The sequence below is a fragment of the Trichosurus vulpecula genome, chromosome 2, assembly GCF_011100635.1.
Source record: "Trichosurus vulpecula isolate mTriVul1 chromosome 2, mTriVul1.pri, whole genome shotgun sequence".
Classification (NCBI taxonomy): Eukaryota; Metazoa; Chordata; class Mammalia; order Diprotodontia; family Phalangeridae; genus Trichosurus; species Trichosurus vulpecula.
The window spans coordinates 265,131,011-265,203,099 of record NC_050574.1 but is presented as its reverse complement, the minus strand read 5'-3'; the positions used below and the strand labels follow the sequence as shown (position 1 = coordinate 265,203,099).

Here is a 72,089-nt window from a genome sequence, read left to right as displayed (position 1 = left end):
TTGGACTTTCAGGATCTCAGTTTTGGTCTGCTGCATTATTTGCCTTACAAATTTGCCATGGGGCCTGAATGACATGACATATTTAAAGAGCTTTGTAAATCTTGAATTTCTATGTCAATCTCAGATATTACTTTACTCTTTCTCTTGGTTAAATAACAATTTCTATGATTATTTATTATAAGTTATATAATTGTTTATTGTAAGTTATATAATAACTTATTGTAATTATTTATTATAAGTATTTAGACCTAGGAGACCCTCCTGCTGACTGAGTATATATAGTGATCAGCCTTAAGTCAAAGGATCAAAGATAAGAGAAGAATGACTATACAATGCCACTTGTGCCTTAACTGGGTGTGTGTCTGTGTGTGCATGTATATGTGTATGTTTGCATATTATATATATGTTTGCTTATATTATGGTACATATATATACACACGTATATGTATATGTTTATATATAATCAAGATAAGAGCAGAGAACACAGAGAGCACCTCTTAGAAACAAAGTCAATAAAAAAACTGGGAATATCTAGAAGTACTTTTTAGATATTTGGAAGAAGTTATTTGTACCAGCACTGAACTATGACTGTTGATTGTCATCCACAGTGGCTTTGTTATGCTAAAGAAACTATCTGCATTGTGGCTCACATATGAATGTTTAATTTATTTCCTAGAAATATAGACTGATAATATCTAGATCATTTAGAACCTTGTCCACATGGCCTCATGAGAAGGAAGGAGTAGATTCTTGTTTTAATTGTTTAGATTTATTTAAGTCTTTCTGTCTCCTCTGTAATGGTGCCTCTTATGATGCTATTACTTTGCTTCTTGCTCTTCTTAGTGCGACCCATTGACAATTGGTATGATTTGGAAGATGATGATGATGATGATAAGATAATGATGTAGTATGTCCTATCTGACTGAAATTCAGGTCTGGAAGCCTAATGTTGATGTAAAGATTAGGAGAGCTAAAAAACCACATAATGTATGTAGATAATCTCACATATTCTTCAATTACATAAACAGTGAATATTACAGGTTAGGGTAGAACCCATTGAAGCTATACAACTTGATTATGATCTGATTTTGAATATGGGATTACATGTGAAATAAACACTTGATAAGTAGATTCATTGAAATACAGGACCAAATTGGTGACATAAAATATAATTGATGGGGTGGATCTTGGCGAAATAGCAACTCACCCATAAGGGAAGAGTACCAGCAGGCTGCTCACTGGAACACTCATGAAATAAAGACTGAAGTCATAATGATTCTAAATGGCAATTTTACTATTGAATTAGTCACAGCTTGAGGAAAGTGGTGATAGAATGAGTGTGTGTGTGTGTGTGTGTGTGTGTGTGAGAGAGAGAGAGAGAGAGAGAGAGAGAGAGAGAGAGAGAGACAGATAGACAGAGAGAGAGAGAGAGAGAGAGAGAGATAAAATATATAAATTGTAAATGTTTAAATGGCTGAGGGAATTTAGATCTAATAATATACTATTTATTCATGAATATGTGTAACCATTCTGAAGGCAATTTGAAATTCTACTTTCTACTTTTTTAAATGTTTAAAATGTCCACACCCATTGATCCAGAGAGCTTACTGCTAGGCGGCATATATCTCCCCCAAGGGTGTGTGTGTGTGTGTGTGTGTACATGGATATGTATGTATATATGTACTATATATGTTCGTATGTATATACACATGCACACATGATGTCCTGAAAGTCTTGGTACAGTTGTAAGCTTTGATAGCTTACAACTGTATTGAGACTTTTGGAACACCTGTATTATGTATGTTATGGTACATGTATGTTTATATACACACACATCTATACACACGTACATAAATGTATGTTTGTGTATGTGTGTACATATGGAAGTGTATGCATATTTTAGCTATTTTATTTAATTCCAATTTGCTTTCCAAAATGGTAGTATTCACTCACAACTCCATCAGCAAAGAATTATGTATGTGTCTTTTCACAGCCCCTCCAACAGTTATTGTTCCCACCTTTTATCAACTTTGACAATTTGCTGAGTATGAGGTAAAATATCAAAGTTGTTTTGATTTAAATTTCTCTTTATTATTTGTGATTTGGGGCATTCATTCATATGATTGTTAATAGTTTGACATTCTCCTTTGGAGAACTATTTGTTCATATCCTTTGACCACTTACCTATTATAGAATGGTTTTTGATTATAGAATGGTCATATATATGTTTCTGTCAGTTGTATAAATATTGGATACCAAACACTTATCAGTGATAGTAGATCTAAAATTTTTCTCAGTTGACTGCTCTTCTCATCAACAATCCATTAATTTTGGTTGTGCAAAAAACTTTTCGATATAATACAATCCAAATTATCTGTTTTATTCCTTGTGATTGCCTCTCTTCCTTGTTTCGTTAAGAATTAATCTCCCACTCATAGTTGTGGAAGATATATAATCTACTTCTCTTTTAAATTTTTTACAGTATGATCTTTAATATTCAGATTGTACATCCACTGTGAATTTATTGTGGGATATAGGATAAGATGTTTTAAGCCTAGTTGCTTCCAGACAGCCTTTGAGTTTTTCCAGTAGAGAATTTATTCCTAAGTAATTTATGTTTTCTGATTTATATGACATTGGGATTTTAATAGGTGGAACTCTAACATCATTTCTAGTTCTAGATTATGAATTTTGACCTCTCAAATCTCTCCATAATCATTACCATTCTTTACTGCTCAGTTTCCACCTTTCCTTTGATTTTAGTCCTGTAACTTTTTGCTGTCCATGAATAACCTTCTCTTCATCTTGGACTTCTCAGATTCCCTCTCTGCCTTCTTTTGTCTTACATTATTCTGGATTGGCTTGGTGCCGAGTCTTATAGTGCCCTGGAGGTAATCTCTGAATCACTTTGAAGGCAGAGAAAGGTCCTGTGGGGAAGGATGAAGAGAGAAAAGCCTAGTACATCACTTTGAAAAGAACACAGGTCAGGGACACATTTTCCAATCTACGCATAACAATCTCAATTATTTGCTCTAATGGAGGAAGGAAATGACATAGATAATTCAAAACCATTTCTATTTGACTTAGAATTCATTATATGATTCATCTCTCCATTAGATTTACCTTCCTAATTATGTTTTGTTGAGGCAAATATTAATGTGAGTATATTCTCTGAGCCCACAGCATACTGATTGTCAGTATATATATATAGACAGAGGGCACAGGGTGAGTTGAATATGAAGGGATGATATCTAAAAAAATAAAATGAAATTAAGGCATGAGAGAGGAATATACTGAGAGAAGGAGAAATGGAGAGATAGAATGGGGTAAATTATCTCACATAAAAGTGGCAAGAAAAAGCAGTTCTGTAGGAAGGGAAGAGGGGGCAGGTGAGGGGGAATGAGTAAATCTTGCTCTCATCGGATTTGACCTGAGGAGGGAATACCATACACACTCAATTGGGTATCTTACCCCACAGGAAAGAAGGAGGAAGAAGATAAAAAAGGAGGGACAATAGAAGGGAGGGAAGATAGAGGGAGGAGGTAATCAAAAACAAACCCTTTCAAAAAGGGACAGGGTCAAGGGAGAAAATTCAATAAAGGGGGATAGGTTAGTCTTTCACAACATGAGTATTGTGGAAGGGTTTTACATAATGATACACATGTGGCCTATGCTGAGTTGCTTGCCTTCTTAGGGAGGGTGGATGGGGAGGGAAGAAGGGAGAGAATTTGGAACTCAAAGTTTTAAAAACAGTGTTCAAAAACAAACAAACAAAAAGTTATTGCATGCAACTAGGAAATAAGATACACAGGCAATGGGGTGTAGAAATTTATCTTGCCCTACAAGAAGGGAAGGGAAAGGGGGATGGGAGGGGAGTGGGGTGACAGAAGGGAGGGCTGACTGGGGAACAGGGCAACCAGAATATACGCCATCTTTGAGTGGGTGGGAGGGTAGAAATGGGAAGAAAATTTGTAATTCAAACTCTTGTGAAAATCAATGCTGAAAACTAAATATATTAAATAAATTAAAAAAAAGAAAAAAAACAAAGCAGTAATCATCAAAACAATCTGGTACTGGCTGAAAATTAAAGTGGTGGTTTGGTGGAATAGATAAGGCACATAATACCCAGTAGTAAATAATAGTAATCTAGTGTTTGATAACTGCAAAGACCCATGTTTTCAGGGAAAAAACATCACTATTTGGCAAAGAAATGCTTTAAATCAATATTGATTAGGAAAAATACAAATAACAACTCTGAGGTACCACCTCATACATATCAGATTGGCTAATATAACAGAAAAACAACATGACAAATGTTGGAGGGGATGTGGAAAAATTAGGACACTAATGCATTTTTAAAGTTGTGAACTGATCCAGCAATTCTGGAGAGCAAATTTTATAGCAAGTTTCTCTGATAAAGGCCTCATTTCTCAAATAGGTAGAGAGTGGAGTCAAATTTATAAGAATTGGAGTTATTCCCCAACTGATAAATGGTCAAAGGATATGAACAGGCAGTTTTAAGAAGAAATCAAAGCTATGTATAGTTAACTAAGTAGAAGAGTAGCATTCTTGAAATGATGTTCTGACCTAGGTAATTTCCTTGTTCGTTGTGCCAGGTTCCATCAGTCAGTCAAACGACATTGTGGTCTTTTTTGAGAACAAAGGACAATAACTACTGTTTTAAGTTCTGGACACCATATTGATGAGGCAGCAAGCATACAGAAAATGGTGACCAATATGCTAAGAGTAGGAAACATGCCATTATGCTATATGAGGTTAATCAGCAGAGGGCACTGCTTCCCAGTGATCTGATCCTTTTCAATGAGAGCTTGTAGTCCCATGCTGTCTCACTCCTCCCAACTTGAGAGGGCAGACTGGGAAAGGCCCAGACCCTTGGTTCTCAGAGAGCTACTGACTTGTGTTTTCAGATTTATCCACCCCTTTGTGTGCACCTGGGGGTGGTGGTATGTTAGAGCCATATTGTAGGACAGAGATATCAAACACAAGGCCTGTTAGCAGAACTAGATTGAAATATAATTGGGAAATATTTAACAAAATGAATAAAAATGCAATATAATATAGATAACATTAATATGTGGTTTTCTAAGTCAATATGTGGTCCATAGGGTCTAATTACATAAGCACAGAGTAAACCAAGTCAATCAGACAAGTATGTTTTGACTGAGTGCAGCATCTTTAATTGTGTATCTAGAAACCAATAGAATAAAAACAAATAGATGAAAACAACTACTATAGGTTGTGTGCCCATATCTTCTTCCAAATGCAGTTAGTTTTTACCATAAGGTCATAGCCTTAGAACTGAAAGGCACCTTAGAAATCTTTTAGTCCAGTCTATTCATTTTGCAAGTATCAGACCTAGAAAGGTCAAGCAACTTGCCTAATGCCACACAGATAGTAAGCAGCTAATTTTGGGTCCAAACTCAAGTTCTCTGATTCTAAATCTTTCACTCTTTCCACTGCAGTCCAAACCAAGGAGTTTACAGACACAATTCAGGTGCTAGAACTCAAACATTCATTCTTTTAGAAGGAATGAATGAATGATTCAATAAATTAGTGAAAAAGCATTTTTTAAACACAATCCCAGCTAAATGCTGGGAATTAGAGACACCACCTCTCCTCAAGAAATTTATATTCTAATGGGGCAGACAAGTGATACAGGGGAATGGATAAATGAATGAATGAATGATTCAATTGATGAAAAAGCATTTATGAAACACTTAAAATGCCAGCTAAATGCTGGGAATTAGAGACACCACTTCTCCTGAAGGAACTTATATTCTAATGGGGCAGACAAGTGATATGAGGGAGTGGCCAGAGTACAGTGTTTTGGTAGAGGAAATCATAGGAATGGCAAGGGGAGTCAAAGGATGTTGATTCACCTGCCATTTCTAAAAGCAGTAACATTGTTGATTTGATTATGGTTCCAAAGCTGGAAAAGGGTAGGATGGAGTAGAATCAGGGGCAAGGGGATAGCAAGAAGAGGGCTGGAGTAGAATGTGAAGCATGATTGGGACTGGATAGATATGTGGGAGGATCTCCTAGGGTTGGTGTTCCAGACTTAAGAGTGTTATGTGCTCTAGCATTAAGCTGCAGCAGGGTGAATGGCAAGGTCCAGTGATCTGTGGCAGGTAGAGTGGATGGCTAGATGACTGGAATGAAATATGAAGCACAGGTAGGTATAGATTTTGTATTCACTTCCAATTATCCACCATTTGCTTTTCTACTCATGACCTTTTGCTGGCCAGTGTCCCCAGGAACCAGGGCTCTGGGGAACAGATTCCTCTTCTGGTTGCCTTTTCTTGGCCACTGCTCTGTTGATATATAAAAGAATCCTGATTCCCTTCACTACTGCTTCTCCAGATGGGCTGTGTAGAATGCCAATAAATTCTCACTTCCTGTTCATCCATGGAATAGACAAGGACAGGCTCATGCATGTAAAGGGAAACAAGCTGTCATTCCTTCCTCTTTTTTGAACCATTACTCCTCATCCATCTTTGTCTATCCAGCTGCATGCTATTCTATTTCTCCCTTATTTAGTATATACTTTTTCAAAAGATGAGACTTGGTTATCATCCCCACCTTAGAAAACTTTTTCATTGTAGCTGACCAATGGCTCATGAGCTAGGACTGATGTTGAATCAGTATTCATTAAAGGAACCGGGCCTATCTAGTCTGAAGAAGAGAAAACTCAGGAGTACATGATCACTGTCTTCAAGTCGGAACAATATTTTATTTTATTTTTTTAATTGATGAATATATTTTTAGTTTACAACATTCAATTCCACAGGCTTTTGAGTTCCAAATTTTCTCTCTCTCCCTCTCCCTCTCCCTCCCCCTCTTCTCCCTCTTTCCCTCCCTCCCCAAGACAGGATGCAATCTGATATAGGCTCTACATATACGTTTACATTAAACATACTTTATCATTAGTCATGTTGCAAAGAAGAATTATAACCAATGGAATGAACCAAGAGAAAGAAAAAAAAACAAAACAAAAAAGAGACAGCAAATAGTTTGCTTCCATCTGCTTTTCCATCATGAGTCTTTTGGAGTTGTATTAGAACCTTGCATTGCTGGGGGCAGAGCCAAGATGGCCAAACAAAAACAGTGTCTTACCGGAGCTCTCTCACAAGTTCTGTCAGATTCCCCTAAAAAAGTGAATCTGAGCAGATTCCAGAGAGTTAGAAGCTGCTAGCCATCTAAGTGGGGCAAATATCCAAGCCAGGAGGGTCCAAAAGGTCGATGGGATGGATCTGTAGGCTGGGAGAACGCTTGGCGTGCAGAGCTGCGCCAGACAGCACCAAAGCAGAGGCAGCTGCGGAAACCAACCAGCAAGACAGGCTGGGAGAAAGCTGGGCACCCGAAACCAGCAGAGATCCCCAGCCTCCCGACGGGAGTCTGTGGAAGCGATGAGAGGCAGCAGTGCAGTGCCACCGGCTGTGAGACATCAACTCCTGAGGCTTGCAGCCCAAGGGTATGAAATGTGTCTTCTTGGACTTTCGTGAGACATGATGGCCAGGTGAACGGCTCTAATCCCTCCCCCCCGACCCAGAGAATTCCTCAGGAAAAAAACACTGGAATAGAGGAGACAGAAGTGGGGCTTCGTTGGCTGAGCAGTGGGAGTTCCTGAGTCCCAGAGGGGCAGAGCCAGCAGGGGTCAACACCAGGAGCCCAGATGTACCTTTGCACACCCAAGGGAAGTAGCAGACCCCAGCACAGACAACAAACAGCTGAGACCATTGCTGAAGAGCAACAGTGCTGGAAAGCAGCCTCAGGGGAAAAGGAGAATACAGGCAGCCAGACCCTTCCCCCATACTTCAGGAAACTGAAGGCTATAATACACAAAGTCAGTAAATAGATTCACAGTCCCCAGAACAAGATACCTGGGACAGAGATCCCTGAGCCCTCAAAGCAGGAATCCATTGTAAAGCCAGGAAAAAGCTAACCAACATGAAGAGGAACACAAAAAATCTGAGGACCATTGATTCATTTTATGGAGACAGGGATGACCAAAATACCAATTTGGAAGAGGATAACATTGACACTATACCCACATCTGATACCTCGAAAGGAAATGTGAACTGGTCTCAAGCCCAAAAAGCATTACTGGAAGAGCTAAAGGAGGATTTTAAAAACGAAATTAGGGAGGTAAAAGAAAAAATGGAAAAAATGAAAAAAAAAACACTGATGAAATCAAGTCTTTAAGAAATAAGATTGGTGAAATAGCTATGGAGATTCAGAATCTAAACAGAGAAAATGACACCCTGAAAGGTAAAATCAACCAATTGGAAAAGGAGACTCAAAAGCAAAATGAAGACAGCAACTCATTAAAAATTAGAATTGAGCAAGTGGAAACTAATGACTCTATGAGGCATTAAGAAGTAGTAAAACAAAATGAAAGGAAAGAAAAAAATAGAAGAAAGTGTGAAATATCTGATTGGAAAAACAACTGACCTGGAAAATAGATCCAGGAGAGACAATTTAAGAATTATTGGTCTACCGGAAATCCATGATGAAAAAAAGAACCTTGACAGTTTCTTCGAGGAAATTATCAAAGATAAGTGCCCAGAGGTCCTAGAACCAGATGGTAAAATAGTCATTGAAAGAATCCACCGATCACCCCCTGAAGGGACCCCAAATTGAAAACTCCAAGAAATATTGTTGCCAAATTTCAGAATTACAAAGTCAAGGAGAAAATACTGCAAGCAGCCAAAAAGAAACAATTCAAATATCGTGGAACTATACTCAGGATCACACAGGATCTCTCAGCTTCTACATTAAAAGACAGGAGAAATTGGAATATGGTATTCTGAAGGGCAAAGGAGCTGGGACTACAACCAAGGATCAACTGCCCAGCAAGACTGAATATAATTTTTCAGGCAAGGAGATGGACATTCAACAAAATAAGGGAATTCCAGACCTTCCTGATGAAAAGGTGAGAACACAATGGAAAATTAGATCTTCAAACACAAAACTCAAGAGAGATATAAAAAGGGAAATGGGGAAAAAAACCACACAGGCCTTATGAATCAATAAAGGCAAATTATTTACATCTTTATATAGGATTACATCATCTTATGTACATTATATATATATGTGTACATATATATGTCAATCTTGAGAACAGTACAGTTATTATGATAATTGAAAGTGATACACATAGATGGTGCATGTCTGTATAAAATAACTGATATGAGGATAAAAACCATAATTAAGAGATGTAAAGGGAAGGTTCTGGGAGAAGAGGTAAGGAGGTAGTAGAAAAGGGTAAATTACATCAAATGAAGAGGCACAAAAACACATTATAGTAGCGGGAAAGAAGGCAGGGAGAAGAGCAGTATTTGAGCTTTACTGTCATCTGATTTGGTTCAAGAAGGGAATAACATAGCCTGATAAGTATAGAAATCTAACTTGTCCTACAGGCAGTAGGAGGGGAAAGGGGGAAAAAAGGGAGGGGAGTGGTCAGAAGGGAGGGAAGAAATAGGAAGTGGAAAACGGTAAGATAAGGGAGGGGAAGCAAGAAGGAGGGTAAACTGAGGAATGTGGTGATCAAAAGCAAAATTTTGTTGAGGAGTGGAAGGGGAAAGGGAGAAATAAAAGCATAAATGGGGGAAATAGGATGGAGAAAAGGACACAGATAGTAATCATAACTGTGAATATGAATGGGATGAACTCTCCCATAAAATGGAAGCGGATAGCAGAATGGATTAAAAACCATAATCCTACAATATGCTGTTTACAAGAAACAGATCTGAAAGGGGGATACAACAGGGTAAAGGTAAAAGACTGGAGTAAAATATATTGTGCTTCAGCTGAAATACAAAAAGCAGGGGTAGCAATCCTAATCTCAGACAAAGCAAAAGTAAAGATAGATTTAATTAAAAGAGCTAAGGAAAGACACTACATCCTGCTAAAAGGCACCATAAACAATGAAACAATCATTGTTTAACATATACACACCAAGTGGTATGACATGCAGATTCTTAGAGGAGAGGTTAAGGGAGTTATAGGAAGAAATAGACAGCAAAACTATAATAATGCGAGACCTCAACCTCCCCCTCTCTGAACTAGATAAATATAACCTCAAAATAAACAAGAAAGAAGTTAAAGAGGTGAACAGAATTTTAGAAAAGGCAGATATGATAGACCTCTGGAGAAAACTGAGTGGGGATAAAAAAGAATATACTTTTTTATCAGCGGTACATGGCACATACTCAAAAATTGACCATGTACTAGGGCGTAAAAACCTCACAATCCAGTGCAGAAAGGCAGAAGTAGTCAAAGCATCCTTTTCAGATCACAGTGCAATAAAAATTATTTGTCATAAAGAACCATGGAAAAATAAGCTAAAAATTAATTGGAAACTAAATAATCTAATTCTAAAGAATGAGTGGGCCAAAGAGCAAATCATAGAAACAATTAATACCTTCATTCAAGAAAATGACAATAATGAGACAACATACCAAAACTTATGGGATCCTAGAGAATCAAGTAAAAAACTTCTTGAAATAATAAACAACTTTAGCAAAGTTGCAGGATATAAAATAAACCCACATAAATCCTTGGCATTCCTATATATTACTAACAAAGCCCAATAGCAAGATATAGAAAGAGAAATTCCATTCAAAGTTACTGTAGACACTATAAAATATTTGGGAGTCTATCTGCAAGACAAACCCAGGACCAATATGAACATAATTATGAAAAAATTTTCATGCGAATAATGTCCAATCTAAATAAATGGAAAAACATCAGTTGCTCATGGTAAAGCTGAGGTAATATAATGAAAATGACAATTTTACCTAAATTAATTTAACTATTCAGTGCCATACCAATTGAACTACCAAAAATTATTTTACAGAGCTGGATAAAATAATAACAAAATTCATCTGGAAGAACAAGAGGTCTAGAATAACAAGGGAATTAATGAAAAGAAATGCTAGGGAAGGTGACCTAGCCATACCAGATATTAAACTGTACTATGAAGCAGCAGTCATCAAAACTACCTGGTACTGGCTAAGAAACAGAGTGGTGGATCAGCGGAATAGGACAGGTACACAAGACGCAGTGGTCAATGACTATAGCAATCTACTCTTTGACAAACCCAAAGAATCCAGCTTCTGGGCTAAGAATTCACCATTTCACAAAAACTGCTGGGAAACTGGAAAATGGTAGGACAGAAACTGGGCATAGACCAATATACAAATACCACATACCAAAAAAAAAGTCAAAATGAGTTCATGGTTTAGGAATAAAGGCTGATACTATAAGCAATTTGGGAAAGCAAGGAATACTTTACCTCTCAGATTTATGGAAAAGCTTAAGAATTCATGACACAACAAGAGACAGCATTACAAAATTCAAAATAGATAATTTTGATTATGTTAAATTGAAAAGATTTTGTATAACAAAGCCAATGCAACAAAGATTAGGAGGGAAGCAGAAAATTGGGAGAAAATCTTTACAACTAGTGTCTCTGATAAAGGCTTCATCTCTAAAATATACAGGGAACTGAGCCAAATTTATAGGAAGACAAGTCATTCCCCAACTGAGAAATGGTCAAAGGATATGAACAGGCAGTTTTCAGAGGAAGAAATTAAAGATATCTATAGGCATATGAAAAAATGCTCTAAGTGCTCTAAATCACTACTGATTAGAGAAATGCAAATGTAAAACAACTCTTAGGTACCACAACTCTCCTGTCAGATTGGCTAAAATGACAAAACAGGAAAATCATAAATGCTGGAGAGGTTGTGGGAAAATTGGAACATTGTTATATTGCTGGTGGAGTTGTGAACTGATCCATCTATTCTGGTGAGCAATTTGGAACTGTGTCCAAAAGGCTATAAAAACGTTCATACCTTTGACCCAGCAATACAACTTCTAGGGTTGTATCCTAAGGAGATCACACAAGTGGGAAAAGGACCCACATGTATGAAAATATTTATAGCAGTTCTTTTTGTAGTAGCAAAGAATTGGAAATCAAGGGAATGCCCATTAATTGGGGAATGGCTGAAAAAGTTGTAGTATATGAAGGTAATGGAATACTACTGTGCTGTAAGAAATGGGGATGATACGGACTTCATAATAACCTGGAAAAACCTACATGAAATAATGCTGAATGAGCGGAGCAGAACCAGGAGAACATTATACACAACCACAGATATACGGATTCTGTGACGACTAACACTGATAGACTTTGCCCTTCTCAGCAATACAAGGTTCAAAACTCCAAAGGACTCATGATGGAGAGGGCTATCTACATCCAGAGAAAGAATTATGGAGTCTGAATGCAGATTGAGGCACACTTTTCCTCACCTTACTCCCCCCACCCCTTTATTTTTCTCTTTTGTTTTTGTCTTTTTTTTTGGTTTTGTTTTTTCTTTCTCATGATTCATTCCATTGGTCATAATTCTTCTTTACAACTTGGCTATTGTGTAAATGAGTTCAATGTGAAGTTATATGTAGAAGATATATCAGATTCCATGCTGCCTTGGGGAGGGAGGGAGGTGAGGTGAGGAAAGAAAATCTGGAACTCAAAGTTATGTGGAACTGAGTGTTATAAACTAAAAATAAAAAAAATCTTAATTTTAAAAAAAATTTGAAAAAGATGTAAAAAAAAAGAACCTTGCATTGCTGAGAAGAGCCAATTTTATCAAAGTTAGTCATCGCACAGTACGTCTGTAATTGTGCACTCTTGGTTCTGCTCCCCTCACTCAGCATCAGTTTATACAAGTCTTTCCAGGTTTCTTTTGAAGACCATCTGCTCATCATTTCTTATAGCACAATAATATTCCATTACATTCATATACCACAACTTGTTTACCCAACCCACAGTTGATGGGCATCTCCTCAATTTCCAATTCTTTGCCATCACAAAAAGAGCGTCTATAAATATTTCTGTACATGTGGGTCCTTTTCCCATTTTTATGATTTCTTTGGGATATAGCCCTAGAAGTGATGTTGCTGGGTCAAAGGGTATACAAATTTTTATAGGCCCTTGGACATACTTCCAAATTGCTCCCCAGAATAGCTGGATCAGCTCACAACTCCACCAATAACGCATTAGTGTTCCAATTTTGCCACATCTCCAGAATTTATAATTTTCCTGTTTTTTCATATTAGCCAATCTGACAGGTGTGATGTGGCACTTAAAAGTTGTTTTGATTTGCATTTCTCTAATCAATAGTGATTTAGAGCATTTTTCATAAGAGTAAAGATATCTTTAATTTCTTCCTCTGAAAACTGCCTGTTCGTATCCTTTGATCATTTATCAATTGGGGAATGACTTGTATTTCTATAAATTTGACTCAGTTGCTTTTGTTTTAGAAATGAGACCTTTATCAGAAACACTGGTTGTAAAAATTCTTTCCCAGTTTTCTGCTTCCCTCCTGATTTTGGTTGCATTCTGCTTTGTTCATACAAAAAAATTTTCAATTTAATGTAATCAACATTATCCATTTTGCATTTCATAATGTTCTCTATCTCTTGTTTGGTCATAAATTCTTCTGTTCTCCATAAACCCAACAGGTAAACTATTCCTTGCTCTCCCAGATAAATCATGAACCTATTTTGACATTACATTGGTATATACAGTGTTAGATTGTTCTATGCCCATATGATTTTCCAGGTTTCCCACCAGTTTAGTCTTTGGGTTTGTCAAACAGTAGATTACTGTAGTCATTGACTACAGTATCTTGTATACCTAACCTATTCCATTGAGTCACCACTCTATTTCTTAGCTAGTGCCAAGTAGTTTTGATAATTCTTGCTTTATAGCACAGTTTAAGATCTGGTATGGCTAGGTGTGTTGGTAAGCAAAATGGCCTTTGTTTTCTTTGAGTAATTCAGTGAGCCTTACTAGGTGCTAAGCCCCAGGCCTAAACCCCTAATAGGTGTGAAACCTATGTGGGTGTGGATTGGCAACTAAGGTGGGGCCCAAGGTGGGGCTTACTTCAGGGAGGGCCTAGTTTACATGTCTGGGACAGCAGAGGCTTTTAGAGCACGTGGGTTTAAGTCTGCCTCTTTGTGACGATTCTAGGTCATGTGGGTGAGTCGCATGTGTGACTCACCCCTGACGCTGAAAAAGATATAAAACCAGTGGTTGACTGTCTTTTCTTTGGAGCTCATTCCCGCAGCAGTGGTGGTGCGTGTGTGACTCTGGGCCAGCCCTTGTTCTGAGCTCCCAGGCTGAACCTAGATGTTGGTAACTATGAATCTGTATTGGGTCTGTCTGTTGATGTTTGTACTTTGTTTGTAATTTGCTCTGAAGTTCAGGGTGCTGGCTTTTTTCCCTGAACTAAGAATGATATTTGTGTGCTGAATTAAAGTAAGCTTGTCAACCCCTTCACCTTGCTTTCCTTAGTTAAACAGATCAAAAGAACATGTGCTATTGGCAGCTTTCTGGGTGCTGGGTGTGGGTGGATCTTGCACCCCCATAGAAGCTGCTAGCTGGATTGTTGAAACACTAGGCCACCTTCCCTCACATTTCTTTTCATTAATTCCCTTGATATTCTGTACCTTTTGTTCTTCCAGATGAATTTTGTTGTTTTTCAAGCCCTATAAAATAATTTTTTGGTAGTTTGATTGGTATGGCACCAAATAAGTAAATTAATTTAGGTAAAATTGTCATTTTTATTATAACTTATATTATATAATTGTCATCTTATTATATTAGCTCAGCCTACCCATGAGCAACAGATATTTTTCCAATTATTTAGATCTGACTTTATTTGCATGAAAAGTGTTTTGTAATTGTGTTCAAATGGTTCCTGGGTTTGTTTTGGCAGGTAGACTCCCAAATATTTTATAATGTCTACAGTAACTTTAAGTGGAATTTCTCTTTCTGTCTCTTGCTGTTGGGCTTTATTAACAATATATAGGAATGGCAAAGATTTATGTGGGTTTCTTTCATGTCCTGCAACTTTGCTAAAGTTATTCATTATTTCAAGTAGTTTTTTACTTGATTGTCTAGGGTTCTCTAAGTATATCATCATATCATCTGCAAAGAGTGATAACTTGGTTTCTTCTTTGCCTATTCTAATTTCTTCAATTTCTTTTTCTTATTGCTAATGCTAACATTTCTAGTACCAGATTGAATAATAGGGGTGATAATGGACATCCTTGTTTCATCCCCGATCTTCTTGGAAATGCTTCTAGCTCATCCCCATTACATATAATACTGGCTAATGGTTTTAGGTAGATGCTACTTCTCATTTTAAGGAAGACTCCATTTATTTTAATGCTCTCTAGTGTTTTTAATAGGAATGGATATTATATTTTGTCAAAAGATTTTTCTGCATCTATTGAGATGATCATATGGTTTCTTCTAGTTTTGTTGTTGATATGATCAAAGATGTTGATAAGTTCCTAATAATGAACCAGCCTTATATTCCTGGAATAAATCCTACCTGGTCATAGTGTATTTTTCTTGAGATGAGTTGCTGTTATCTTTTTGCTAATATTTTATTTAAAAATTTTTCATGTATATTCATAAGGGAAATTGGTCTATAATTTTCTTTCTCTGTTTTGAGTCTTCCTGGTTTGAGTATTAGTACCATATTTAGGTTATAAAAAGAATTTGGTAGGACTACTTCTTTGCCTATTTTCCCAAATAGTCTATAATATTGGAATTAATTGTTCTTTAAATGTTTGATAGAATTCACTTATAAATCTATCTGGCCCTGCAGATCTTTTCCTAGGGAGTTCATTGACAGCTTTCTCAATTTCTTTTTCTGAGATGGGGTTATTTAAGTATTTTACTCCTTCTTCTGTTAATCTGGACAATTTATATTTTTGTAAATATTCATCCATTTCACTAAGATTGTCAAATTTATGGACATACAATTGGGCAAAATAGTTCCTAATTATTGTTTTAATTTCCTCTTCATTAGTTGCAAATTTACCCTTTTCATTTTTGATGCTGATAATTTGCTTTACTTCTTTCTTTTTTTTTTAAATCAAATTAACCAAAGGTTTATCTATTTTATTGTTTTTTTTTCCATAAAACCAGCTCTTAGTTTTATTGATTAGTTCAACAGTTTTCTTAATTTCAATTTTATTAATCTTCCCTTTGGTTTTTGGAATTTCTAATTTGATAATCAATTGGGGATTTTAAATTTGTTCTTTTTCTAGCACTTTTAGTTGTGTGCCCAATTCATTGACTTCCACTTTCTCTATTTTTTTCTTCATGTAAAGATTTGGAAAGGGCCCGGGTATTGTAATGCATCCTTGACCATCTTGAGTCATCCTTGTGGATATCAGGTCACTGGACCCAGATAGCTCTGGAGGAGAAAGTGAGGCTGGTGACCTTGCACAGCCCTCCCTTACTCAAATCAAAGTCAACTGCTAGTCATGTCATCATTTCCCTGATGTCAAGGTCCTCTTCAAGAATAAAGGACAAACATAACCTGTCAGCAACCTCTGCCTCTCCCCCTGCCTCCTTTCCATGCCCCATTTCTATGGCTGAAGGCTGCCTCCTTAACTTTGGGTTTGCTGGCTAGATTTCTCTCTCAAAAACCAAGTCTTAAACCCAATTAATTCTGGAGCTCATAGATTGGACAATAGGTCCCTGTCCTCTTAGCACAGAGTGAATTTAAATGCCAGATAGTAACAGTTTCTCTTCTGGGCAGGAATCCTGAGGGTCTTCCCCTCCCTGTTTGATTTTTTTGGGGGGAAGTTTGATTAAAGGGGCCATTCTTTGATTAACTTCTTTTTTTTAAGTGAATAATTTTTTTAAATTTAATTTATTTAATATATTTAATTTTCAGCATCGATTTTCACAAGAGTTTGAATTACGAATTTTCTCCCCATTTCTACCATCCCACCCACTCCAAGATGGTGTATATTGTGGTTGCCCCGTTCCCCAATCAGCCCTCCCATCTGTCACCTCACTCCCCTCCCATCCCCCTTTCCCTTCTTCTCTTGTAGGGCAAGATAAATTTCTACACCCCGTTGCCTGTGTATCTTATTTCCTAGTTGCATGCAAAAACTTTTTTTTGGTTTGTTTTTGAATACTGTTTTTAAAACTTTGAGTTTCAAATTCTCTCCCCTCTTCCCTCTCCTCCCACCCTCCCTAAGAAGGCAAGAAATTCAACATAGGCCACATGCGTATCATTATGTAAAACCCTTCCACAATACTCATGTTGTGAAAGATTAACTATGTTTTGCTCCTTCCTAACCTATCCCCCTTTATTGAATTTTCTCCCTTGACCCTGTCCCTTTTCAAAAGTGTTTGTTTTTGGTTATCTCCTCCCCCTGTCTGCCCTCCCTTCTATCATCCCCCCTTTTTTTATCTTCTTCCTCCTTTTTTCCTGTGGGGTAAGATACCCAATTGAGTGTGTATGGTATTCCCTCCTCAGGTCAAATCCGATGAAAGCAAGATTTATTCATTCCTCCTCACCTACCCCCTCTTCCCTTCCTACAGAACCGCTTTTTCTTGCCACTTTTATGTGAGATAATTTACCCCATTCTATCGCTCTCTTTCTCCCTCTCTCAATATATTCCTTTCTTATCCCTTAATTTGATTTTATTTTTTTAGATATCATGCCTTCATATTCAACTCACCCTGTGCCCTCTGTCTGTATATGTATATATATACATAGACACACAAATGTGTACATATATACATACACATATATGCGCGTATTCCTTTCAGCTACTATGATACTGAGGTCTTGTGAATCCTACACATCATCTTTCTATGTAGGAATGTAAACAAAACAGTTCAACTTTAAGTAAGTCCCTTATGAATTCTCTTTCTTTTTTTCCTTTTCATGCTGCTCTTGATTCTTGTGTTTGATAGTCATATTTTCTATTCAGCTCTGGTTTTTTCACTGAGAAAGCTTGAAAGTCCTCTATTTTATTGAAAATCCATATTTTGCCTTGGAGCATGATACTCAGTTTTACTGGGTAGGTGATTCTTGGTTTTAATCCTAGCTCCATTGACCTCCAGAATATCGTATTCCAATCCCTTTGATCCCTTAATGTGGAAGCTGCTAGATCTTTTGTTATCCTAATTGTTTTTCCACAATACTCAAATTGTTTCTTTCCGGCTGCTTGCAATATTTTCTCCTTGACCTGGGAGCTCTGGAATAATTTAGTGACAATATTCCTAGGAGTTTTCTTTTTGGGATCTTTTTGAGGAGGTGATCTATGGATTTTTTCAATTTCTATTTTACCCTCTGGCTCTAGAATATCAGGGCAGTTCTCCTTGATAATTTCTTGAAAGATGATATCTAGGCTCTTGTTTTGATCATGTCTTTCAGGTAGTCCAATAATTTTTAAATTCTCTCTCCTGGATCTATTGTCCAGGTGAGTGGTTTTTCCAATGAGATATTTCACATTGTCTTCCACTTTTTCATTCCTTTGGTTCTGTTTTATAATATCTTGATTTCTCATAAAGTCACTAGCTTCCACTTGCTCCCATCTAATTTTTAAGGTAGTATTTTCTTCAGTGGTCTTTTGGACCACCTTTTCCATTTGGCTAATTCTGCCTTTCAAGGCATTCTTCTCCTCATTGGCTTTTTGGAGCTCTTTTGCCATTTGAGTTAGTCTATTTTTTAAGGTGTTGTTTTCTTCAATATTTTTTTTTCAATATTTTTTTGGGTGTCTTTTAGCAAGTCATTGACTTGCTTTTCATGGTTTTCTCACATCATTCTCATTTCTATAGCCAATTTTTCCTCTACTTCTCTAACTTGTTTTTCCAAATCCTTTTTGAGCTCTTCCATGGCCTGAGACCAGTTCATGTTTTTCTTGGAGGCTTTTGATGTAGGCTCTTTGACTTTGTTGACTTCTTCAGGCCATATGTTTTGGTCTTCTTTGTCATCAAAGAAAGATTCCAAAGTCTGTCACTGAATCTGAGTGCATTTTCGCTGCCTGGCCATGTTCCCAGCCAACTGACTTGACCCTTGCGTTTTTTGTTGGGGTATGACTGCTTGTAGAGGAAAGAGTACTTTGTTCCAAGCTTGAGGGGATGCGCCATTGATTTCAGAGCTATTTCTATACAGCCAGCTCTGCCACACCAGCACTCCTCCTTCTCCAAGAACCGCCAGCCTGGACCTGACGCAAATCTTAAGCAGGCTCTTCACTCCTGCTCTGATCTGCCACTTAATTCCTCCCACCAGGTGGGCCTGGGGCTGGAAGTAACTGCAGCTGTAGTTCCATAGCTGCATCACCCCTGCCGCCTGGGGGCAGTGGCCAAACTGTGAACTCTTTTCACTCTGTCCCAGCAGCTTTTCCCACTAACCTTCTCTGTTGTCTTTGGTGTTTGTGGGTTGAGAAGTCCGGTAACTGCCACAGCTCACTGATTCAGGGCTCTAGGGACTGTTCCTCCTGGCTCCTGGTCTGGTTGGTCCCGCTGCCGCCCATGCTGAGCTCTGCTCCCCTCTGCTCTGTGCACGATAGACCTCATCCAGCGACCATCCAGGCTGTCCCGGGCTGGATTCCTGCTTCCCTCTGCTATTTTGTGGGTTCTGCAGTTCTAAAATTTGTTCAGAGACATTTTTTATAGGTTTTTGGAGGGACCTGGCTGGGAGCTCATGCAAGTCCCTGATTTCCAACAGAAATCTTGGCTCCGCCCCCTGGAAGTCCTGATTAACTTCTTAAAGAGGCGTATTAACTGAATGAACGTTACCTCACTCAAAAGTGAGAACCTGAAAAGACTTAGCCTGAAAGGGCCTGGGTCTCCCAATGCACAGCAGGCCATCTCCAGTCTGGGCCACTGGACCCAGATGGCTCTGCAGGAGAAAGTGAGGCTGGTGGCCTTGCACTGCCCTCCCTTACTCAAATCAAAAGTCAACTGTAAGTCATGTCATCATTTCCCTGATGTCATGGTCCTCTTCAAGAATGAAGGAGATACACAACAACAACAAGAACAACAACATGTAAACATTTAGAGATATAAAATTTCTCCAAAGAACTGCTTTTGCTGCATCACATTAGTTTTGGTGTGTTATCTCCTTATTGTCATTCTCCTGGATGAAGTTATTGGTTGTTTCTATGATTTGTGTTTGACCAACTCATTCTTTAGGAGTAGATTATTTAGTTCCCAATTGATTTTTAGTCTATCTTTCCATGGCATTTTATTATGTATAATTTTTATTGCATTATGATATGAAAAGGATGAATTTAATATTTGTGCCTTTCTATATTGGATTGTGAGGTTTTTATGCCCTAGTACATGCTGAATTTTTGTGTAGGTGCCATGCACTGCCAAGAAAAGGGTATATTTCTTTCTATTCCCATTCAGTTTTTTCTAGATGTCTAACATATCTAACTTTTCTAAAATTCTATTCACTTCCTTACCTTCTTTATTGTTTAATTTGTGGTTAGATTTATCTAGTTCAGAGAGAGGGAGGCTGAAGTCCACCACTAGTATAGTTTTGCTGTCATTCTCTTCCTGTAACTCCCTTAACTTCTCCTCTAAGAATTTAGATGCTATACTGCTTGGTGCATATATGTTTAGTAATGATATTGCTTCATTGTCTATAGTGCCTTTTAGCAGGATATAGTTTCCTTCCTTATCACTTTTACTTAGATCTATTTTTGCTTTTGCTTTGCCTGAGATCAGGATTGCTTACCCCTGCTTTTTTTTTTTCACTTCAGCTGAAGTATAATATATTCTACTCCAGCCTTTTACCTTTACCCTGTGTGTACCCCTCTCTTTCAAATGTGTTTCTTGTAAACAACATATTGTAGAATTATGATTTTTAATCCATTCTGCTGTCATAGAAGAGTTCATCCTGTTCACATTCACAATTATGACCACTATTTGTTTCTTTTTCTCCATCCTCTCCCTCCTCCCATTTATGCTTTTCTTTCTCCTTTCTCCCTTTCTCTCCTCACTAGAGTGTTGCTTGTGACTATCTCCTCCCTCAATCAGCCCTCCCTTCTATCAGCTCCCTCCATTTTCTTTCCCCTTTCCCCTCCAACTACCCATATGGCAAGTTAGTTTTCTATACCTGAGTATGTTATTCCCTCCTTGAGCCAAATCAATGCTCATCATGCTCCCTTCTTTCCCTCTACTGTAATATATTTTTGTGCCTCTTTGTATGATGTAATTTACCCATTTCTGCCTCCTCCTTTTCTCTTCTCCCATTACAGCCTTTTTTTAGCACTGAATGAGGCTTGTTATCAACACATGAAATCAATTTAAACCCACCCTCTGTCTTTATAGCTCCCTTCTATATGATGTAATAAAAATACAGTTCTCAAGAGTTGTATCATCTTCTCATGTAGGAATGTAAACACTTTGTCCTTATTGAATAGCATGTTTTTTCTCCCCTTTCCTGTTTACCTTTTATGCCACTCTTGAGTCTTGTATTTGAAAATCCAATTTTTTTTGAGCTCTGGTCTTTTTCTCAGGAAGGTCTGGAAGTCCCCTATTTCATTTAATGTCTATCTCCTCCCCTGAAAGATTATGCTCAGTTTCACTGGGTAGTTGATCCTTGCTTGTTATCCAAGCTCCTTTGCCTTATAGAATATCATATTCCAAAGCCTCCAGTCTTTTAATGCAGATGCCGTAAGGTCCTGCATAATCCTGACTGTGGTTCCACGTTATTTGAATTGCTTCTTTCTGGGTGCTTGAAGTATTTTCTCCTTAATCTGTTAAGTCTGGAATTTGGCTACAATATTCCTTGGTGTTTTCAATTTGGCATCTCTTTTAGGAGTTGATTGGTGGATTCTTTCAATGACTATTTTACCCTCTGGTTCTGGGACATTTGGGAAGTTTTCCTTGATGATTTTTCAAAAGATGCTGTCCAGGCTCTTTTTTCATCATGATTCTCAGGGAGATCAATAATTCTTAAATTGTCTCTTCTGGATCTATTTTCCAGGTCAGTTGTTTTTCCATTGAGGAATTTTATGTTTCCTTCTATTTTTTCATTCTTTTGATTTTGTTTGATCGATTCTTGATGTCTCATAGAGTCACATTAGCTTCCAGTTGCCCAATTCTAACTTTTAATAAATTGTTTTCTTCAGTTAGCTTTTGTACCTCCTTTCCCAGTTGGTCAATTGGACTTTTTAAGGAGTTGTTTTCTTCAGTGTACTTTTTTTCCATTTTGTCAATTGTATTTTAAAATTTTTCTTCTACCTCTCTTATTTGACTTTAAAAATCCTTCTTGATCTCTTCCAAGAAGGCTTTTTGGTCTTGAGACTCGTTCATATTGCCCTTTGAGGTTTCAGATATAGGTATGTTGACCATGTTGTCCTCGCCTGAATTTGTGTTTTGATCTTCCCTGTCACCAAGATATTTCTCTATGAATCCATTGATTTTTTAGCATTCTTCTTGCTCATGCTGGTTTGCCTTTTTTCCTGGCTTTTAAATTCGATCTCTGCTTCTGGGCCCAGGGGGCATTGTTCCAGACTCCTTTTTTCTAGGGGCTAGGGGCCTGGTTACTGGTTTTCTGTGCTGTGGCCTCAGGTTCTTGTAGTTGCATATTATAGTGGTCTGGTATTTTACCTGATGCTGAGATGGAGGTGATGTGTGCCTGGTGTTGTTGCTTGCCTGCTGCTCCACCCTGGGGCTCAGGATCTCCTGCTGGTCCACTGAGGTGGGGCTTATTGCTAGCTTTCTGGGATTCTTCTTATCCTGAACTGGTCCCCTTCAGCCATAGTAAGAGGGAGCTTTCTCATTAGCTAAAAGACTACAGTCTTTCTGCTGGCTCCAGTATTCTAGGATTTTTCCCTGGGGCAGTATTCTCTGGGTTTGTCAAGGTCAGCAAGGGAGGGTGAAAATGAGTCACTGTTTATTCTGCCATCTTGGCTCTTGGAATTTTAAGTAGGTGACTTTTAAATTTTCAGTCTGTGTGCTGATAGCCCCAGGAGTAGCTGCTGCTGTTGCCACAGGCCCTGCACAGGACAGCACTTCTCTCTCACCCAGTCCCAACAGACCCCCACCTCCTGTACTGGGAGGTCTCTGAATCACCTTTGCTGCCAATGATTTAGTGCACCGGTGTCTGCTCCTGCCTTCCCACGGTTGAGTCCCCACAGTACATCCCTTATGCTGGACTGAGCTCCTTTCCCCATCCTAGAATGGAAATCTGCCACATGCTGTCTCCCTGTGGATTCTATCAGTCTAGAATTTGTTCAGATTGACCTTTTAGAGGAATCCAAAGGTGTTTGTGGGAGAGGTCAGGTGGATCTCTGCTTTTACTCTGCTATCTTGGATCCGTGCCCCAAAACAATATTCTAGAACATGCTCAATATGAAAAAAAGGAGTTTTATTTTATTGGTGAAAAGATCAAAATTACCATTCTGTAATTGATTTTATGCTGTATTAATTTCATTATTGAATCTATATCGCTAAAAGACACCTTGCTATGTCCTAGAGTTGAACTAAGGAATTTAGCTTTCCCTCTAAATTAATTTAAAGATATAACTAAAAGAGAGACTGTTAACTATCATACCATGCCTTTAAAGGCCTACAAGCTGATCTGGTATATTTCCACAAAATTTTCTTACCTGTCCTTGTACAATTAAGGAGTTTCATCTCCCTAACAAATGCTTCTAGGCCTCAAGGAGTCTGCTAACTCAAGTCCTCTAGCAAGGTCTGCAAGATGTGCATGGGTCCCATAAAACAATTTATATTCCTTAATTGTCAGAGAGGAGTGATGACTAGTCCTACATGGGTGCTAGCCCACTTTCTTTAAAATAATCAATTATGAGGGGCAGCTAGGTGATACAGTGGATATTTCTCTATGAAATAGCCATAGAGTCAGGAGAACTTGAGTTCAAATGCAGCCTCAGAAACCTACTAGCTGTGTGATCCTGGGCAAGTTACTTAACCCTAATTTCCTCAAAAAAAACCCCCAACAACAAGCAATCATGTTGTCTTGACCCCTGTGGTGCTGTCTGCCCTATAACCAATTGCATGGTCTTCCTCACCTATCCAACTCTGTACTCCCCCAAACTATATTAGTCTAGTGAGCCCTACCTTGTAGACTTTGGTCATTGAGGCAGACTATTGACCCAACTTATTGGTTACTGCTAGCCTAACTAATAAATTGGTTATTCTCAGACCATTGCCTCTCAGTTTCCCATAATATTCAAACATACTGGCAATGGTTATGACAAGAAGATGGCTAACGTGGAAGAACAAGTATGGCTGGGGCCCAATAGATATGGTGGGCCATTTTGATACATCACCAGAGAAGACAGCCCAGGTCCTAGGGTGGAAGTTCTAGAACTAAGACGATTAACTGTCCTTTATGGGACCATTTGAAGTGTTTGATGAAGTATCATGTGAAAGAAGGATTAGACTGGTTCTGCTTGGCCCCAGAGAACACATATAGGATCAATATATAGAAAATGCAGAATTATGGATCTGTATGGTATAAGGAAAAATTCACATGGATGTTTTAAGTTTTTAACTGTCCTAAAATAGGACAGAAATAGTAGGGTGTGGAGGGAGAAAAAATGCCTAGGAAACATTTTGTGTGACTAAAATGACAACTTTGTTCTTTCCTCTAGGAGGGGCCTTCCAAACAGCTACGTATAAGAATCAGAAGCTAGGGTGGGAATGCTAACAGCTCAGCAAAGAGGTGACATAGGAACTTGCTGAGCTTCCATTTCTGGGAAGCCTAGTAATCAGCTTTCCTTATTTGGCAGAACACTGCGCTACTGGTCTACTTCAATCCACAGCTAATACTTCACATTGGCTCGCTATACTAAGTGGACTTGAAGAGCTATGTAAAGCAAGGCTGTACAGTAGGTGGCTAAAACTGCATTAGGTAGTCCTCCTTCGTGTGCTTATAAGCTTTTTTTTCCTTTTCAATTTGGCTATTTACTTTATTTGACCTCCAGTCTTTGGACCACTGGTAGAAGGGATTCTCCATGTGCTCTCTAGGAACCCAGATGGAGAATTCCCTCAACAAGGTTTCTCCTCACTGGAGGCCTTCTAGCAGGAGCTGGATTGCCACTCATTATGGGTAGCTATAGAATCGATTGTTGGTCATTTCAGGACAGGAATAGATAACCTCTGATGTCCTTTTAAATTCTGTTTCAGAGGATGTCCAACCTTGGGAGAACTGCCTTGATTACTGGTTCTTCTTCTGAAGTCCAAAAAAATGGGTTTGCCTATGCTGAGGGACATAGATTGATCTGATATGGTTGAAATCTCAGACTCTGGCCAGTACACTGGCTTTTGCCATCTGTAGGAAGAGAGAGGCTTCGGAGGCCACTTATTCCAAAATTAAAAACAACTAAATGAAACACAACAAGCAAGTAGAAGAAACATCATTAGAGATGATTTCCGTGTGCAGATCTGGAACCCATTTGAGAAAGTGTGTACCTGTTACAATTCCCCCAAGCTGAAGATAACCTTGGAAATTGAAATACTGGTATTGCAACATTAAAGCTCATGGTATGCCTGTGCAATTCATTGGATCATCCCAATGGGTACAATTAAAAGTTTCTGTCCTCAACATGAGGCAGAGGATCATGGGACGATCATTTTTCTAATTCTGGATTTTTCTCCCTCAGGAGTCTGACCAGGTCCTCTTGTGACTTAAACTATGATTCTAAAGCTTAACATGATAAAATAAAAGTTGGGGCCTGTGTTAACCAGGCTTAGGGTTTTCATAAAATATTTCCAAGTCATTTTGCCTATTTCTGCATACTGTTGGATACTCAGCTCTTCTAGTCCATACAGATAATCTTGAGTCTTTGAGGGGCAAAGCTGAGCCTGCTCTGCATGTTGGCTCGCTCTCTCCCATTAGTATCCACTAAAACATTTTTTAATTGGTGTCCAGGGAGTGTGCTTTCAGTGTACCATTATTATCTAGCTCAGGGTCCTACATAATAAGGCGAATCCCTAGAGGTGGACAGGGTCTTGAGTCAAGTATTGTATCTCCATTCCAAATTTATCTAGGTGAGATCAGGTTAAAATTAATGGCAAGATCAGGTTTTAAAGTAGGTGGACACCCAGGAATAGCACTTCTAGGGCTACATCCCAAAGAAATTATACAAGTGTGGAAAATACCCATATGTTCAAAAATATTTATAGCAGCTTTTTTGTGGTGGTAAAGAATTGGAAATTAAGGGGCTACCCATCAATTGGGGAATGGCTAAACAAGTTGTGGTATATGAATGTAATGGAATACTATTGTGCTATAAGAAATGAGGAACAGATGGACTTCATAATAACCTGGAAAGATGTATATGATCTGATGCTGAGTGAGGGGAGCAGAACCAGGAGAACATTATACACAAGTACAGACACAGGGTATCTCTGATGGCTAACTTTGATAGACTTGGCTCTTCTCAGCAATGCAAGGTTCTAAGACAACTTCAAAAGAGTCATAATGGAAAAAGAGAGTCACATCCTGAGAAAGAATTACGGAGTCTGAATGCAGATTGAAGCTCTCTTTTTTTGTTTTTGTTTCTGTTTTCTTTCTTCTTTCTCATGGTTTATTCCATTGGTTATAGTTCTTCTTTACAACTTGACTATTGTGAAAATAAGTTTAATGTGAACATATATGTAGAACAGATATAGGATTGCATGCCATCTTGGGTGGGAAGCAGGGAGGAGACAGAGGGGGAGAAATTGGAAACTCCCAGACTTGAGGGACAGAGTGTTGTAACCAAAAATAAAAATAAATTATTTAATTAATAAAAAATAAAGGAGATGGACACTGTAAAAGTGCATCCTGAGGACATGGGTAAGGGGGTAGGGCAATCCAGTCATTTTGCCTTGGCAGTGATGGGCATTTGGGTGGAGTAAATTGGGATTATCTGAGTGCAAGGAAAGCTCATCACAGTCTGATTATGTACACAAATAGTCCCCATTGCAACAAGGGGTCATACTTCAAAGGTTAGTCAGTAATGATTTATATTGCCTAGAGGCAATGTTTTATACATGGTAGTTAGGCTGCTAGGCCAGGTAACATAAAAGCCAATGAACTTGTTTTACACTCGAAGCTTAGTACAAACAAATGGTGCTATAGAACCTAAGCTCCAGGTATAACTGCATGTATGTCTGCAGTGACAATTTGGGAATCTAAAGTTCTTTCTCTCTTTCCCTTGCCACAGGTACAACTATCAGTCAGTAGAAAAAAGTGGGGATAGGACTCCGCCAGCTCCAAGCCATTGCTGATGGCTTTGTAGGAGGGTGGAGAGTCCCATTAGGGTAAGATGGTTTGTGATACTTAGGCGGCCCAGGAAGGATGGGTAAAGAGCTGTCAAGAATAAGGCCTACTAGTAAATGACTATCCCAGTATGTAGGGTCTGAAGGTATAGGGTGAGCTTGTCCCTTCTTTTCTTCTTTGAGCTCTAAGAATTGGACCTCCTGCTTCTCTTAACTCCCAGGTATTAAAAAGTGTCTTTCTGAGTCTCATTGCCAAATTCTTGTTATTACTTAGACAAGATTGGGGGAGATGACAGGATTTAAAACTGTAAAGGATCTTAGGGATCACTGAATCTTTAGACTCCTTCATTTTACAGATGAGGTTAAGCAAAGGTGGGATAAGTTAGAAGGATGAGTCAAATACTAAAATACCTATTAAGTAGTAGAGTAAGGACTTGAACTCAGATGTTTTGATTCACCACCATGATTCTTTGCCTCTAGGCTGATGGGCTTTTTGGGCATTGAGTGGAATCTTAGGGGTATTCAGTTATGAGTGCCACATATTAGGAAGCACACTAATTAGGCGGAGAGCATGCAGCAGAGGATGACCAGGATGATGGAGGCTCTTGAAATCATAGCAGATTGAAAGAAGCCAGGATATTTATCTTCAAGAAGAGATGACTTGGTGGGCATGGGTTAAGGCATAATTAAGCTGTCTTCAAGTATTTGAAAAGCTCTTGTTATGTTGGACATGTTCTGTTTGACCCTGGAGGGTAGACATACAGTAAGAGCAATGGATACAAATTGTAGAGGCTTATACAACTTTGATGTGAGGATAGACCAGCCTCCTTCCCCCCTAACAATTAAACATCCTGAAGTGGAATAGGGCAGCTAAGGGGAGGTAGTAATACATTTAAGTACAGGCTGAATGCCCACTTTTAAAATACTTTGAATTCTTATGCATGGATAGTTCTAGATGGCTTCCAAAGGCTCTGGGAGACTGATTCTGTGTATGCTCCTTGAGGGCAAGGTCTGTTTCATTTTAATCTATATTTCCTCAATGTCTTGCCCATAGTAGGTGCTTAATAAATGCTTGCTGATTGATTAAAGGACTGAAATAAGATGCGTATGCTTCTCAGAAGAAAAAGGGATGACTTTCCTGAGCACTCATTTTATCAAGGGAACTGAAGAGGGACAGGATCAGGGTTCTGGAGAAAAGATCATGGTATGCCTAGCACAAAATACATGCTTAATAAATGCTTGTTGACTGACTACCTTGGTTAGGGGAAGGGAATGAGAATATAGTGAGGAGGCTGGGGATGGTGTTGGATTAGACTAGCATTCAGACTATTGAGAAGAGCACCCTGGTACTATAAGAAGACAGGAGTAAACTTGAGGCTCTCCTTACTCCCTCCCATCTTCTCTCTATGTTACTTGGGTGGGAACCCAGAAGCAGGGGCTATGGTGGTCCTAGGTAGCAGGAATAGGAATAAGGGGTTTTAGGAGAGGGAGTACTTGTGGCTACTGGTTTGGAGCTGCTGTTCTAGAATGATTATCTATTCACATGTAAGAGCCTAATGTCAGATTTTGAAAATTGGAGACTGTATAAATATGTGTATATGAATATAATACACACATATACTTATATATCTTTATATATCTATGAATATAATACAGACAACCTGTATGTATGTGTATGTATATATGTATGTATGTATCTCTTGCCAAGGAAACCTCAAATGGGATCTCAAGGAGTTTGATATGACTGACAAATGACTGCACAGCAAGAAAATCTCTATGTATATCCATATCTATCTATCCATATCTCTATCCATCCATCCATCTATCTATCTATCTATCCCTCTACCTATATTTCTATCATCATCTTTAGTATCTGCTAGCCAGTTCTTTCTTTTCTCCCTGAATCTCTGCCTGGCATCAGCAGCACTGAACCTCCCCAAAGGAATTAGTAGAGCAGTTCGCTGCACCTTGAGGAATGCCTTAGCCAATAAGCCACCTGAGGGTTTTGGCATATAAATACAGCATACTCTTCTGCTATCTCCAAGAAAATAGCAGAGTTTTGTGATTCCCAGATTCCAGGGAAAAACTGATCCCTGAAGACATTAAGGAGACCTGCTTCCCCAGAGTTTCTCCAGGTTGCTCTTTGCCTTAATTTTTCCACCCATGTTTTGCAGATATTTACAATGTGCCTCTGGTGGAAACTGGATGATACTTCTGCCTATTTGGTAATGTGGTTCAGGAACTTCCTGGTACCTTTAGTTTGCATACATTCCACACTAGATCACATAGGACTGATAGGAAATCAGTCACATTCTTGTGTGTCCTATAGGAGAACTTCCTGCTATAAATATCTATAAATTCTTTTAACTACAGTCAATTCAATTGTTCATGTTAATGGTGAAGAACAGCACCATGGAGGATTAGGTGTGAGAATGCCAAAGTAATCTTTTACCTTTTTAGATATATTTTACTCAAAATATTACTTGTAGTTTGTATTTCCAGAATTAATCTCTACCAGCTGAGTAATGGGTGTCCCAGGGACTCTAGCACTGGATAGGATAGCAGAAATTGTTCTGGGGTAAGCAATTCACTACACATAACCTGCAATGAATATGAGAATAAAGGAATGAAAAAGTACTCAGTGAGCATTGATTAAATGTCACTCGTTTTGCTAAGCAGTCAAGATACAAAGAAAGATGTGAAACAGTCCATGCTTTCAAGGAGCTCACTTTCTAATGGAGGGACACAACACATATAGGAGAGTTCAGCTGAAAAGTGCATGGAAAGAAAAGTCTGATGATCCTTAGAGAATAATAAGTGAGAGGCAAGAAAGTCAGTAGGCTGCATTCACAGCTGCACAGCATTCAGAATTTACTTCAAAGTTTAAATACCCTGTGGTTTCATCAATGAACATGGGGGCTTCCAGCATTGACACTGATTACAGCACTTTTGCACCTTGTTAGAGGGTTTTGTGAGTTGGTCCTGACCACACATTTGATCTGGTGGCCAGCATTTCGGTGATGGGCCTCTTTAAATTTAGTGCCATGAGATAACGTTCCTGTAGAAGCATAGAATTAGTGGGAATAGGAAATATGGGATACAAGAGGTAGGGGTCATCTTTGATGGATTGTAGAGTAGTGGTTCTCCAGAACTGGCAATACATAGAATCCTTTGAATGATAGGATCGTTGATCCTCAAAAAGGAGCTGAAAGGGACTTCGGATGCTATCCAGTCCATTTTGCAATGGCCCATGAAAGGTAACTTTGACCCAGCTCACCAAGGTAGTAAACAGATGAAGAATTTGAACCCAGGTCCTCTGACAGTAGAGCCAGTGTCTTTTTCACTGCACCATGCTGCCTTTGAGAAGTTACGTAGTCATTTGCAATGTAATTGCCAATAACTCTTTCTTTTCCTGATAAAGAAACTGAGCTCCAGAGCTGCAACACAAACCATGGAATAGTAAAAAAAGCCCTGGATTTGGAGGTATATGACAGAGGTTTAAATCCCAATTTGCCACTTATTTTCTGAGTAACCTCAGTCGAGTAATAATTTCTCTAAGCTTCAGTTTCCTCCTGTGTAAAACAAGGGGGCTAGCTAGACTTTATGTTTTCTAAGGTACCTTCTGAAACTAAATTCATAATCAATTGATGTAGATTTTCTGACTCAAGCCCAGTGTTTTTATATTTTATCACCATGGGGAGGGGAATGAAATTGGGGTAGTGAGATTGTATGGAGAAGACTTTCTTCTGCCTTTAAAAATAACTAGAAATTTGCCAAGTCGAGATTCTGTAAACTTCCATGAATGAGACTTTCTTTTTCTCATCTAGTCTGAATCATTGATGCTTAATACAAAACCAATTTCTAATCCTGGGCCAGATGGCCCTGGTACATCTCTGGCGTTGTTCATTTTCCAAAGAGGTTGTCTCATTGAAAAAAATGCTTGGGAAATCATTGTTTTAGAAAAACACAGCTGGTTCTTGGGAGATGAAAAACACCTTAGGGACCAACTGATTCAGTATTTATAGATCCAAAATACTCAAGCAGAAAACAAAACTCATGAGCTCACTCTGTGTCTCCAGAAGATGCTACTCTGGGTAATGAGGTGTTTAGGCATTTGGGAGAAGATGGGATTCCAAGAATCAATGTCGTTTTTGCTTACCTTTTGCTTGGCTTTAGAGAGCAATGTGAGATTGCTGACTGACTAGGATAAAAGACAGAAGGAGAGAGATTTCTCTTACCACACCAGGGTAGAGGAAGGTGAGTTTTCTAGTTATGTTCAGATTGCTCAGTTCTTCGATGGTGTACAATCCACTTGGCATTATCCTCTCACACATAGCAATAATAGGTTTGCATAGTGCTTTATAGTCACAAAATGCTTTATTTACCTTTTCTCTGTTTCTCAAAACATGCTTATTCCTACTAATTTCTGCTCTGGACTTTCCATGGAATTTTGATGATCAGTTATGTAGTTTTATTTCTGGGTGGTAGTGGTGGTCTGGACCAATGGTTTTATTTATGTGGAAACTTTTAGATGTCTGGGACACTATGAGGTTAGGTGACTTTTTCCCAATTGCACAGAAAGTGTGTCTCAGACTTGATTCTAGGTCCTTTCTGGCTCTAAGACAAGGACTCTACTCAGTACCTTTAGTAACTCACTTATAATAGTTGCTTATAACAGAATAGAGAAGAAAGGGGGTGGGAAGCAGTTCAGCAAAACTAATCAGTTCATCAACTATGGCTAATAGCATATGCGATGTTCCACATTCATAACTTCCCAACCCTGCAAAAAGGAAGTGAGATACATTTTTTCATTTCTTCTTTTGGACTGAGCTTGTGCATGATAAATACAAAGCATTTAATTGAGGGGATTTTATTCTTTCCATTTATATCAACTTGTATGTATCGAATACTGTGTGCTAGGTGCTGTGAATATCACCATCATCTCCTTCCCTCCTTCTCCCTGCAACCGCCCCCCCCCCCCCAATAATTCAGTCTGTTCCCTCAGGGAGCTCACATTTTATAAGGGGAGAGTCACAATTATGTTCAATACAAGATGCAAGAAGGGCAAAAGAGAAATTCCAACATTTGCTCTTGGAAGTAGGGCTAGACCCGGTGTCAGAAAGACCTGAGTTCCAGTTCTCTCTCTGACACTTGCTGGTCATATGACTATGAGCAAATCATTTAGCATCACCAAGCCTCAGTTCTCTGACCTATAAAATGAGGCTATTAATCCCTATATACCAGTGGAATTCTGGGAGACTCAAATGAAATAATACATGCAAAACACTTTGCAAACTTCAGAACACAATGCAAATATCAATTATCATTATTATGTTACTGTTATTCTTTCTGAATTAATTTACACTGCACCCTTCCCCCCATTAGAAGATAGAAGCACAGGAGAACTGAGAAGAAAATATGGATTTCTTGGTTTTCCATGTAGAGAAGGACATGTGCTTGGAATGCACTGGACCAAAGTGACTGGACAGACATAGCCTGGACTGACAGAACTCAGAGCTGGCAAAGGAGTCTTCTGTCTCTCCTCTATATGAAATTACCTGTTTGGGGGTAGCTGGTATTCTGGTCAATCTTTACCTGGCCATCAAAGCAATCTTTATCGATGTCAAGATACCCCTCACCTGAATCACTGCAACGCTCTCTATAATGATGGGCTAGGATCCCTTCTTGCCCTGTCTTGCCTACTGACAACTCTTGGAAGTCTTGGTACTTCTTTCTTGAAGAGAGCAATCCCATGGGCACCGCCCTTCCCCCAGTTCTCATGCTCCTGCTTGGTTATAAGGAGTTGTAAGGTCTGAATAATAATATATTCTCAAGCTAGTTGCTTGACATTGATAAAGGTTAATTTGGTGCTGAGGCCCTGGAGTAAGTGTGATTTGTGGATTCAGAAAGGAAGATTTAGGTGAGGGAGATCTTTGAGAGGTATTGTTGACCTCTAAACTTTATTGATATTTAAGGCCTTTTGTGATTTGTGTTCTGGCAAAAGAATTTCTAGCCTAATAAAACAGATGGGAGAAGTCTGGGGTAGAGACAAGAAGGACTTTCTGGGTCCCTAAAATCATACCACACAGGAAGTTTCCCCATAACATTTTAAATTTTAATCAAAATCTGTTTTATCTGTTTCCCTCATCCCTTCCATTGCATTGAAAACAAATTAACAAAACCCATATGACAAATATGTAAACTGAAACAAAACAAATTCCTTCATTAATTTTGTTCCCCCTTTCTCCCATCCCCTGCCAAAAGGCTCATTCTGCACCTTAAGCCTATCACTTCTCTGTCAGGAGGTGGGTGGTATGCTTCATCTTTGATCATCTGAAATCATGGTTGGTCATTATGTGGATCAGAGGTCATATGTCTTTCAAATGTATTTGTCATTACAATGTTGTTATTTTATTGTATAAATTGTTGGTTTTGTTCACTTCACTCAGTATTTAAGATGTCCCAGGTTTCTCTGAAAGTGTTCCATTCATCATTTCTTCTAGGATAATAGTATCCTATTGCATTCATATACCATAATTTGTTCAGTCCTTTCCCAGGTGATATTCACCTTCATAGTTTCTAGTTCTTTGCTAGCACAAAAGAGTTGCTATAAATAATTTGTACTTATAAGACCCTTTCCTCATTCTTTGATGTCTTTGGGAGTACAGACCTAGTAGTAGTATCACTGGGTAAAAGGCTATGCACAGTTCAGTAACTTTTGGTCAGAGTAACTTACTTTCTAGAGTGGTTAGACTACTTAACAATTCCCCCAGTAGCACACTTGGGTTTTCCCACAACTGCTCCAATATTTCTCATTTTCCTTTTTTGTCAGGTGTCAATCAAATGGATATGGAATGGAACCTCAGAGTTGCTTTAGTTTTGAATTCTGTTATTAATAATGATTTGTGGAATTTTTATATGTCTCTTGTTAAGTGAAATTTCTTCCTAATTTGCTTGTTCATATCCCTTCACCATTTATCAATTAGATGATGATTTTTATTCCTATATATTGGAACTGATTCCTTATGTAGGTTGACTCTGAGAACTTTATCAGAGAAACTTACTGAAACGATTTTTTCCTCCAGTTGCTTGTGTCCTTTCTAATCTTAGTTGCATTGTTTTATTTGTGCAAAACCTTTTACATTTTGTTTAACCAAAGCTGTCCATTTTATCTTCTGTGATCCTGTTGTTCAGTAGTGAAATCTTCCCCTATCCATAGCTCTGAACAGCAATTTCTTTATTGCTCTTCTAATTTGTTTATGTCACCATTTATGTCTGAGTTATGTACCTATTTAGAGCTGATCTTTGTATAATTGTGAGAGATGTTGGTCTATACCTACTTTCTGCTGACCACTTTCTCGTTTTTCCAGCAAATCTTGTTTTTAAGGCCAATTCTGCGTAGAGGAAATAAAATCATTAGATGTGGGGGCAGGGTGGGGTGGGGGAGCGGCCGGATCAGGAAAGATCAGGCTTCAGAATTTCCCAGTCATTTTTACCTTCCTTTGAGGAAAGGGAACCAAGAAGGGGAAGAGTTGTATACCTTTTTAATGTGATTCTTACTTCTCATTCCCACAGGTTTCCTTCTAGAAAATGAGAAGAGCAAATCAGTCTGAAGTCACTATGTTTGTTCTTGAAGGACTGACAGATGAGCCAGATCTTCAGATCCCCCTCTTCTTCATATTCGTGGGCATCTATACAGTCACTATGTTGGGTAACCTGGGCATGATCATACTGATTAGATTTAGTTCTCAACTCCATACCCCCATGTACTATTTGCTCAGCAGTTTGTCATTTTTAGATGTCTGCTATTCCTCTGTCATTAACCCCCAAATGCTGGTAGGATTTTTATTCGAAGATAAAACTATCTCCTATCCTAGGTGCATGACTCAACTCTTTTTCTTCAGCATTTTTGTTATTTCTGAGTTCTACATGCTGGCAGCCATGGCTTATGATCGCTATGTTGCCATCTGTAACCCCCTACTGTACCACATCCTCATGTCCCCTCGAGTCTGCTCCTTGCTGGTGATGTCTGTGTTCTCTGTGGCCTTCACAGATGCAGTGATACACACAGGTTGTATACTGAGGTTGCCATTCTGTGGGCCAAATGTAATCAGTCATTACTTCTGTGACATTGTCGCCCTCATGCAACTCTCTTGCTCCAGCACTTACCTAGATGAGCTCTTGATATTTGTTATTGGTGGATTCAACATGATAGCAACGAGCTTGACAATCATAATTTCTTATGCTTTTATCCTCTCCAGTATCCTCCGCATCAACTCCAAAGAGGGCAGGTCAAAAGCCTTTAGTACCTGTGGTTCCCATCTCATGGCAGTCACTGTGTTTTATGGATCCCTTATGTCCATGTACCTCAAACCTGCTTCTGGTAACAACCTGACCCAGGAAAAAGTTTCCTCATTGTTTTATACTACAGTGATTCCCATGCTGAACCCCTTGATCTACAGCCTGAGAAATAAGGATGTGAAGACTGCATTGAAGAAACTCACAGAAAGGAAAATATTCTTATAGTTGGTATAATTTTTACATCCATATTTCTTGATCATAAAGTAAACTTAATAACTTAGATTTTATTTTTCATTCTTTTTTCCACTCCAAACTTAAGTATGAATTTCCCCCTTTTCACTCTCCTATACTTATCCGAACTGACTAGAAGAGTGCCTACAATTACAGAAGACTATGTTTCTGTCTCTCTCTTTCCTGATTGCTCTTCCACACAGCTGCTAAGTAGATGTTTCTAAAGCAGAGGTATGACTATGCATGACTATACAGTCTCCCCCAATTAAATGTAAACTCCTAGAAAGCAAGGACTCTCATTTTTGTCTTTGTATTCTCAGTACCCAGCAGTGTCAAGTACGTACAAGATGCTTAATAAACACTTAATGATTGAGTGACTGATTACTGAAGAAGCTTTAGTGATTCCCTATTACCTTTAGGGAAAGATATAAACTTCTTTGTCACTTAAAGTCTGTTAAAATCTGACTCCATTTTCCAGATTTAGCTTGCAATGAACACTGTCAGAGATAATAGCACTAATTTTGTATTTTCTGAGAATCATTGAAAGATATTAAATTCAAGGATTTTTGATGCAAAACTAGTTGCCACCAGCAGATTCCCATTGCCTTACTCCATCTCTCACAAGGAAGCTCATTCCTGTTCCTGACAACAGCAGCCCAAATGAGTTGAGGGTCTCAATGACCCTTGTCCTGGAGATCACTTTTATCCCCCAAATCTGGATGCTTCATTAGCTTGTGGTTGCTTTGGCAATTGTCAGAATGGGTCTAGGAGTCTATGAGATGGAGATAACATACAACAACTGTTTACAAAGAAGATACACACACGTGTGTGTGTTTGTGTGTGTGATGTATTAGAAACCAACAGAGGGAAGGTAACTAAGGTTCAAGAGCACTGAGATGACAGTAAACGGGTATTAGGGGTCTAGCAGGGCCTGGTCAAGATTTCCTACAAAACAATCTGGCAATCACACTATTCCCTATATATAACATTCCATTTTCCATTTCCATGCCTGAATACAGGCTGTCCTCAAACCCTAATGCCCTCCCTTGCCTACCTCTTTATCATAAGCACCACCTCCTATACATCTTTTCTATCTACCTTGTTAATTCTTTCCTCTAGCTCTTTCAAAAATTACATTAAATTTGTTCTGTTTATATTTTATATTACTTTCCTGTTCACATGTTGTCACCTGTCTTCCCTCCAGCACCTTGTTTTCTTTTCCCAATACCAATCACGGTGATGGGCAAATAGTGGATACTGAATGGATGTGTATGGAACTGAGAATACTTCTTTGAATTGATTTATCAATGAGAAATCCTTAATGAATAAAATTTGTTTCAGTGAGTTTTTATTTAATCTTAAACCTAGGCCACCTGTTTTTGCTTCCATCTCTTTAATGTTTGGGACAAGGCAATTTAATCATCTGAGCAGGACGGTACAGTTGTTCATAGAATGATTAAACCATAGGTTTAGAAATTGAGAGGATCTTGTCTACCATCTAGTTTAACCTCCTTATTTTACAGATGATGAAGAGATGCCTAGAGAGGCTGTGACTTGCTCAAGTTCAAACAGATAGTATCAGAGCTGGGATTGTTAGTTTCTCTGACTCTGAATCTAGTGCTCTCCTCTATCTCCAATAATCTTGATGATGGCACCAGTCATTTTTTTCCTCTCATACCTGTAGCAAATTTATAAAGACAAAAGTAGTGTAGGCTTCCTGGCTGGTGTTTCTGAGCTGACCTACAGAGCAGATTGTGTTGTTAGGGGGAGAACAAGGGAGCTAGGTGAGATTGCTATGTAGTAAAGCAATGCAGTGTTGGAGAGATTATAAATAGAAAATCATTTTTGCTCTTCCTTTCTAGTTTAATAACCATTTCCATGGTAGATAAATCCAGCATACCTAATATGTAATATTTCTATATAAACATAAATATATAATATACCAATATAATTATATAAATTACATATAAATTTATATTTTATTTAGATTACATATTTATAATTTATATATAAAACATATACAAATATATAAATTACATATATAATATATAAATAGATATGTAAAATGTATAACTATATAAATATTTTAAAATTATATAAAATAAAACAAGATATAGAAATATATAAAATATATAAAGTTATATATAAAACATGTAATATAAATATATAAACTATATAAAATATATAAATAAAAATATATAAGATAGTTAAGCTATTTTTCCTACTTCAAAGCAGTTCCCCCTTTGGATTGCCTCCATGCTTCTGTTTATTGAGGCTCAAAACTTTGCAGTCCCCTTACTTCTTTCTTTTTCCTTTTGTCCACTGTCAATGACCTGGTCATTTTCTACTATCACTTCCTAAAGTATTTCACATCTATCCTTTCATTTTAATTCCCATTTTCAGCAATCCATCAATCAACCCACCTAATTTTATGAGAACTATTATTTGTCAGGCAATGTTCCAAATCCTGGGAAAACTGGCAAAGACATAAATGCAAAAGCTCCTGCCCTAAAGGAGAGTACATCCTCTAGGGGATGGAACATAACTATATATCCAACGTAAACACAAGGCGATTGTGTGTGTGTGTTTGTGTGTGTGTGTATGTGTGCGTGTGTGCATGTGCACGTGGGTGTGCAGGTCTAGACTATTTTTTTAATCTAGGCCTATATAACGTCATTCTCGGATGATTGCAATAATCTTCTGAGTGGACCCTACACCTTTAATCCTTCATTCCTCTTCCCAGTTGTAGGGAGTTAGTGCTGACCCCGGGGCTGCTCGGACCCTAGTGCTTGGCCTGTTTCCTGGGTAAAACCAGACAGGCTTAGTAGGAGTTGGAACAGTGAAGCACCCGGAGGAAAGACTTCCATTCCTAGCAGCCCCCCTTAACAGCCCCGCTGCTTGCTCTGGTAGCCATCCTTTCTCATGCAGGCAGAGTCCATCCACCAAGGACTCACAAGCCCAGTAGGAGGAACCCAGCTGGCCATTACCGAATGGTCTTGAACCAGTGCCTAACACAAACATGCTTTAATTAATGGGAACTTCTTGGATACTTTACAGGGGCATTCTGCCCCGTGCCTCACGTAGCTCATACAGTTCTGATACCAGCTTGTATCCTGCTCGAGCCTTCCCATGCCTCTTTAGATACTGTAGAACAGCACTCCCCTTCTGTTCCCATACTCCTATGGAAACTACCTTACCACAGCCCTAGTTTTTCCCATACGCTTGTAGGCAACATAGTTTACAATAATCCAGATTCTTCCCACCAGATATCGCTACTTACATCTAATCTAAGTGCAACAATACATTACTGAAGCACATCTCTTTTTTCCCATGCTCTCATCCCCTTGAACACCTGCTTCTGCTTATGTAGTGCAAAAACCTATAAAAATGGATAATGGCTTCCAATAAATCAGAGTTGTACCCACCTTTGACTCCCACCTCATCATTGTGTACTGAGATAGGGATACTTGCTGGTCAAGGACCCCTAACACTCAGTAGGGATCTGAAATGGATGGAGCAGACCATTTCCAAGGATGTTGTCAAGTGAGGTTTCTCTCCAGCCTTAGTAGAAAACAGGTGACACATAGTAGATGTCCTGTGATTAAGCAGGTACCTATAGAGTGTTAGGAAGAAACAGATCTGAATTAAGAAAGAAGGGTGAGTAATGGTATCTGTGCAACAGACAACAGCCATTTTGGAAGTCAGACAAGGCACGGCACACTAATTGTTCAAGGCCCTTTTCATAAAGAATGTTGAATGATGAAAAAGGCTGGAGTGTTTTTGTGTAAAAGAAGAGATTCATTTTGATTGTGGAATAATGTGGCGCTACTGCCACTGTTGGGGTGGGCCTGACTCAGGATGATATTGCGTGGTAAGCTATTAATTCAGGTGCAATGTTCAGATCAAATGAGGCATTCATAGGTCATTTAACAGTTAACAAAAGGAGATTTATTCACCATAAGATAGGATAGTTAACAAAAATACACCAATGTGTTGCTTGGGTAGATTGTTCCCCCTCCCTCTAATTCTGAGCAACGTGTGATGACTAGCTCAGGCTTAGAACATCTATCAGGTTTGAAGGGCCTTGAACACCTTGGGGTAGTCATTTTTATAACTTTAAGTGACAAGGAAACCATGGCAATATGGCCAGATGCCATATTTACCATTTTATGCCTCTCTTGAGTCTTATATTTGAAAATCAAAATTTTCATTGAGCTCTTTTCTTTTCATCAGGAAGGTCTGGAAGTCCCCTATTTCATTGAATGTCTATCTCCTCCCCTGAAAGATTATGCTCAATTTCACTGGGTAGTTGATCCTCTGCCTGTTTCTGCATACTCTTGGACACTCAGCTCTTCTAGTATACACAGATAATCTTGAGGCTTTGAGGGGCAAAGCTGAGCCTGTTCTGCGTGTTGGCTTGCTCTCTCCCATTAGTATCCCCTAAAACTTTTTTAATTGGGATGCAGGGAGTGCGCTTTCAGTGTACCCTTATTATTTAGCTCAGGGTCCTACTTAATAGGGAGAATACCTATAGGTGGTCAGAGTCTTGAGTAAAGCATTGTATCTCCATCCCAATTTTTATCTAGGTGAGATCAGGTTAAAGTTAATGGCAAGACCAGGCTTTAAAGTAGATGGACACCCAGGAATACCACTTCTAGTACTATATCCCAAAGAAATCATACAAGTGGGAGAAGATTGCACATTGTCTTGGGTGGGGAGTGGGGAGGAGAGAGAGGGAGAGAAAATTTGAAACCCCCAAACTTGAGGAACTGAATCTTGTAAGCCAAAAATGAAAAAAAAATTAATTAGTTAATAAAAAAATAAAAGAGATGGACACTGTGAAAGTGCATCCTGAGGACATATGTGTGAGTGAGTAGGACAATCCAGTCACTTTGCCTTGGTAGTGATGGGGATCTGGGTGCAGTAAATCGGGATTAGCTGAGTGCAAGGAAAGCTCATCACAGTCTGATTATGTACACAAATAGTCCCCACTGTAACAAGGGATCATACTTCAAAGGTTAGTCAGTATTGATGTATATTCCCTAGAGGCAATGTTTTATACATGGTAGTTAGGCTGCTAGGCCAGGTAACATAAAAGCCAATGAATTTGTTTCACACTCAAAGCTTAGTACAAACAAATGGTGCTATAGAACCTAAGCTCCAGGTATAACTGCATATATTTCTGCAGTGACAATTTGGGAATCTAAAATTCTCTCTCTCTTTTCCTTGCCCTAGGCACAACTATCAGCCAGTAAAAGGAAGTATGGGTAGGACTCCCCCAGCCCCAAGCCATTGCTGATGTCTTTGTAGGGAGGGTGGAGAGTCCCATTAGGGTAAGATGGTTTGTGATACTTAGGCGGCCCAGGAAGGATGGGTAAAGAAATGTCAAGAACAGGGCCTCTTACTAAGTGATGATCCTAGGATGTAGGGTCTGAAGGTATAGGGCCAGCTTCTCCCTTTTCCTCTTTGAGCTCTAAGAATTGGACCTCCTGCTTCTCTTAACTCCCGGGCATTAAAAAGTGTCCTTTTCTGTCCCATTGCCATCTTCTTCTTATTACTTAGACAAGATTTGGGGAGATGACAGGATTTAGACCTGGAAAGGATCTTAGGGATCATTGAATTGTCAAGCTCCTTGATTTTGCGGACGAGGAAATCAAGACTCAGAGAGGAAGAGTTAGTTACTAAATGGCTATTAAGTAGTAGAGTGAGGACTTGAACTCAGATGGTCTGATTCACCACCGTGATTCTTTGCCTCTAGGCTGATGGCCTTTTTGGGCATTGAGTGAAATCTTAGGGGTATTCAGTTATGGGTGCCACATATTAGGAAGCACACTAATTAGGTGGAGAGCATCCAGCAGAGGATGACCAGGATGATAGAGGCTCTTGAAATCATAGCAGATGAGAAAACATAGCAGTTGAAAGAACTGAGGATATTTATCTTCAAGAAGAGATGACTTGGTGGGCATGGGTTAAGGCATAATTAAGCTGTCTTCAAGTATTTGAAAAACTCTTGTTCTGTTGGACATGTTCTGTTTGACCCTGGAGGGTATACATACAGTAAGAGCAATGGATACAAATTGTAGAGGCTTATACAACTTTGATGTGAGGATAGACCAGCCTCCTTTCCCCCTAACAATTAAACATCCTGAAGTGGAATGGGGCATTTGAGGGGAGGTAGTGATACCTTTAAGTAGAGGCTGAATGCACACTTTTAAAATACTTTGAATTCTTATGCATGGATAGTTCTAGATGGCTTCCAAAGGCTCTGAGAGACTGACTCTGTGTATGCTCCTTGAGGGCAAGGTCTGTTCCATATTAATCTATATGGCCTCAATGTCTTGCACATAGTAGGTGCTTAATAAATGCTTGCTGATTGATTAAAGGACTGAAATAAGATGCATATGCTTCTCAGAGGAAAAAGGGATGACTTTCCTGGTTGCTCGTTTTATCAAGGGAAGGAACTGAAGAGGGACAGGGTCAGGGTTCTAGAGAAAAGATCATGGTATGCCTGGCACAAAATACATGCTTAATAAATGCTTGTTGACTGACTACCTTTGTTAGGGGAAGGGAATGAGAATATAGTGAGGAGGCTAGGGATGGTGGTGGATTAGACTAGCATTTAGACTATTGAGAAGAGCACCCTGGCACTATAAGAAGAAAGGAGTAAACTTGAGGCTCTCCTGACTCCCTCCCATCTTCTCTCTATGTTACTTGGGTGGGGACCCAGAAGCAGGGTCCGTGGTGGTCCTAGGTAGCAGGAATAGGTATAAGGGGTTTTAGGAGAGGGAGTACTTGTGGCTATTGGTTTGGAGCTGCTGTTCTAGAATCTATTCACATGTAAGAGCCCAATGTCAGATTTTGAAAATTGGAGACTGTATAGCTATGTCTATATGAATATAATACATATATATATACTTATATATGTTTATGTATTTATCTATGAATATAATACATATACATATGTGTGTATGTTTTTGTATGTGTGTGTGTATGTACGTATGTATGTATCTCTTGCCAAGAAAACATGAAATGGGATCACAAGGAGTTTGACATGACTGACAAATGACTGAACAGCAAGAAATCTATATGTATATCCATATCTACCTACCTATCTGTCTGTCTATCTATCTATCTATGTATCTATCTTTCTATCAAAATCTTCTTTAGTATCAACTGGCCAGTTGTTTCTTTTCTCCCTGAGTCTCTGCCTGGCATCAGCAGCACTGAACCTCCCCAAAGGAGTGAGTAGAACAGTTCACTGTACCTCGTGGAATGCCTTAGCCAATAGTCCATCTGAGGGTTTTGGCATAGCATATGAACACAACATGCCCTTGTGGTATCTCCAAGAAAATAGCAGAATTTTGTGATTCCCAGATTCCAGGGAAAAACTGATCCCTGAAGACATTAAGGAGACCTTCTTCTCAGAGTTTCTCCAGGTTGCTCTTTGCCTTAATTTTCCCACCCATGTTTTGCAGATATTTACGTGTCACTGGTAGAAACTGGATGATACTTCTGACCATTTGGTGATGTGGTTCAGGAACTTCCTGGTACCTTCAGTCTGCATACATTCCACACTAGATCACATACGACTAATAGGGAACCAGTCACATTCTTATGTATCCTATAGGAGAACTTCCTTCTTTAAATATCTATAAATTATTTTAACTACAGTCAATTCAATTGTTCATGTTAATGGTGAAGAACAGCACCATGGAGGATTAGGTGTGAGAATGCCAAAGTAATCTTTTAGTCTTCTTAGATATGTTTTACTCAAAATATTATACATAGCTTGTTTCTCCAGAATTAATCTCTACCAGCTGGGTCATGGGTGTCCCATGGGACTCTAGCACTGGATAGGATAGCAGAAATTGTTCTGGGGTAAGCAATTCACTAAACAAAACCTACAATGATTAGGAGAATTAAGGAATGAAAAAGTACTCAGTAAGCATTTATTAAATGTCACTCATTTTGCTAAGCAGTCAAGATAGAAAGAAATACATGAAACAGTCCATGCTTTCAAGGAGCTCACTTTCTAATTGAGGGGCACAACACATATAGGAGAGTTCAGCTGAAAAGTGCACGGAAAGAAAAGTCTGATGATCCTTAGAGAATAATAAGTGAGAGGGAAGAAAGTCAGTAGGCTGCATTCACAGCTGCATAGTGTTCAGAACTTACTTCAAAGTTTAAAAGCCCTGTGGTTTCATCAATGTGCATAGGGGCTTCCAGCATTGACACTGATTACAGCACTTTTGCACCTTATTAGAGGGTTTTGTGTGTTGGTCCTGACCACACATTTGATCTGGTGGCCAGCCTTTTGGCGATGGGCCTCTTTGAATTTAATTCCATTTGATAACCTTCCTGTAGAAGCATAGAATTAGTGGGAAGAGGAAATATGGGATACAGGAGGTAGGGGTCATCTTTGATGGATTGTAGAGTAGTGGTTCTCCAGAACTGGCAATACATAGAATCCTTTGAATGATAGGATCATTGATCCTCCAAAAACAGCTGAAAGTGACTTCAGATGCTATCCAGTGCATTTTGCAAATGACCCATGAACGGTACCCTTGACCCAGCTCACCAAGGTAGTAAACAGACAAGGAATTTGAACCCAGGTCCTCTGACAGTAGAGCCAGTGTCATTGTGACTGCACCATGCTTCCTTTGAGAAGTCATCTAGTAGCAGGAATATGAATAAGGGGTTTCAGGAGAGGGAGTGCTTGTGGCTATTGGTTTGGAGCTGCTGTTCTAGAATGATTATCTGTTCACATGTAAGAGCCCAATGTCGTATTTTGAAAATTGGAGACTGTATAGCTATGTCTATACGAATATAATACATACATATACTTATATATGTGTTTATATATATTTATATCTATGAATATAATACATACACATGTGTGGTTATGTGTATGTATTTGTGTGTGCATATGTATGTATGTATATTTTGCCAAGAAAACCTCAAATGAGATCACAAAGTATGACATGACTGACAAATGACTGAACAGCAAGAAAATCTACATTCATATCCATATCTATCTATCTATCTATCTATCCATCTATCTATCTATCTGTCTATCTATCTTTCTATCATCATCTTCTTTAGTATCAGCTGGCCAGTTCTTTCTTTTCTCCCTGGGTCTCTGCCTGGTATCAGCAGCACTGAACCTCCCCAAAGGAGTGAGTAGAACAGTTCACTGCACCTCATGGAATGCCTTAGTCAATAATCCACCTAAGCGTTTTGGCATATAAACACAGCATACTCTTGTGGTATCTCCAAGAAAATAGCAGAGTTTTGTGATTCCCAGATTCCAGGGAAAAACTGATCCCCGAAGACATTAAGGAGACCTGGGCAGTCCTCTCTGGTGATGTATCAAAATGGCCCATTTTGTCTATTGGGCAACAGCCATAGTTTGTGTTCTACCTTAGTCATCTTCTTGTCATAACCATTGCCAATATGTTTGAATATTAAGGTAAACTGAGAGGCAGTCATCTCAGAATGATCAACTTATTAGTTAGGCTAGCTGTAACCAGTAAATTGTGTCAATAGTCTGCCTCAATGACCAAAGACCCCAAGGTAGGGTTCACTAGACTAGTATAGTTTTTGGGAGTACACAGTGGGAGAGGTGAGGAAGACATTGCAATTGGTTACAGGGCAAGCCATAAAATGACTCATAAACCTATCTTCCAGTAGCTGTTCTGTCATTCATTAGGTATGCTTCCTTTCTGAGCCTCAGATTCCTCATCTGAAGAATAAGGAAACTGGCCTAGGTGCCCTCTACCGTGTCTTTGAGCCATTATATTCTATATTTCTAGAGATATTTTAAAGATACTAGGGTAGTACAGAGGATATAGTGCTGGACTTAGAGTCAAGAAGACCTGAGTTCAAATGGTGTCTCAAGTATTTACTGAATGTGTAATCCTGTAGAAATCACTTAAAACCCCTTTTCAGCCTCAGTTTCTTCATCTGCACAATAGGGATAACAATAGTACCGACCTCAAAGGGTTTTTTTGGGGGACAAAATGAGGTAAAGCGTACATCCCTTGGCAAACTTTAAAATTTTATCTCAATGCTACTTATTATTACTATGAACCTCTCCTCCTCTAATGATGGGCTTTTTCTGCTTTTCTGCATTACATAATTTTGTCCAATGGCTTGGCAACTCACTGCGTACCTGCCAAAGATGGCGTGAAGATGGTTGTGAGAAGCACTAGCCAATATCAGGAAGAGCGTCCTGGGCAAATAGTGATGTGGGTTAGGAACGAATTTGAGGCTTCCTGTGGTAGTTAGTATAAATGTTGTTATTATAGTTATCCACTTATTACTGTAGATAACAATTCCTTTCTTCTGGAAGGTCCCATTCCCACCAGTGCCTACTAATATAGTTACTCTCTAAGGGTTACTCTAATGGGGTAGAGAGGTAGTAGGGTGAATCGAACACTGGACTAGAAATCAGGAGTAGCTGAGTTCAAATCCTGACTCAAATACATTACTTCTGTGCCTCTGGGAAAGTCACCTAACTTTCTCAGCCTCAGATACCTCATCTGTAAAATAAGAATAATAATACCACAATCTCATAGGGGTTTTGTGAAAATCAAATGAGATAATAAATTGTAACCCTTAAGACACAATAACTTTAGATTTAAGGCTTTGTGGGATATTTTTATTCACTATTGTTAAGCAACTACAATGTGTTATGCACCGTACATAGGGATAGAATCTAAGGATACAAAAATGTCTAAATGATAATATTCTGCTAAGGAATGAAGACATTATAAGATGAGAGAAAGGAAATATTAGATAAAGCACTCTAGGAAAATTTGCTAAGGGAAGGATCACTTTTAGCTGGGGTGTGTTAATGTAGAGGGCTACAAAGAAAAAACACAGTTTAGATGCAAGTTCAATTAGAATTTCTGGAAGAAATAAACCAAGAATTTTTAAACGAGTTTATAAATGAAATTAGAATAATAGAAGAAAGAATTGGAAAATAATTTATAGCTTTGGAGGAAAGAATTGGAAGAAGAAAAATAGCTTAGGACAAGAGGTAAAAAACCTTATGCGAACACCAGACTCCTTGAAAATTAGAATGGACCAGCTCTTTCCCTTCTCTCAAGATGGTGGACAAAAAGCCCCAAAGGAATCAAAGGAAAAGAAGGTCAAAGAGGAAGATATGACTGAAAAGGTGGTGAAAAAGCCTTGAAAGCACTGCACTAGGAACCCAGTCCTGGCCTGAGGGATTGGTAAATACTCCAGATCTGCAATGTATTCCCAGAGAGCCATGTACAAGTGGAAGTATGCTGCACCAAAAACCTGGATTGAAAGGAAAAAGAAAGACAGTGCCTGCTACTATTTCAAAGTCAGTTGGTGGTGATAAGAATGGAGGAACCTGTGTGGTAAAGATTCGCAAAATGCTCAGTATTACCCAACTAAGGATGTGCCTAGAAAGCTACTAAGTCATGGCAAAAAGCCCTTCAACCAGCATGTGAGGAGACTTCGAGCTAGCATCAAATCAGGCACCGTTCTGATTATGCTCACGGGCCACCACAGGGGCAAGCGAGTAGTTTTCCTGAAGCAGCAGGCTAGTGGACGGCTACTGGTGACTGGACCTCTGACCATCAATCATGTTCCTCTGAGAAGGACGCATCAGAAATTTGTCATTGCCACCTCTACCAGGGTTAACCTTTCAGGTGTAAAAATTCCAAATCATCTTACTGATGCTTACTTCAAGAAGAAGAGGCTCTGTAAACCTAGACACCAAGAGGGAGAGATTTTTGACACAGAAAAAGAGAAATAAGAGATTACAGAGAAGTGCAAGGCTGATCAGAAAACAGTGGGCTCTCAGATCCTGCCCCAAATCAAGAAAATTCCTCAGCTCTGTGGCTACCTACATTCTGTATTCTCTCTCTCCAACGGAGTTTATCCTCACAAACTGGTGTTTTAAATGCCTTTCAGAGAACTCTTATTAAAATATTTGGAATAGCTAAAAAACAATTAGAATGGACCAAACAGAAGTTAATGACTTGGTGAGCAAACAAGAAATATTAATACAAAGCCCAAAGACTGAAAAAGTAGAAGAAAATCTAACTTATCTCATATCAAAGACAAATGACCTCAAAAAAAAGTTCAAGGAGAGAAATTTAAGAACCACTGGACTACTTGAAAGCCACCTCCCAAAACAAAAAAGAAAGAGCCTGGATATCATATTTCAAAAGATCATGAAAGAAAACTGCCTACATCTATCAGAACAAGAGGACAAATTGAATATACAAAGAATCCATTGGTCACCCTCTGAAAGAAACTCCCAAAAGAAAGCTCCCAGGAATGGTATAGCTAAAATCCATAGTCAAAAAAAATACCTCAAACAACCAGGAAGACAACATTCTTGTACAAGGCCTCACAGTGAGGATCACATAGGATTTAGCAGCTAACACAACACAGAAGTAGAGAGCTAGGAATACAATACTCCAAGTGGCAAGAGTTATAGACTTACAACCCAGAATAATTTAACCAGAAAATCTGAGTATAATCCTAAAATAAGAAAAATAGATTTTTGATGAAATAGGAGACTTCCAAGCATTCTTAATGAAAATACTTTAGGAAGCGATAGTAGAAAATGACCAGGTCAGTGACAGTGGAGAAAAGGCAAAAGAAAGAAGTCAGGGATGAGTGCAAAGTTTTGAGCCTCAATGAACAGATGCATTGAGGCAATCCAAAAGGGGGATTGGTTTGAAGTAGGAAAAATAGCTTAGCTATTTTACATTTTTATATTTGTATTAATGTATTTTATATAGTTTACATATTTATATCAAATGTTTTATACATAACTTTATATATTTTATATATCTTGTTTTTTATATTATATATGATTTTAAATATTTATATAGTTATGTATTTTGTGTATCTATTTATATATTGTATATGTAATTTTTATATTTATATTGTATGTTTTATATCAACTTATAAATATACAATCTAAATAAAATAGAAATTTACATATAATTTATATAATTACATTTCTATGTTATATTATGCATATATATAAATATTTATATATTAAATACACTGAATTATTCTACCATGAAAATTATTATTAGGCTAGAAAGGGAAGAACAAACATGATTTTCTATTTATAATCTCTCCAGCACTGCATTGCTTTACTACATAGCAATCTCACCTAGCTCCCTTGCTCTCCCCCTAACAACACAATCTGCTCTGTAGGTCAGCTCAGAAACACCAGCCAGGAAGCCTACACTACTTTTGTCTTTATAAATTTGCTACAGGTATGAGGGGAAAAAATGACTGGTGCCATCATCAAGATTATTGGAGATAGAGGAGAGCACTAGATTCAGAGTCAGAGAAACTAACAATCCCAGCTCTGATACTATCTGTTTGAACTTGAGCAAGTCACAGCCTCTCTAGGCATCTCTTCATCATCTGCAAAATAAGGAGGTTAAACTAGATGGTAGACAAGATCCTCTCAATTTCTAAACCTATGGTTTAATCATTCTATGAACAACTGTACCCTCCTGCTCAGATGATTAAATTGCCTTGTCTCAATTATTAAAAGGGGATGGAAGCCAAAAATAGGTGGCTCAGGAATAAGATTAAATAAAAACTCACTGAGACAAACTTTAATCATTAAGGATTCTCATTGATAAATCAATTCAAAGAAACATTCTCAGTTACATACACTCTTTGCCCATCACTGTGCTTGGTAGTGGGAAAAGAAAACAAGGTTCCAGAGGGGAGAGAGGTGACAATATGTGAACAGGAAAGTGATATAAAATATACACAGAACAAATTCGATGTAATTTTTGAAAGAGCTAGAGAAGAGAATTAACTAGGTACACAGGAAAGACGTATTGAAGTTGGTGCTTACGATACAGAGAAAGGCAAGGGAGGTAAGGAGTTTGAGGACAGCCTGTATTCAGGCATGGAAATGGAAAATGGAATGTTATGTAGGGGGAACAGTACGAATGCCAAGAGTGTTATGTAGGAAATCTTGACCAGGCCCTGCTAGACCCCTGACTAATATCAATTTACTGTCATTTTAATGCTCTTTAACTTTAGTTACCTTCCCTCTATTGGTTTCTAATTTGTCAATACACACACACGCACACACATACACACACACATACACACACGTGTGTGTGTGTGGGGGGGTGTGTATCTTCTTTGTACATAGTTGTTGTGTGTTATCTCCATCTCATAGACTCCTAGACCCATTCTGGCAATTGTCAAAGCAACCACAAGCTAATGAAGCATCCAGATTTTGGGAATAAAAGCAATCTCCAGGAGAAGGGTCATTGCTCCTGTGACCTGGAGAGACCCTCAACTCATTTAGGCAGCTGTTATCAGGACCTGAAATGAGCTTCCTTGTGAGATATGGAGTAAGGCAATGGAAATCTGCTGGTGGCAACAAGTTTTACATGAAAAAATTAGTGCTATTATCTCTGACAGTGTTCATTGCAAGCTAAATCTGGAAACGTGGATTAGAGCAAGATTTTAAAGGACTTTAAGCAACAAAGAAGTTTGTATCTTTCCCTAAAGGTAATTGGGAATCACTAAAGCTTCTTCAGTAATCTATCAGTCAGTCAATAAGTGTTTATTAAGCATCTTGTATGTGCTTGACACTGCTGGGTACTGAGAATACAAAGACAAAAATGAGAGTCCTTGCTTTCTAGGACTTTATATTTCATTGGAGGAGACAGTATAGTCATGCGTATAGATCTGTGCTTTAGAAACATCTACTTGGCAGCTGTGTGGAAGAGGAATCAAGAAAGGGAGAGACAGAAAAAAATTAATCTTCCATAATTGTAGGCATTCTTCTAGTCAGGTTGGATAAGTATCAGAGAGTGAAAAGGGGGATATATTTACTTAACTTTGAAGTGGAAAAGAGAATGAAAAATGAAATCTGAGTTATTAAGCTTACTTTATGAGCAAGAAATATAGATGTAAAAATTATACCAACTATAAGAATATTTTCCTTTCTGTGAGTTTCTTCAATGCAGTCTTCACATCCTTATTTCTCAGACTGTAGATCAAGGGGTTCAGCATGGGAATCACTGTAGTATAAAATAATGAGGAAACTTTTTCCTGAGCCAGGTTGTTACTGGAAGCAGGTTTAAGATACATGGACATGAGGGATCCATAAAGCACAGTGACTGCCATGAGATGGGAACTACAGGTACTAAAGGCTTTTGACCTGCCCTCTTTGGAGTTGATGCGGAGGATACTGGAGAGGATAAAAGCATACGAAATTATGATCGTCAAGCTGGTTGCTACCATGTTGAATCCACCAATAACAAAAATCAAGAGCTCATCTAGGTAAGTGCTGGAGCAAGAGAGTTTGATGAGGGCGACAATGTCACAGAAGTAATGATTGATTACATTTGGCCCACAGAATGGCAACCTCAATATGCAACCTGTGTGTATCACTGCATCTGTGAAGCCCACAGAGAACACAGAGATCACCAGCAAGGAGCAGACTCGAGGGGACATGAGGATGTGGTACAGTAGAGGTCTACAGATGGCAACATAGCGATCATAAGCCATAGCTGCCAGTATGTAGCACTCAGAAATACCAAAAGTGCAGAAGAAAAACAGTTGAGTCATGCACTTAGGATAGGAGATAGTTTTATCTTCGAATAAAAATCCCATTAGCATTTGGGGGGTAATGACAGAGGAATAACAGAGGTCTAAAACAGACAAACTGCTGAGCAAATAGTACATGGGGGTATGGAGTTGAGAACTGAATCTAATCAGTATGATCATGCCCAGGTTCCCCAACACAGTGACTGTATAGATGCCCAAGAACATGAAGAAGAGGGGCATCTGAAGCTCTGGCTCATCTGTCAGTCCTTCAAGAATAAACATAGTCACTTCAGACTGATTTCCTCTTCTCATTTTCTGAGGGAACCTGTGGGAATGAGAGGAAAGAATCACATTAGAAAGGTATACAACTCTTCCCCTTCTTGGTTCCCTTTCCTCAAAGGAAGGTAAAAATGACTGGGAAACTCTGAAGCCTGACCTCTCTTGATCCTGCCACTCCCCCACCCCACCCCTGTCCCACATCTAATGAGTTTATTTCCTCTAGACAGAATTGGTCTTAAAAACAAAGAGACAAGATTTGCTGGAAAAATGAGAAAGTGGTCAGCAGAAAGTGTAGGTATAGACCAACATCTCCCACAATTATACAAAGATCTAAATAGGTATATGACTCAGACGTAAATGGTGACATAAACAAATTAGAAGAGCAATAAAGAAATTGCTGTTCAGAGCTATGGATAGGGGAAGATTTCACTATTGAACAACAGGATCACAGAAGATAAAATGGACAGCTTTGGTTAAACAAAATGTAAAAGATTTTGCACAAATAAAGCAATGCAGCTAAGATTAGAAAGGACATAAGTAACTGGAGGAAAAAATAGTTTCAGTAAGTTTCTCTGATAAAGTTCCCAGAGTCAACCTACATAAGGAATCCATTCAAATATATAGGAATAAAAACCATCATCTAACTGATAAATGGTGAAGGAATATGAACAAGCAAATTAGGAAGAAATTTCACTTAACGGTAGCCATATAAAAATTTCCCAAATCATTATCAATCATAGAAATCAAAATTAAAGCCACTCTGAGGTTCCACTCCATATCCCTCTGACTGACAGCTGACAAAAAGGGAAAATGAGAAATATTGGAGCAGTTGTGGGAAAACCTGAGTGTGCTTCTGGGGGAATTGCTAAGTAGTCTAACCACTCTGGAAAGTAAGTTACTCTGACCAAAAGTTACTGAACTGTGCATAGCCTTTTACCCAGTGATACTACCACTAAGTATATATTCCCAAAGACATCAAAGAATGAGGAAAGGGTCTTATAAGTACAAAATTATTTATAGCAACTCTTTTGTGCTAGCAAAGAACTAGAAGCTATGAAGGTGAACATCACCTGGAAAAGGACTGAACAAATTATGGTACATGAATGCAATAGGATACTATTATCCTAGAAGAATGGTGAAGGGGACACTTTCAGAGAAACCTGGGACATCTTAAATACTCAGTGAAGTGAACAAAAACATCAATTTATACAATATAACAACATTGTAATGACAAATATATTTGAAAGACTTATAAACTCTGATCCACATGATGACCAACCATGATTTCAGATGATCAATGATGAAGAATACCATCCACCTCCTCACAGAGAAGTGACATACTTAAGGTGCAGAATGATCCTTTTGGCAGGGGCAGGGAGAGGGGGGAACATAGCTAATGCAGGAATTTGTTTTGCTTCAGTTTATGTATTTTTCATATGGGTTTTGTTAATTTTTTTTTCAATGCAATGGAAGGGAGGTGGGAACAGATGAAAGAGATTTTGATTAAAATTTTAAAAAGAAATGGGGGGACCTCCGGTGGGGTATGATTTTAGGGATACAGAAAGGCCTTCTTGTCTCTAACCCGGACTTTTCCCATCTGTTTTATTAGGCTAGAAATTCTTTTGCCAGAAGACAAATGGCAAGTGAGCTTAAATATCAATAAAGTTTAGAGGTCAACAATACCTCTCAAAGATCTCCCTCACCTAGACCTTCCTTTCTGAATCCACCAGTCACCCTCACTCCAGGGCCTCAGCACCAAACTAACCTTTATCAACGTCAAGCAACTAACTTGAGAATATGTTGTTATTCAGACCTTACAACTCCTTATAACTAAGCAGGAGCATGAGAACTGGGGGAAGGGTGGTGCCCATGGGATTGCTCTCCTCAAGACAGAAGTACCAAGACTTCCAAGAGTTGTCAGTAGGCAAGACAGGGCAAGTTATAGAGAGCATTGCACTGATTCAGGTGAGGGGTATCTTGACATTGATAAAAATTACTTTGATGGCCAAGTAAAGATTGACCAGAATACCAGCTGCCCCCAAACAGGTAATCTCATATAGAGGAGAGACTGAAGCCACCTTTGCCAGCTCAGAGTTCCGTCAGTCCTGGCTCTGTCTGTCCAGTCACCTTGGTTCAGTGCTTTCCTAGCATAGGTCCTTCTCTACACAAAAAACCAAGAAATCCGTATTTCCTTCTTAGTTCCACTCTGCTTCTATCTTCTAATGGGGGAGGGGTGCAGTGTAAATTAATTCAGAAAGAATGACAGTAACATAATAATGAAAATTGATGTTTGCATTGTGCTCTGAAGTTTGCAAAATGTTTTGCATGAATAATTTATTTGAGTCTCCCAGAATTCCAGTGGCATATAGGGATTAATAGGCTCACTTTATACATTAGAGAACTGAGGCTTGGTGATTCTAAATGATTTGCTCATAGTCATATAACCAGCAAGTGTTAGAGAGAGAACTGGAACTCAGGTCTTTCTGACACCTGGTCTAGCCCTACTTCCAAGAGCAAATGTTGGAATTTCTCTTTTGCTCTTCTTGCATCTTGTATTCTACATAATTGTGACTGTCCCCTTATAAAACACGAGCTCCTTGAGGGAAGGGAATGCATTATTGGGGGGGCGGGCAGGGAGAAGGAGGGAAGGAGATGATGGTGATATTCACAGCACCTAGCACATAGTATCCAATGCATGCCTGTTGATATAAATGGAAAGAACAAAAACCCCTCAATTGAATGCTGTGTATTTATCATGCACAAGCTCAGTCCAAAAGAAGAAATGACAAAATGTATCTCTCTCCCTTTTTGCAGGGTTGGGAAATTATGAATGTGGAACATCGCATATGCTATTAGCCATAGTTGATGAACTGATTAGTTTTGCTGAACTGCTTCCCACCCCCTTTCTTCTCTATTGTATGTTATAAGCAACTATTGTAAGTTAGTTAGTAAAGGCACTGAGTAGAGTCCTTGTCTTAGAGCCAGAAAGGACCTAGAATCAAGTCTGAGACACACTTTCTGTGCAATCTGGAAAAAGTCACTTAACCTCTTAGTGTCCTAGACATCTAAGAGTTTCCACATAAATAAAACCATTGGTCCAGACCACCACCAACACCACCCTAAAAAATAAGCTACATAACTGATCATTAAAATTCCATGGAAAGTCCAGGGCAGAAAATTATCAGGAATAAACATGTTTTAAGAAACAGAGAAAATGTATATAAAGCGTTTTGTAACTGTAACACACTATGCAAACCTATTATTGTTATGTATGAGAGGATAATGCCAAGTTGATTGTATGCCATCGAGCAACTGAGCAATCTGAACATAACTAAGAAACTCACCTTCCTCTACCCTGGTGTGGTAAAAGAAACCTCTCTCCTTCTGACTTTTATTCTAGTCACTCGGCGATCTCACATTGCTCTCTAAAGCCAAGTGAAAGGTAAGCAAAAACCACATTTATCCTTGGAATTCCATCTTCTCCAAAATGCCTAAACACCTCTTTACCCACAGTAGCATCTTCCTGAGACACACAGTGAGCTCATGAGTTTTGTTTTCTGCTACAGTATTTTGGACATATAAATACTGAATCAGTTGGTCTCTAAGGTGTTTTTCATCTCCCGAGAACCTGCTGTGTTTTTGTAAAACAACGATTTCCCAAGCATTTTTTTTTTTTATCAATGAGACACCCTCTTTTGAAAATGAGCAAGGCCAGAGATGTCAGAGGGCCATCTAGCCCAGGATTAGAAACTGGTTTTGTATTCAGCATCAATGCTTCAGACTAGATGAGAAAAATAAAGTCCTATTTATGGAAGTTTACAGAATCTCAATTTGGCAAATTTCTAGTTATTTTTAAAGGCAGAAGAAAGTCTTCTCCATACAATCCCACTACCCCACTTTCCTTCCCCACCTCATGGTGATATAGTATAAAAACACTGGGCTTGAGTCAGAATATCTAGGTCAAATAATTATGGATTTAGTTCTGGAAGATACCTCAGAAAACATAAAGTCTAGCTAGCCCCCTTGTTTTACAGATGAGGAAACTGAGGCTTAGAGAAATTATTGCTTGACTGGGGTTACTCAGAAAATAAGTGGCAAATTGGGATTTGAACTTGTGTCATCCAACTCCAAATTCACGGCTCTTTCTACTATTCCATGGTTTGTGTCCCAGTTCTGGAGCTTAGTTTCTTTATCAGTAAAAGAAAGGGTTATTGGCAATTACATTGCTAATGACTAGATGACTTCTCAAAGGCAGCATGGTGCAGTGAAAAAGACACTGGCTCTACTGTCAGAGGACCTGGGTTCAAATTCTTTGTCTGTTTACTACTTTGGTGAGCTGGGTCAAGGTTACCTTTCATGGGCCATCTGCAAAATGGACTGGATAGCATCTGAAGTCCCATTCAGCTCTTTTTTGAGGTAAACCTATCATTCAAAGGATTCTATGTATTACCAGTTCTGGAGAACCACTACTCTATGATCCATCAAAGATGACCCCTACCTCCTGTATCCCATATTTCCTCTTCCCACTAATTCTATGGTTCTGCAGGAAGGTTATCAAATGGCACTAAATTCAAAGAGGCCCATCACCAAAATGCTGCCCACCAGATCGAATGTGTGGTCAGGACCAACTCATAAAACCCTCTAATAAGTTGCAAAAGTGCTGTAATCAATAATGATGCTGGAAACCCTTATGCCAATTTTTGAAACCACAGGGCTTTTAAACTTTAAAGTAAGTTCTGAACACTGTTCAGCTGTGAATGCAGCCTGCTGACTTTCTTGGAGATAGCACAGGATAGATGGCCCAGATCCTAGGGTGGAATTTCTAGAACTAAGACATTTAAGTGTCCTTTATGGGACCATTTGAATTGTTTGATAAAGTACTGTGTGAAAGAAGGATCAGACTGGTTCTGCTTGTTCACAGAGGACACATATAGCATCCATATATAGAAAATGCAGAATTATGGATCTCAGTTAGGTATAAGAAAAAATTCATATGAAGGTTTTAAGTTAACTGTCCTAAAATAGAACAGAGATAGTAGGATATGCAGGGAGAAAAGATGCCTCATTTTAGGAAACATTTGGTGTGACTAAAATGTCAACTTTGTTCTTTCCTCTGGGAGGGGCCTTCCAACCAACTATGTATAAGAATCACAAACTAGGATGGGAATGCTAACAGCTCAGCAAAGAGGGGACATAGCAACTTTGGGAGTGTCCCTCTTTGGGAAGCCTTGCAATCAGTTCTCCTTGTTTGGCAGAACAATGCACCCCTGGTCCAATTCAATCCACAGAGAATGCTTCACATTGGCTCTCTACACTAAGTGGACTTGAAAAGGTATGTAAGTCAATGTTGTACAGGAGGTGGGCTAAAACTGCATTAGGCAATCCTCCTTAGTGTACTAATAAGCTTTTTTCCTTTCAATTTGGCTATTTACTTTATTTTACCTACAGCTTTTGGACCACTGGTAAAAGGGATTCTCCATGTGCTCTCTAGGAAACCAGATGGAGAATTCCCTCGACAAGGTTTCTCCTCACTGGGGGCCTTCTAGCAGAAGCTGGATTGCCACTCATTATGGGTGGCTATAGAATAGATTGTTGGTCAGTTCAGGATAGGAATAGATAACCTCTGATGTCCCTTTAAATTCTGATTCAGAGGATGTCCAACCTTGGGAGAACTGCCTTGATTACTGGTTCTTCCCCAGTGTAAAAAAAAATCGGTTTACCTATGCTGAGAGACATAGATTGATCTGTTTGGAATTGGAATGTTTGGAATCTTAGACTCCACCCAGGACACTGGCTTTTCCCATCTGTAGGAGGAAGGAGGCTTTGGAGGCCACTTACTCCAAAATTCAAAACAAAACAAAATGAAACACCACAACCAACTAGAAGAAACATCATTATAGAAGATTTCTCTGTGCAGATCTGGAACCCATTTGAGAAAGTGTATACCTGTTGCAATTCCCCCAAGCTGAAGATAACCTGGGAAACTGTAATACTGGGATTGCAACATTAATGCTCACAGTATGCCTGTGCAAATCATTGGATCATCCCAATGGGTACAATTAAAAGTTTTCCTCCCCAATATGAGGCAGAGGATCATAGGACAATCATTTTTCTAATATAGGATTTTTCTCCCTCAGGAGTCTCACCAGGTCCTCTTGTGACTTAAACTATGATGCTAAAGCTTAATGTGATAAAATAAAAGTTGGGTCCTGTGTTAACCAGGCTTAGGGTTTCCATAAAATATTTCCAAGTCATTTTGCCTATTTCGGCATGCTCTTGGACACTCAGGTCTTCTAGTCCATACAAATAATCTTGAGTCTTTGAAGGACAAAGCTGAGCATGTTCTGCATGTTGGCTTGCTCTCTCCCATTAGTATCCACTAAAATTTTTTTAATTGGGATCCAGGGAGTGTACTTTCAGTGTATCATTATTATCTAGCTCAGGGGCCTACATAATAGGGAGAATCCCTAGAGGTTGACAGGGAGTTGAGTAAGTATTGTATCTCCATCCCAATTTTTATCTAGGTGAGATCAGGTTAAAATTAATGGCAAGACCAGGTTTAGAAGTAGACAGACTCCAGGAATACCACTTCTAGGGCTATATCCCAAAGAAATAATACAAGTGGGAAAAAGACCTATACGTTCAAAAATATTTATAGCAGTTTTTTTGTGGTGGTAAAGAATTGGAAATCAAGGGGCAGCCCATCATTTGGGGCATGGATAAACAAGTTGTGTTATATGAATGTAATGGAATACTATCGTGCTATGAGAAATGAGGAGCAGATGGACTTCACAATGGCCTGGAAAGACTGATATGATCTGATGCTGAGTGAGGGGAGCAGAACCAGGAGAACATTATACACGAGTACAGACACAGGTTATCTCTGATGACTAACTTTGATAGACTTGGCTCTTCTCAGCAATACAAGGTTCTAAGACAACTTCAAAAGACTCATGATGGAAAAAGAGTTTCACATGCAGAGAAAGAATTATGGAGTCTGAATGCAGATTGAAGCAAACCGCTCTCTTTTTTATTGTTTTTGTTTCTGTTTTCTTTCTTCTTTCTCATGGTTCATTCTGTTGGTTAAAGTTCTTCTTTACAACTTGACTATTGTGAAAATATGTTTAGTGTGAAGGTATACATAGAACCTACATAGGTATTGCTCAGTGTCTTCTGTGGGGAGTGGGGAGGAGACAGAGGGAGAGAAAATTTGAAACCCCCAAACTTGAGGAACTGAACCTTGTAAAGCAAAAATTAAAATTAATTAATTAATTAATAAATAAAAAATAAAGTAGGTGTACACTGTAAAGTGCATCCTGAAGGAAACATGTGTAAGGGGTAGTGTAATCCAGTCACTTTGCCTTGCCAGTGATGGGGATTTGGGTGCAGTAAATTGCGATTAGCTGAGTGCAAGGAAAGCTCATCACAATCTGATTATGTACACAAATAGTCCCCACTGTAACAAGGGATCATACTTCAAAGGTTAGTCAGTATCGATGTATATTCCCTAGAGGCAATGTTTTATACGTGGTAGTTAGGCTGCTAGACCAGGTAACATAAAAGCCAATGAACTTGTTTCACACTCAAAGCTTAGTACAACCAAATGGTGTTATAGAACCTAAGCTCCAGGTATAACTGCATGTATTTCTGCAGTGACAATTTGGGAAACTGAAGTTCTCTCTGTCTTTTCCTTGCCCCAGGCACAACTATCAGCCAGGAAAGAGAAGTAGGGGTAGGACTCCTCCAGCTCCAAGCCATTGCTTATGGCTTTGTAGGGAGGGTGGAGAGTTCCATTAGGTTAGGACGGTTTGTGATACTTAGGGGGCCCAGTAAAGATGGGTAAAGAACTGTCAAGAATAGGGCCTCCTACTAAGTGATGATCCCAGGATGTAGGGTCTGAAGGTATAGGGTGAGCTTCTCCCTTCTTTTCTTCTTTGAGCTCTGAGAATTGGACCTCCTGCTTCTCTTAACTCCCAGGCATTCAAAAGTGTCCTTCTTTGTCCCATTGCCATCTTCTTCTTATTACTTCAACAAGATTGGGGGAGATGACAGGATTTAGAACTGGAAAGGATCTTAGGGATCATTGTATCTTCAGTTCCTTCATTTTTCAGATGAGGAAATCAAGGCTCAGAGAGGATGAGTTAATTACTAAAATACCTATTAAGTAGTAGAGTGAGGACTTGAACTCAGATGTTCTGATTCACCACTTTGATTCTTTGCCTCTAGGCTGATGGACTTTTTGGGCATTGAGTGGAATCTTAGGGTATTCAGTTATGGGTGCCACATATTAGGAAGCACGATAATTAGGTGGAGAGCATCCAGGTGAGGATGACCAGGAAGATGGAGGCTCTTGAAATCATAGCAGATGAGAAAACATAGCAGTTGAAAGAACTGAGGATATTTATCTTCAAGAAGAGATGACTTGGTGGGCATGGGTTAAGGCATAATTAAGCTGTCTTCAAGTATTTGAAAGGCTCTTTTTATATTGGATGTGTTCTATTTGACCCTGAAGGGTAGACATACAGTAAGAGCAATGGATACAAATTGTAGAGGCTTATACTACTTTGATGTGAGAATAGACCACCCCCTTGATCCGTAACAATTAAACATCCTGAAGTGGAATATGGCAGCTGAGGGGAGGTAGTGACATCTTTAAGTAGAGGCTGAATGCACACTTTTAAAATACTTTGAATTCTTATGCATGGATAGTTCTAGATGGCTTCCAAAGGCTCTGAGAGACTGATTCAGTGTAAGCTCCTTGAGGGCAAGGTCTGTTCCATTTTTATCTATATGGCCTCAATGTCTTGCACATAGTAGGTGCTTAACAAATGCTTGCTGATTGATTAAAGGACTAAAATAAGATGCATATGCTTCTCAGAGGAAAAAGGAATGACTTTCCTGGGCACTCATTTTATCAAGGGAACTGAAGAGGGACAGGGTCAGGGTTCTAGAGAAAAGATCATGGCATGCCTGGCACAAAGTACACACTTAATTAATGCTTGTTGACTTGCTGCCTTTGTTAGAAGAAGGGAATGAGAATATAGTGAGGAGGGTAGGGATGGTGGTGGATTAGAGTAGCATTTAGACTATTGAGAAGAGCACCCTGGCACTATAAGAAGAAAGGAGTAAACTTGAGGCTCTCCTGACTCCCTCCCATCTTCTCTCTCTGTTACTTGTGCGGGAACCCAGAAGCAGGGGCCATGGTGGTCCTAGGTAGCAGGAACAGGAATAAGGGGTTTCAGGAGAGGGAATGGTTGTGGCTATTGGTTTGGAGCTGCTGTTCTAGAATGATTATCTGTTCACATGTAAGAGCCTAATGTCAGATTTTGAAAACTGCAGACTGCATAGCTATGTCTACATGAATACAGTGCATACATATATTTATATATGTGTTTATATATCCATATACATGAATATAATACATACACAGATGTGTGTATGCATATGTATGTATGTATCTCTTGCCAAGAAAACCTCAAATGGGATCACAAAGAGTTTGACATGACAGAGAAATGACTGAACAGCAAGAAAATCTATATGTATATCGATATCTATCTATCGGTCTATCTATCTATCTATCTATCCATCTACCTACCTATCTATCTATCTGTCTTTGTATCATCTTGTTTAGTATCAATTGGCCAGTTCTTTCTTTTCTCCCTGAGTCATTGACTGGCATCAGCAGCACTGAACCTCCCCAAAGGAGTGAGTAGAGCAGTTCATTGTACCTTAAGGAATGCCTCAGCCAATAAGCCACCTGAGGGTTTTGGCATATAAACACAGCATACTCTTGTGCTATCTCTACCAAAATAGCAGAGTTTTGTGATTCCCAGATTCCAGGGAAAAACTGATCCCTGAAGACATTAAGGAGACCTGCTTCTCAGAGTTTCTCCAGGTTGCTCTTTGCCTTAATTTTCCCACCTATGTTTTGCAGATATTGACGTTTCACTGGTAGAAACTGGATGATACTTCTGACCATTTGATGATGTGGTTCACGAACTTCCTGGTACCTTCAGTCTGCATACATTCCACACTAGATCACATAGGACTAATAGAAAATCAATCACTTTCCTATGTATCCTATAGGAGAACTTCCTTCTTTAAATATCTATAAATTATTTTAACTACAGTCAATTCAATTCTTCATGTTAATGGTGAAGAATAGCACCATTGAGGATTAGACATGAGAATGCCAAAGTAATCTTTTAGTCTTCTTAGTTATATTTTACTCAAAATATTACACATAGTTTGTTTTTCCAGAATTAATCTCTATCAGCTGGGTAATGGGTGTCCCATGAGACTCTAGCACTGGATGGGATAGCAGAAATTGTTCTGGGGTAAGCAATTCACTACACATAACCTGCAAGGAATATAAGAATAAAGGAATGAAAAAGTACTCAGTAAGCATTTATTAAACGTCAATAATTTTGCTAAGCAGTCAAGATACAAGGAAATATGTGAAACAGTCCATGCTTTCAAGGAGCTCACTTTCTCTTTGAGGGGCACAACACACGTAGGAGAGTTCAGCTGAAAAGTGCATGGGAAGAAAAATCTGATGATCCTTAGAGAATAATATTTGAGAACTAAGAAAGTCAGTAGGCTGCATTCACAGCTGAACAGTGTTCAGAACTTACTTCAAAGTTTAAAAGCCCTGTGGTTTCATCAATGAGCATAGGGGCTTTCAGGACTGACATTGATTTCAACACTTTTGCACCTTATTAGAGGGTTTTGTGAGTTGGTCCTGACCACATATTTGATCTCTTGGCCAGCATTTTGGTGATGGGCCTCTTTGAATTTAGTGCCATTTAATAACCTTCCTGCAGAAGCATAGAATTAGTGGGAAGAGGAAATATGGGATACAAGAGGTAGGGGTCATCTTTGATCAATCATAGATCAGTGGTTCTCCAGAACTGGCAATATATAGAATCCTTTGAATAATAGGATCATTGATCCTCAGAAAAGAGCTGAAAGGGCCTTCAGATGCTATCCATTCCATTTTGCAGATGGCCCATGAAAGGTACCCTTGACCAAGCTCACCAAGGCAATAAACAGACAAAGAATTTGAACCCAGGTCCTCTGACAGTAGAGCCAGTGACTTTTTCACTGCACCATGCTGCCTTTGAGAAGTCATGTAGTCATTTCCAATGTAAATGCCAATAACCTTTTCTTTCACTGATAAAGAAACTGAGCTCCAGAGCTGGGACAGTGGAAAGAGCCCTGGATTTGGAGGTGGATGACACAGGTTCAAATCCCAATTTGTCACTTGTTTTCTGAGTAACCTCAGTCAAGTAGTAATTTCTCTAATCCTCGGTTTCCTCATCTGTAAAACAAGGGGGCTAGCTAGACTTTATGTTTTCTGAGGTACCTTCCAGAACTAAATCCATAATCATTTGACCTAGATATTCTGACTCAAGCCCAGTGTTTTTATATTATATCACCATGAGGAGGCGAAGGAAAGTGGGGTAGTGGGATTGTATGGAGAAGACTTTCTTCTGCCTTTAAAAATAACTAGAAATTTGCCAAGTCGAGATTCTGTAAACTTCCATAAATGAGACTTTGTTTTTCTCATCTCTGAAGCATTGATGCTGAATACAAAACCAGTTTCTAATCCTGGGCTAGATGGCCCTCTGACATCTCTGGCCTTCCTCATTTCCAAAGAGGTTGCATCATTGAAAAAAAAATGCTTGGGAAATCATTGTTTTACAAAAACACAGCAGGTTCTCGGGAGATGAAAAACACCTTAGGGACCAACTGATTCAGTATTTATACGTCCAAAATACTGAAGCAGAAAACAAAACTCATGAGCTCACTGTGTGTCTCAGGAAGATGCTACTGTGAATAGAGGTGTTTAGGCATTTTAGAGAAGACAGAATTCCAAGAATAAATATGGTCTTTACTTACCTTTTGCTAGGCTTTAGAGAGCAATGTGAGATTGCTGAGTGGCTAGAATAAAAGCCAGAAGGAGAGAGATTTCTCTTACCACACCAGGGTAGAGGAAGGTGAGTTTTCCAGTTATGTTCAGATTGTTCAGTTCTTCGATGGTATACAATCAACTTGGCATTACCCTCTCATACATAGCAATAACAGGTTTGCATAGTGCTTTATAGTCACAAAATCCTTTTTATACATTTCCTCTGTTTCTCAAAACATGCTTATTCCTACTAATTTCTGCCCTGGACTTTCCATGGAATTTTGATGATCAGTTATGTAGTTTATTTTGGGGGGGTGGTAGTCTGGACCAGTGGTTTTATTTATATGGAAACTTTTAGATGTGTAGGACACTAAGAGGTTAAGTGACTTTTTCCAGGTTGCACAGAAAGTGTGTCTCAGACTTGATTCTAGGTCCTTTCTGGCTCTAAGACAAGGCCTCTACTCAGTGCCTTTAGTAACTCACTTATAGTAGTTGCTTATAACAGAATAGAGAAGAAAGGGGGTGGGAAGCAGTTCAGCCTAACTAATCAATTCGTCAGCTATGTCTAACAGCACATGCGATGTTCCACATTCATAACTCCCCAACACTGCAAAAAGGAAGTGAGATTCATGTTGTCATTTCTTCTTTTGGACTGAGCTTGTACATGATAATATAAAGCATTCAATTGAGGGGTTTTTGTTCTTTCCATTTATATCAACAGGCATGCATTGGATACTATGTGCTAGGTGCCATGAATATAACCATCAACTCCTTCCCTCCCCCTCTTTGCTCCCCCCACCCAAACAATTCAGTCCCTTCCCTCAAGGAGCTCACATTTTATAAGGGGAGAGTCACAATTATGTAGAATACAAGATGCAAGAAGAGCAAAAGAGAAATTCCAACATTTGCTCTTGGAAGTAGGGCTAGACCAGGTGTCAGAAAGACCTGAGTTCCAGTTCTCTCTCTGACACTTGCTGGTTATATGACTATGAGCAAATCATTTAGAATCACCAAGCCTCAGTTCTCTAATGTATAAAGTGAGCCTATTCATCCCTATATGCCACTGGAATTCTGGGAGACTCAAATGAAATAATACATGCAAAGCACTTTGCAAACTTCAGAGCACAATACAAATATCATTTATCATTATTGTCTTACTGTTCTTATTTCTAAATTCATTTACACTGCACCCCTCCCCCATTAGAAGATTGAAGCAGAGTCGAACTGAGAAGAAAACATGGATTTCTTGGTTTTCCATGTATAGGAGGACCTGTGCTAGGAAAGTCCTGGACCAAAGGGACTGGACGGACACAGCCAGGACTGACGGAACTCTGAGCTGGCAAAGTGGCTTCTGTCTCTCCTCTATATGAGATTACCTGTTTGGGAGTAGCTGGCATTCTGGTCGATCTTTACCCAGCCATCACAGTAACCTTTATCAATGTCAAGATACCCCTCACCTGAATCACTGCAACGCTCTCTATAATGATGGGCTAGGATCCCTTCTTGCCCTGTCTAGCATACTGACAACTCTTGGCAGTCTTGGTATTTCTTTCTTGGAGAGAACAATCCCATGGGCACTGCCCTTCCCCCAGTTCTCATGCTCCTGCTTAGTTATAAGGAGTTGTAAGGTCTGAATAATAATATATTCTCAAGCTAGTTACTTGACATTGATAAAGGGTAGTTTGGTGCTGAGGCCCTGGAGTGAGGGTGACTGGTGGATTCAGATGGGTAGGTCTAGGTGAGGGAGATCTTTGAGAGGTGTTGCTGACCTCTAAACTTTATTGATATTTAAACTCACTTGTTACTTGTCTTCTGGCAAAAGAATTTGTAGCCTAATAAAACAGATGGGAAAAGTATATGATGGAGACAAAAAGTCCTTTCTGGGTCCCTAAAATTGTACCACACAGTAAGTCCCCCCATTTTAAAAAAAAGTTTAATCAAAATGTGTTTTATCTGTTTCCTACCTCCCTTCCATTGCATTGAAAAAAATTAACAAAACCCATTTGAAAAATATGTAAAGTGAAGCAAAACAAATTCCTGCATTATCTATGTTCCCCTCTCTCCCCTCCCCTGCCAAAAGGCTCATTCTACACCTTAAGTCTATCACTTCTCTGTCAGAATGTTGGTGATATCCTTCATCTTTGATCAACTGAAATCATGGTTAGTTATTATGTAGATCAGAGTTCATAAGTCTTTCAAATCTTTTGTCATTACAAAGTTGTTGTTATATTGTATAAATTGTTGTTTTTGTTCACTTCACTCAGTATTTAAGATGTCCCAGGTTTCTCTGAAAGTATCCCTTTCACCATTTCTTCTAGGATAATAGTATCCTATTGCATTCATATACCATAATTTGTTCCGTCCTTTCCCAGGTGATATTCGTCTTCATAGTTTCTAGTTCTTTGATAGCACAAAAGAATTGCTGTAAATAATTTTGTACTTATAAGACCCTTTCCTCATTCTTTGATGTCTTTGGGAGTATTGACCTTATAGTAGTATCACTGGGTTAAAGTTTATGCACAGTTCAGTAACTTTTAGCCAGAGTGGTTAGACTACTTTATGATTCCTCCAGCAGCACACTCAAGTTTTCCCACAACTGCTCCAATATTTCTCATTTTCCTTTTTTTGTCAAGTGTCAATCAGATGGATGTGGAGTGGAACCTCAGAGTTGCTTTAATTTTAATTTCTGTAATTAATGATGATTTGGGGTATTTTTATATGTCTATTGTTAAGTGAAATTTCTTCCTAATTTGCTTGTTCCTATTCCTTTACCATTTAACAATTAGAAGATGGCTTTTATTCCTATATATTTGAATTGATTCCTTATGTAGGTTGACTATGAGAACTTTATCAGGGAAACTTACTGAAAAGATTTTTTCCCCAGTTACTTTTGTCCTTTCTAATCCTAGCTGCATTGGTTTTATTTTACCTTTTGTTTGACCAAAGCTGTCCATTTTATCTTCTGTGATCCTTTTGTTCAGTCATTAAATCTTCTCCTATCCACAGCTCTCAACAGCAATTTCTTTATTGCTCTTCTAATTTGTTTGTATCACCATTTATGTGTAAGTCGTGTACCTATTTATAGCTTATCTTGGTATAGTTGTGGGAGATGTTGGTCTATACCTACTTTCTGCTGACCACTTTCTCATTTTTCCAGCAAATCTTGTCTCTTTGTTTTTAAGACCAATTCTGCCTAGAGGAAATAAACTCATTAGATGTGGGACAGGGGTGGGGTGGGGGAGTGGCAGGATCAAGAGAGGTCAGGCTTCAGAGTTTCCCAGTCATTTTTACCTTCCTTTGAGGAAAGGGAACCAAGAAGGGGAAGAGTTGTATACTTTTCTAATGTGATTCTTACTTCTTATTCTCACAGGTTTCCTCCTAGAAAATGAGAAGAGGAAATCAGTCTGAAGTCACTATGTTTATTCTTGAGGGACTGACAGATGAGCCAGAGCTTCAGATGCCCCTCTTCTTCATTTTCTTGGGCATCTATACAGTCACTGTGATGGGGAACCTGGGCATGATCATACTGATTAGATTTAGTTCTCAACTCCATACCCCCATGTACTATTTGCTCAGCAGTTTGTCTGTTTTAGACCTCTGTTATTCCTCTGTCATTACCCCCCAAATGCTAGTGGGATTTTTATTCGAAGATAAAACTATCTCCTATTCTAGGTGCACGACTCAACTCTTTTTCTTCTGCATTTTTGTTATTTCTGAGTGCTATATGCTGGCAGCTATGGCTTATGATCGCTATGTTGCCATCTGTAATCCTCTACTGTACCACATCCTCATGTCCCCTCGAGTCTGCTCCTTGCTGGTGATCTCTGTGTTTTCTGTGGGCTTCACAGATGCAGTGATACACACAGGTTGTATACTGAGGTTGCCATTCTGTGGGCCAAATGTAATCAGTCATTACTTCTGTGACATTGTCGCCCTCATCAAACTCTCTTGCTCCAGCACTTACTTAGATGAGCTCTTGATTTTTGTTATTGGTGGATTCAACATGGTAGCAACCAGTTTGACAATCATAATTTCTTATGCTTTTATCCTTTCCAGTATCCTCTGCATCAACTCCAAAGAGGGCAGGTCAAAAGCCTTTAGTACCTGTAGTTCCCATCTCATGGCGGTCATTGTGTTTTATGAATCCCTCATGTCCATGTATCTCAAACCTTCTTCCAGTAACAACGTGGCCCTGGAAAAAATGTCCTCCGTGTTTTATACTACAGTGATTCCCATGCTGAACCCCTTGATCTACAGCCTGAGAAATAAGGATGTGAAGACTGCATTGAAGAACCTCACAGAAAGGAAAATATTCTGATAGTTGGCATAATTTTTACATCTATATTTCTTGCTAATAAAGTAAACATAATAACTTAGATTTTATTTTTATTCTCTTTCCACTTCAAACTTAGGTATGTATTTCCCGTTTTTACCCTTTTATACTTATCCAACCTGACTAGAAAGAAGAATGCCTACAATTATGGAAGATTAATTTTTTTCTGTCTCTCCCTTTCCTGATCCCTCTTCCACACATCTGCCAAGTAGATGTTTCTAAAGTACTGGTCTGACTACGCATGAGTAAACTGTTTCCTCCAATGAAATATAAACTCCTAGAAAGCAAGGACTCTCATTTTTGTCTTCGTATTCTCAGTACCCAGCAGTGTCAAGCGCATACAAGATGCTTAATAAACACTTATTGACTGACTGATTGATTACTTAAGAAATTTTACTGATTCCATATTATCTTTAGGGAAAGATAAAAACCTCTCTGTCACTTAAAGCCATTTAAAATCTGACTCCATTCTATCTTTCGAGATTCAGCTTAGAATGAACACTGTCAGAGCTAATAGCACTTATTTTACATTTACTGAGAATCATTGGAAGATAACAAAATCAAGGATTTTTGATGTAAAGCCAGTTGCAACCAGCATATTCCCATTGCCTTACTCCATCTCTCACAAAGAAGCTCATTTCAGCTCCTGATAACAGCAGCCTTAATGAGTTGAGGGTCTCTCCAGATCTCAGCAGCAATGACTGTTCTCCTGGAGATTGCTTTTATCCCCCAGATCTGGATGCTTCATTAGCTTGTGGTTGCTCTGCCAATTGTCAGAGTGGGTCTAGGAGTCTATGAGATGGAGGTAACATACAACAACTATGTACAAATAAGATATACACGCACACACACACACACACACACACTTGTGTGTGTGTGACAAATTAGAAACCAACAGAGGGAAGGTAACTAAGGTTAAAGAGCACTGAGATGACAGTAAATGGGTATCAGTCAGGGGTCTAGCAGGGCCTAGTCAAGATTTCCTACATAACAATCTGGCATTCATACTGTTCCCCATATGTAACATTCCATTTTCCATTTCCATGCCTGAATACAGGCTGTCCTCAAAACCTAATGCCCTCCCTTGTCTATCTCTTTATGAGAAGCAACAACTCCTATATATCTTTTTTGTCTGCCTAGTTAATTCTCTTCTTTAGCTCTTTCAAAAATTACTTTGAATTTTTTCTGTGTATATTTTGTATTACTTTCCTGTTCACATGTTGTCACCTCTCTCCCCTCTGGCACCTTGTTTTCTTTTCCCAATACAAATCCCAGGGATGGGCAAATAGCGGATACTGAATAGATGCGTATGGAACTGAGAATATTTCTTTGAATTGATTTATCCGTGAGAAATCCTTAATGATTAAAGTTTGTGTCAGGGAGTTTTTATTTAATCTTCTTCCTGGGCCACCTATTTTTGGTTTCCATCCTCTTTTAATTATTGAGACAAGGCAATTTAATCATCTGAGCAGGAAGGTACAGTTGTTCATAGAATGATTAAACCATAGGTTTAGAAATTGAAAGGATCTTGTCTACCATCTAGTTTAACTTCCTCATTTTGCAGATGATGAAGAGATGCCTAGAGAGGCTGTGACTTGCTCAAGTTCAAACAGATAGTATCGGAGCTGGGATTCTTAGTTTCTCTGACTCTGAATCTAGTGCTCTCTACTATCTCTAACAATCTTGATGATGGCACCATTCATTCTTTCTCTCCTGCCTGTAGCAAATGTATAAAGACAAAACTAGTGCAGACTTCCAGGCTGAAGTTTCTGAGCCGACCTACAGAGCAGTTTGTGTTTTTAGTGGGAGAGCAAGGGAGCTAGGTGAGATTGGTATGTAGTAAAGTAATGCAGTGCTGGAGAGATTATAAATAGAAAATCATTTTTGTTCTTCCCTTTCTAGTTTAATAACTATTTCCATGGTACAAAAATTCAGCATATTTAATATATAAATGTGTAAATATAATATATAAATGTAATTATATAAATTAAACATAAATTTATATTCATATTTATTTTTATATTACATATTTATAAATTATATACAAACATATTTACATATATATAAATTACATACACAATATATAGATATATAAAAATATAACTATATAAAATATTTTAAAATTACACATAATGGAAAAAAATCATGATATATAAAATATATAAACCTAAAATATATAAAGTTATATATAAAACATTTGATATAAATATACAAAGTATATAAAATACATAAATAAAAATATGAAACAGCTAGGCTATTTTTCCTAGTTCAAACCAGTTCCCCCTTTGGATTGCCTCCATGCATCTGTTCTTTGAGGCTCAAAACTTTGCACTCATCCCTGACTTCTTTCTTTTGCCTTTCGTCCACTGTCACTGACCTGGTCATTTTCTACTATCACTTCCTAAAGTATTTCACATCTATCCTTTCATTTTAATTCCTATTTTCAGCAATCAATCAATCAACCCACCTAATTTTATGAGGACTATTATTTGTCAGGCAATGTTCCAAATCCTGGGAAAACTGGCAAAGACATAAATGCAAAAGCTCCTGCCCTAAAAGAGATTACATTCTACAGGGGAAGCAATACAAATACATATTCAAAGTAAACACAAGGTGATCGTGTGTGTGCATACGTGTGCACATTTGCAGGTCCAGGCTATTTTCTTAACCTAGGCCTTTATAACTTCATTCTCAGATGATTGCAATAGACTTCTGAGTGGACTCTACACCTTTAATCCCTCGTTCCTCTTCTTGGTAGGGATCTGAAATGGGTGGAGCAGACCATTTCCAAGGATGTTATCAAGTGAGGTTTCCCTGGACTCTTAGAAGAAAACAGGTTACACATAGTAGATGTCCTGTGATTAAGCAGGTACCTGTAGAGTGTTGGGAAGAAACAGATCTGAATTAAGAAAGAAGGGTGAGTAATGGTATCCGTGGAACAGACAACAGCCATTTTGGAAGTCAGACAAGGCATGGCACACTAATTGTTCAAGGCCCTTTTCATAAAGAATAAGAATGATGAAAAAGGCTGGAGTGTTTTTGTGTAAAAGAAGAGATTCATTTTGATTGTGGAATAATGTGGAGCTACTGGGGTGGGCCTGACTCAGGATGGTATTGTGTGGTAAGCTGTTAATTCAGGTGCAATGGTGAGATGAAATGATGCATTCACAGGTCATTTAACAGTTAACAAAAGGAGATTTATTTAGCCATAACATAGGATAGTTAACAAAAATACAACAATGTGTTGCTCGGGTAGACTGTTCCCTCTCCCTCTAATTCTGGGCAATGTGTGATGACTAGCTCAGTGTCAGAATATCTATCAGGTTTGAAGGGCCTCAAACACCTGTGGGCAGTCCTTTTATAACCTTAAGTGACAAGGAAACCATACCAATATGGCCAGAAGGTAACAGGAAGTTGTATGTATACGCATATACACACACACACACATACTTATAATGATTAGAGGGAACACTAAGAAAGTGAGAAACCTTATAAACCTTTGGCAACTGAGGCATGTTTAAAAAATGACTATCAATTTGATAGAAGAAATTTGGGTAATTGGGATTTTTTTTAAGTAAAAGATGAGTCACTGAGAGTTAGGACGCTCTTGTTTAAGCCATTCAGTATAGGAATGACAGAAGGGCAGGGGAAAACATCAGCAGCAGAGCAAGAGGGACTTGAAGGAAGAGCTGAAGAAGCAGCAGGGGCTGCTTAAAAAGTTGATTTTTGATGGAGCTGTGGTATGTAGAAGCAGTCAGCTAAGAGTCTTCAGCTAAGAAAAGTCGGATTTGTGGAAGAGAGAACTGATTTCATTGGCCAAGATTTCCAGTGATGGCTATGTGCTTTTCACTTTCACCTAGAGATGGAGACAGATGACATTTTTTTATATGAGCTTCTGTTGCCACCTTTGGCTTAAGAAGGAAAAGCTGAGGAGCTATTACAACTGCTGCTGTATCCTGGGGAGCTGGCATCAAGAATGCACTTCAATTGTGTTTTTTGAACTCTATTTTAACTAGGTAATAAAGTATCAGTTGAGTTTAGGTTGGTCTATAGAAGCCCAGAGATAGGTAGTTTAATGTTCTTGCGCTTTAGTTATCTGGCTTAAAGAGAACTGTTATTCATGTTAAGAGCTAACACTGTAAGGGTGGTTAATTGAAAGAGCTTGAAAAGGCTATACTGGCTTAAAGAAGAGAAGAATTTCTCTAGTTGAATAGAAATGAGGATCAACAGTCAAGAAGAAAACACACGTGTTTAATGTGGTGCAGATGTTCCTGAATGAATTAATAGCTTTGATGCCTGCAATCTAGAGTTGTCAATTATCCTAAGTACTAGAGTTTTCCTCT

At 38.7% G+C, this 72,089-nt stretch overlaps 3 protein-coding genes and 1 pseudogene across 3 annotated transcripts; 3 read left to right on the top strand and 1 right to left on the bottom strand.

Annotated features, from left to right (window-relative positions):
* Positions 1–34,690: 34,690 nt before the first annotated feature.
* On the top strand, positions 34,691–35,626 carry LOC118836994 (olfactory receptor 8D4-like). Its single transcript, XM_036744051.1, has one exon. The coding sequence runs from the start codon at positions 34,691–34,693 to the stop codon at positions 35,624–35,626; it is 936 nt and encodes a 311-aa protein (XP_036599946.1).
* Positions 35,627–46,923: 11,297 nt separating this feature from the next.
* LOC118836992 lies at positions 46,924–47,423 on the top strand (annotated as a pseudogene).
* Positions 47,424–50,599: 3,176 nt separating this feature from the next.
* On the bottom strand, positions 50,600–51,535 carry LOC118836991 (olfactory receptor 8D4-like). Its single transcript, XM_036744050.1, has one exon. It carries the CDS (start codon positions 51,533–51,535, stop codon positions 50,600–50,602), a length of 936 nt encoding a protein of 311 aa, XP_036599945.1.
* Positions 51,536–66,798: 15,263 nt separating this feature from the next.
* On the top strand, positions 66,799–67,731 carry LOC118835716 (olfactory receptor 8D4-like). The gene has a single exon (XM_036742961.1). It carries the CDS (start codon positions 66,799–66,801, stop codon positions 67,729–67,731), a length of 933 nt encoding a protein of 310 aa, XP_036598856.1.
* The last annotated feature ends 4,358 nt before the right edge of the window (positions 67,732–72,089 follow it).

Coding starts and splice junctions, on each gene's coding strand:
- LOC118836994 (XM_036744051.1), top strand. CDS start 34,691: ATGAGAAGAGCAAATCAGTCTGAAGTCACTATGTTTGTTCTTGAAGGA.
- LOC118835716 (XM_036742961.1), top strand. CDS start 66,799: ATGAGAAGAGGAAATCAGTCTGAAGTCACTATGTTTATTCTTGAGGGA.
- LOC118836991 (XM_036744050.1), bottom strand. CDS start 51,535: ATGAGAAGAGGAAATCAGTCTGAAGTGACTATGTTTATTCTTGAAGGA.